General features: G+C 36.0%; 1 protein-coding gene across 1 annotated transcript; it reads right to left on the bottom strand.

Annotated features, from left to right (window-relative positions):
• Positions 1-20,426: 20,426 nt before the first annotated feature.
• Positions 20,427-70,061, bottom strand: LOC148944451 (signal recognition particle 19 kDa protein-like). The gene is made up of 4 exons (XM_089099769.1): positions 69,841-70,061; positions 47,834-47,909; positions 35,774-35,954; positions 20,427-20,692 (listed from the first exon to the last, which is right to left on the bottom strand). Exons 1-4 carry the CDS (start codon positions 69,897-69,899, stop codon positions 20,556-20,558), a joined length of 453 nt encoding a protein of 150 aa, XP_088955895.1. The 5' UTR covers positions 69,900-70,061; the 3' UTR covers positions 20,427-20,555.
• Between the last annotated feature and the right edge of the window lie 2,028 nt (positions 70,062-72,089).

The raw sequence follows: 72,089 nt of genomic DNA, 5'->3' as shown, positions 1-72,089 counted from the left end.
TAAAAATAATGAAAACAGAACTTACATGGTAAATTGAAGTTGCCAAGGCTTCAAGTTTATCAATAATTTCATGTGTTCTATCCATTGTGTCACAATACTTTCTGATAATTTAATCACATTGTATGTCTGTTATATACGAAATCTCAAGGGTGAATTGTTATGTAACGGGTAAATCATATGTAAGCAGGCCTCTGATTTGCTGAGAGAGGGGATGTATCCGACTCGTTGATTGGCTGAGAAGGAAAACACGTGATCTAACTGTTTCTGGGAAAGTCATAACATTTGGGCGAGAGCAACAACAACAAATACTATTTCTGGACACCATGACATTCACGAACGATTACGCAATCAAGATTCGGAAATTCACTTCCCCCTCGAGTCCTAGATCAATAACATTGTTCCCGTTAGAATTCAATGCGCATGTGCAATCTTCGCCCCGGAGCTATTACACATAGAAACATCAAATAAATCGACCTTGGAAAAAGAGGTCATTGACCCCATTAACCACGTGTTCTCCCTAATGACTCTATGCCCATATTTGGAGCCCTGTCAGTATTCTATGCCCATAAAAGGAGCCCTGACACGAGTAACACCCCCATCTCTACTGTTAATGAATCCTAAATCTTTTGGAAACAGCCTCTATTTTCTGTCCGTTTTTAAGTTTTGACGTTGCTCCTTACTTTCAGTTGAAGAAACTGTTTTTTATAATTTAATTTCTGATCGCGGAGGCCTTGCAAAGGTTGAAGTTGTTTTCAAGTAAGAATACACTCCACCTCTTCCATAGAAAATCATCCCTCCCAGTCAACCTCATTCCCTTTCACGGTTGAAATGTTATTCTTCATTTTTCGATAATACGAAAATTTGCTAAAACTTATTTCTTTTGACTGGCAGCACTAACGTTAATGAATCCTAAATTATTTGGAAACAACCTCTATTTTCTGTCCGTTTTTAAGTTTTGATGTTTCTTCTTACTTTCAGTTGAAGAAACTTTTTTTTATAATTTAATTTCTGATCGCGGAGGGCTGGGCACGGTTAAAGTTGTTTTCACGTAAAAATACCCTTCACCTCTTCTATGGAAAATCCCCCCCCTCAAGACAATCCCATTCCTGTCGACTTTTGGAAGGTGTTTCTTCATTTTTCGATAATCAGACAATTTTCTCAAACCCATAGCTTTTGATTGGCAACACTAAAGTTAATGAATCCTAAATCTTTTGGAAACAGCCTCTATTTTCTGTCTGTTTTTAAATTTTGACGTTGCTCCTTACTTTCAGTTGAAGAAACTTTTTTTTAATTTAATTTCTGATCGCGGGGGGCTGGGCACGGTTGAAGTTGTTTTCACGTAAAAATACCCTCCACCTCTTCTATGGAAAATCCTCCCCCCTCAAGACAATCCCATTCCTGTCGACTTTTGGAAGGTGTTTCTTCATTTTTCGATAATCAGGCAATTTTCTCTAACTCATAGCTTTTGACTGGCAACACTAAAGTTAATGAATCCTAAATCTTTTGGAAACAGCCTCTATTTTCTGTCCGTTTTTAAGTTTTGACGTTGCTCCTTACTTTCAGTTGAAGAAACTATTTTTTATAATTTAATTTCTGATCGCGGGGGGCTAGGAAAGGTTGAAGTTGTTTTCACGTAAAAATACCCTCCACCTCTTCTATGGAAAATTCCCCCCCTCAAGACAGCCTTATTCCTGTCGTCTTTTGGAAGGTGTTTCTTCATTTTTCAATAATCAGACAATTTGCTCAGACCCATATCTTTTGACTGGTAACACTAAAGTTAATGAATCCTAAATCTTTTCCAAACAACCTCTATTTTCTGTCCGTTTTTAAGTTTTGACGTTGCTCCTACTTTCAGTTGAAGAAACTTATTTTATAATTTAATTTCTGATCGCGGGGGGCTAGGCACGGTTGAAGTTGTTTTCACGTAAAAATACCCTCCACCTCTTCTATGGAAAATTCCCCCCTCCCCCTCAAGACAATCCCATTCCTGTCGACTTTTGGAAGGTGTTTCTTCATTTTTCGATAATCAGGCAATTTTCTCAAACTCATAGCTTTTGACTGGCAAACACTAAAGTTATTGAATCCTAAATCTTTTGGAAACAGCCTCTATTTTCTGTCCGTTTTTAAGTTTTGATGTTGCTCCTTACTTTCAGATGAAGAAACTTTTTTTTATAATTTAATTTCTGATCGCGGGGGGCTGGGCACGGTTGAAGTTGTTTTCACGTAAAAATACCCTCCACCTCTTCTATGGAAAATCCCCCCCTTCAAGACAATCCCATTCCAGTTGACTTTTGGGAGGTGTTTCTTCATTTTTCGATAATCAGACAATTTTCTCAAACCCATAGCTTTTGACTGGCAACACTAAAGTTAATGAATCCTAAATCTTTTGGAAACAGCCTCTATTTTCTGTCCGATTTTAAGTTTTGACGTTGCTCCTTACTTTCAGTTGAAGAAACTTCTTTATAATTTAATTTCTGATCGCGGGGGGCTAGGCACGGTTGAAGTTGTTTTCACGTAAAAATACCCTCCACCTCTTCTATAGAAAATTCCCCCCCCCTCAAGACAATCCCATTCCTTTCGACTTTTGGAAGGTGTTTCTTAATTTTTTGATAATCAGGCAATTTTCTCAAACTCATAGCTTTTGACTGGCAACACTAAAGTTAATGAATCCTTAATCATTTGGAAACAACCTTTATTTTCTAACTGTTTTTAAGTTTTGATGTTGGTCCTTACTTTAAGTTGAAGAAACTTTTTTTTAGAATTTAATTTCTGATTGCGGGGGGGTGGGCACGGTTGAAGTTGTTTTCACGTAAAAATACCCTCCACCTCTTCTATGGAAAATCCCCCTCCTCAAGACAATCCCATTCCTGTCGACTTTTGGAAGGTGTTTCGTAATTTTTCGATAATCAGACAATTTTCTCAAACCTATAGCTTTTGATTGGTAACACTAAAGCTAATAAATCCTAAATCTTTTGGAAAAAACCTCTATTTTCTGTCCGTTATTAAGTTTTTATGTTGCTCCTTAATTTCAGTTGAAGAAACTTTTTTTTTATAATCTAATTTATGATCGCGGGGGGCTGGGCACGGTTGAAGTTGTTTTAACGTAAAAATACCCTCCACCTCTTCTATGGAAACCCCCCCCCTTCAAGACAATCCCATTCCTGTCGACTTTTGGGAGGTGTTTCTTCATTTTTCGATAATCAGACAATTTTCTCAAACTCATAGCTTTTGACTGGCAACACTAAAGTTAATGAATCCTAAATCATTTCACTTTGTAAAACCTTCTTAATCATGGACGGGTGATTGACAGCTTTCCCTACAAAAGCATTCCTTAATACGCAATTTGACAATCTCTAGTTTTCGATTTAAAAAAAACCCAGTCTGGTTAAAAAACTTGGAGTTGAAACAAATTTGTGTGGGGAATCCCCTTTCATACTGCTATCTTTTTTGCAATGTTTAGGAACAGGTGGGGAATCCCCACTCGTAATTGCTAATCACCTTAACCCTTTTATCCATCGTCAAGTACATGCTCCAAAAATATTTTATTCAGAGATTTCACGTTAAAAAATTATCCAATCACTAATTACCCCTTTTTTGCGAATGTCAATCAAACGCCAAGGAACTTAATCTCCACGAACACGTCAAACTGTTTCCACAGACTTCAAAAATGGAACTGTGGATAACACATGGGTGATTGACAGCTTTCCCTAAAAAACCATTCCTAAATACGCGATTTGACAATCTCCAGTTTTTTCATTGTGCAATTCTTATCAAAAACGTGCACGTGAACAAAAAAAAAACCTGTCTGGTAATCTGCCATGGAAAGGTGCCATGGAATGTGGAATTCCTATACACGCAAGCAAATTCTTGCGCAATTCCAATGTATATTTTCATGTAGGTTTTCAATCTATTACACTTTTGACCATATTCTTGTAGGTTTTCCTGTAGGTTCTGTGGTGCCTATTTTCACACTACTGATACAGCAATATAGAATCTCCTAAAATTTAAAAGATGTTATTCAGAAAAAATTGAATGGATCTTAGAAAGAGGATAGATCTCCTCAAAACCAAAAACCAAGCTAAGACAGTATACCCGGAAGAGTTTGTAAAACTGTCTAGGGGAGAGTCGGGTACGTTGGGACGCGGTGCCGTTGAGACACGTGTACTTTTGACAGAAAACTTCAAGCTAAAATTCTGCCGCTACTCACACCTCAAACGTGTCTCCTGGACTATCTGGGGATGTAGTATAGTGGTCGCATGTGCAACTTTCTATCACAAAATTTAGGTAAGAATTTTTTATTTGGTTTTTGAAAAACATTTTTGCTTTGCGAAATTCTACGGTACTCTTAAGTAAGCAGCTTCTAGAAAATTGCTTATAGCTCATTAGATAGAGAAATTTATGAGCTTTTCGAAGGTATAAATTTTGTTGTGTTCTTCTGCCATCTAGTGGCTGATCTATTTTTTTTTCTTAAGTTCGTACTGTTTGGGTACTCTGGGACAAGTGTTCCGGGGTACACCGGGACAGGTTCAGTTTATTGTGTCCTAGGTTACCCTTGATTGCTTTAGCCTAGAGAACTTTCAAGAGCATGCTTCTTGTCTTATGTTGACTCCTTTCTTTTGTTTTTCTACTCTCGATGGGCCTTGTGTTATTAGATAGCTACAACAATCCTAAAAAAAAATACCCAAAATCAAATATTTAACAATCCATGCCAATCGAAGCCCCTTCAACACATAAAATAAATTCCACTAGTTTAAAATAAATTCCAACAATCATTAAAAAAATGACTTCAAATCTATAATCTAAAAATTCATAAAAATCTTATACTATTTCTACATTCCCTAAAAGTCTACTCAATTTTTTTCATAAAATAAACTCCACTAATTAAAATTTAAGTCTTCAAATCTAAGAACTCAAATCTAAGACCTACAATCTAAGTCTCAAATACTTCAAATCTAGACTCTATAATTTTTTTCTTTATATCATACAAAATCATATATTATTTCTATATTCCATAAAACTATTTTCAATCAGAAGCTCCATACATTCTAATTATTCAATTAAATATAAATCTTACCTAATATATAAACTTAGAAGAACTTAAAATTAAACTTAATATGTAAACTAAAAACTCTTTCTTTCGTTTTAGAATGCCAAAAACGAGGAAAGCTGATCCGTCGCTTTACGTCTGGAATGAGGAGGACATGAAGAAAGTAATAAAAGATCACCTTTATGGGATGCCACTTCGAGCAGCTGCTGAAGTTTACAATGTCAAGCGGTCAACTCTTAGCAGATATGCCACTGCGTTTCGTAACAGAACAGATGAAGAAAAAGAAGAGTTTAGTTACACTCCCACCTATGACAACAGGCGAGTATTTTCGATTGAGCAGGAGCTTCAACTGTAAGAGTACATTCTTTAAGCAGCCCGAATGCACTATGGTCTCTCCAGGAAGAGAGCCAGAGAGCTTGCTTGGCTTATGGCGAAACAAAACTAACTTGCATATCCGTCAAGCTGGGACAAAGAAAGGTCTGCAGGCAAAGACTGGTTGTATGGCTTTCTTAGAAAACATCCTTCGATTTCGCTTCGAAAGCTGGAACCTACAAGTATCCAGAGAATCCTTGGTTTCAATCGTGTTGCTGTTGACACTTTTTACAGGAATCTCGAAGAGTTGTATACAAAATACAAGTTCCCTGCTAGCCAAATCTTCAACCTCGATGAGACTGGGCTCACGAATGTCCAGACCAAGTGTCAAAGAGTGCTGAGCCCGAAGGGAGTAAAGCAGCTTGACGCTACGACTTCCCAAGAGAGAGGAAAGCTGGTGACCAGGGTGGACACTATAAATACCATGGGAGGATTTATTCCAGCCTTTCTGATTTTCCCCCAAGCACGTTTTGTAGAAAGGCCTCTTGATGGAGCCCCCCAAAGACTGCTGGAATAGCAAGTGGCAAGCCTGGAAATGCTTGGATGACAAAAGATCTGTTTTTGCTTTATTTAGAGCACTTTGTATTGCGTGTCCACCCATCTTCTGAGAATCTTTTCTTTATTATGATGGATAATCCAGAAAGTTACGCCATTTAAGATGCAACTTTGTTAGCGACAAAAAAGGGAGCACATTTACTTACGTTCCCGCCGCATAAATTATCTAGGTTGCAACCTCTCGACGTTACGATTTATGGACCTTTAAAGACTTACTGGTCACAGGCAATGGAGAACTGGTTGAGACTTCATCCTGGTCAAGCAGTGACGGAATATGAGATCGGTGAATTACTGGGGGATGCTTTTCCTAAGGCTTTCTCTCAGACTAACATCACTAGCGGATTTTCAAAAGCCTGGAATTTTCCCGCTGAATACTGGAGTGTGGCAAGAGTCTGACTTTCTTCCTGCTTTGCGACGAGAAGATACTACTGAGCCGGGAAATCAGTCTACCACTGTTGACGAAAATTTACCAGATCCGCAAGAGCTTCAGTTGAGCCAGAGTCCCAGTACTACGACCCATTCAACCTCGTTTGTTGTGCCAAAAGATATTATACCCCTGCTAAGAAGGGAAGCTACAAACAGAAAGACAGGCAGGAAGCCTGGAGTATCCAAGATATTGACTTCTACACTGGTGAAAGACGTGATCCAAGCTGCAGGAAACGAAAAAAAGGCAAAAAATGAGAAGAAGGATCTCAAGAAAAGCAAGAAAGCGGCTCCTGCCGAAAAGCCGAAGATTCAGAAGAAAACTACCAAGAGATTGGTAACATTGAGTGACGAAAATGGATATGAAGCAGAACCAGGAAATTTTGAGTGCGACGACATTTCTGACGACCTGTTCAGCTCTGAAGATCTCTGATTAGTAAAAGAAGAGCTTTAGATTACCAGTATCTGTTCCGGTGACTTTGTTCTAGTCGAGTACTAGGGGGAAAAGCGATTGGAATTCTATACTGGTGAAGTGCGTAAGGTTGATCCAGACAGTTAAACTGTCATTATTTTGAAACAAAACGTTCCAGTCTGGAAGTTTACATTTCCGAACTAGCGCGATGAAACGTTTGTTGATAGTTCAGAAATAGTTATGAAATTACCAGTTCTAAAGGTATTTGACCGAATTAAAGGCACTGCCAAGATGATTAGCTTTGGTCAGCTTTGATGCACCCGACCAACTACTCTGTTGAATAATTTTTTTAATATGTCTATTGTATTTTTACAGTTTTATACCACAAAATATTCGAAGTTTTAATTGATTTATCATGGTGTCCCAAAGTACCCACCACCCTGACCCATAACACCCGCAAAAATGGTACTATGGGACCAAATAGGATCCTTTGAAAAATAAGTGTTACTAATTTAACTGTAAGCAAGAAAGCTTTGAGAAAAATCCCAGTAAAAGCCAAATGATTTTTCCACAGTTTGATGTTTGATGTAAGAAAATTGGACTGTAAATTTAGAAGATATTGAGCTTTAAGTTGAACTTGTCCCAGGGTTACCGACCCTCCCCTATTGTGGTTGGGAAAAACACAACATTTTGAGCTGTACAAAATTTTTATTTACACAAATTATGCAAAACAGATGAAAGTAAAAGGTGAGTAACATAGCACGTCATCTGAAAATTTTTATCAGATGATCTAACTTAAATGGTAATGGAAAATTATTACAATTTTGCACCATTAAATTTTTTGTTTGTCAAATGGCTAATTAAACTTTAAACTTCTCTTTATTATACTGGATATTCTTTCTATTTAAAGAATTCTGCCATTAATAGCAATAATATGCCGCTAGTCCTGCTAATCGTAAAATTGCTAAAGAGTAAGATGTATTATATTTGCTTAAAAAAGGAATTTTATTACAAGATTCACGAACATAATGTTTAACAGAAATATAAGTCGGGTGAATTACTTGTTTTAACTGTATGAAGCGTCTGAGTTTCCTCTCAACAGAATTTGAAGATAGTTTTGTAGGGATTATCCCTGCTGGGACCACATGACAGGTTTACGGAGAGCTATTAAACTGAGGGAAGGATCAATAGCACTATTCAATTTAAGTGCGCGCACTATTTACCAAAATAGAGCCTTATTATGCAGAACATAATGTGATTCTAGACACTTTTGCTTCATAGCTTGACAATCTCCTCAGCCCAGTTTATATTAGAGGAAATCCATGAAATTACACTGCGTTTTATTTTTGTTTTTTAGTCCAGAAATTATTTAGTCCAGAAGTTATTTTTCCACTTAGTCACAGTGCAAACAACGCCATCGACCATATCAGTACTATCTTTGCCAATAATTAAATTTGGGTTGTCCCTTACTATTGTTAAATTTAAAATAAATCGTTATTGCAGGTCAAAAATCCTTAACTTGGGAAAAACAGTATTTCATCATGTACATTATTTCATTTAGCAAAAGCAAAAGTGAGAAAGGTAGGATAATGTTGAATGAAAGATAAATATATCTAAAAGAGATTATTATGACACGGTTGAGAAATTGGTCAGGTCAGACAAATGATTGATTTTCCTCATTGTTTCACGGATCACAACTCACAAACAAATTTTTTTTTTGGTTCGGCATCTGTTCACTGATTAAGATCTAGCCACAGCAAAAATGAGAAAAAAAGAATAATGTTGAGAAATAATGTGTAAAGAATTGTGCAAGAGAAAGTTATCACACGGTTCAGACACAAGTGATTATAGATTAGTTAGAAAGAACTTACTGCCAAAACATAAATTACGATTAATAAAGAGGAACCGAAAGGACTTCAAAAGAGTTCCTTGATTAAAATTTTTTAATAACTGATGATTATATAAGCGTAATATGTAAATCATCTGAAAAATATTTCCAATAAATTATTGTATAAAATGTACATTATGAAATACTGTTTTTTTCCCAAGTTAAGGATTTTTGACCTGCAATAACGATTTATTTTAAATTTAACAATAGTAAAGGACAACCCAAATTTAGTTATTGGCAAAGATAGTACTGATGTGGTCGATGGCGTTGTTTGCACTGTGACTAAGTGGAAAAATAACTTCTGGACAGCAGTAAAATTAGCAAGACTTATTTTTCAGAGGGTCCCATTTTGTCCCAGAGTACCACTTGTGCGGGTACTATGGGTCAGGGTGGTGGGTACTTTGGGACACCATGATTAATCAATTAAAACTTCGTATATTTTGTGGTATAGAACTGTAAAAATACAATAGACATATTAAAAAAATTGTTCAACAGCGTAGTTGGTCAGGAACATCAAAGCTGATCAAAGCTGATGATCTTGGCAATGCGTTTAGTTCCGCCCGAGACTATTAGAACTGGCAATTTCATCACTACTTCTGAACTATCGAAAAACACTTCATCGCGGTCTTTCGGAAACGTAAACCTCCAGGCTGGAACGTTTTGTTTCAAAAAATTGACAGTGTAACCGTCTGGCTCGGCCTGAAGAACTTCACCAGTGTAGAATTTCGATCCCTTTTTCCCCTAGTACTCGACTAGAACAAAGTCACCGGAACAGATATTGGGAGTCACAGACTCCTCTTCCGCCAATCGAAAATCTTCAGAGCAGAACGAGTCGTCAGAATTGTCGTCACACTCAAAATCTCCTGGTCCTGCTTCATCTCCGCTTTCGTCACTGAACGTTAGCAATCTCTTGGTAGTTTTCTTCTGAATCTTCGGCTTTTTGGCAGGAGCCGCTTTCTTGCTTTTCTTGATAAGATAAGATATTTATTTCAAAAAATGACTATCACAAGCCCCGAAGGGCCAAATTCGCATTTCGGGGTCATATAATAAAAAAAGACATAGAAATAGCACAACAACTAAAAAACTGGTTAAACAATGCCAAAAACAACAATATCAAAAAGGCAAAGCCATTCATTAGTCTAAAAAACAAAAAGTGTCAAATTTAAGAAAGTTAAAAAGGCACAAATTAAAACAAAACCAAAAAAAAAATTAGATAAAAATAATGTGAAAAAGGTTTAAAAGAGAGTATATAAAAAGGGGAGGGAACGGAAGAGCCAAACGGACACCAGCATGGGTATCAACAGAAAACAAAAACAAAAAACTAGTGGTTTATTTGATCAGTAATGAAGGGGACAAAGGTTTTTTCATATCTGGAGGTTAAACAACGGACGGGGGACAAGATAGGGATGGGCTCAGAAACAGTACGTGGCAGGTGGTGTCTGGATGGGGAGTGTCTATTGGGGAAAATGTTTTCCGTGCAAGGGTTTATTATTGCATTTTTTGCAAAACGGAGGCACAACGTTCCTCTCCTGTGCTCAAGAGTTTCCAGCTTGGTCTTTTTTAGAAGGAGTGACTCTGGTACCAAAGTTTCTTTAAAAATTATTCTTAGGGCTCTTTTTTGAATAGATTCAATTTTATCTGATTCATCACGGGAGATGCCAGGATGCCAAACTGGACAAGCATATTCTCTTTTTTTGCTTTTCTTTCGTTTTCTGCAGCTTGGATCGAGTCTTTCACCGGTGTAGAAGTCAATATCTTGGATACTCCAGGCCTCCTGTCTGTCTTTCTGTTTATAGCTTCCCTTCTTAGCAGGGGTATAATATCTTCTGGCAAAACAAACGAGGATGAATGGGTTGTAGTACTGGGACTCGGGCTCAACCGAAGCTCTTGCGGATCTGGTAAATTTTCGTCAACAGCGGCAGACTGACTTCCTGGCTAAGTAGTATCTTCTCGTCGCAAAGCAGGAAGAAAGTCAGACTCTTGCCACACTCCAGTATTCAGCGGGAAAATTCCAGGCTTTGAGAATCCGCTAGGGATGTTAGTCTGAGAGAAAGCCTTAGGAAAAGCAGCCCCCAGTAATTGACCAATCTCACATTCCGTCATTGCTCGACCAGGGTGAAGTCTCAACTAGTTCTCCGTTGCTTGTGACCAGTAAGTCTTTAAAGGTCCATAAACCAAAACTTCGACAGGTTGCAACCTGGATGATTTGTGCGGAACGTAAGTAAATGTATTCCCTTTTCTTTGGCCAACAAAATTGCATCGTAACTGGTGTGAATTTCATGATTGTCCATCAGAATCAAGAAAGGATTCTCAGGAGATGGGTGGACATGCGATACAAAGTGCTCCAAAGACAGCAAAAACAGATCCTTTGTCATCCAAGCATTTCCAGGCTTACCACTTGGTTTTCCAGCAGTCTGTGGGGGGGGGCTCCATCAAGAGACCTTTCTACAAAATGAGCTTGGGGGAAAATCAGAACGGCTGGAATAAATCCTCCCATGGCATTTATAGTGCCTACCCTGGTCACCAGCTTTCCTCTCTCTTGGGAAGTCGTAGCGTCAAGCTGCTTTACTCCCTTCGGGCTCAGCACTCTTTGACACTTGGTCTGGATATTCGTGAGCCAAGTCTCATCGAGGTTGAAGATCCGGCTAGCAGGGAACTTGTATTTTGAATAAAACTCTCCGAGATTCCCGTAAAAAGTGTCAACAGCAACACGATTGAAATATAGATTATAGATTTGAAGTATTTTAATGATTGTTGGAATTTATCTTAAACTAGTGGATTTTATTTTATGTGTTGAGGTGGATACGATTGGCCTGGATTATAAAATATTTGATTTTTGGGAGTTTTTTTTAGGATTGTTGTATCTATCTAATAACATAAGGCCCATCGACAGTAGAAAAACGAAAGAAAGAGGTCATTTATCTTACGGGGGGAGGTGTTTGGGTTCTACCCCTGTTTCTTTTCTTTTCAGATAAATGACCTGTTTTCGTTCCGTAATTACATTTGCTTAGATTAGCCTATAGTATAATTTTCAAAGATAATTTAAAAGTCTCGTTGCTAAGCTATAGTTGTTTTGCAATAAGTAAGCTTTGAACTAAATTCTATTTTGGACTTCCTGGTTTGAGTCATTGAATAATAAAGGTAAGAAAGTAGAATTGGTTTTGAATGTGGATTGAGAGGATTGGCTGGGCCAAGCGAAGGTCCACCCCTATGCAGAGTTTGTGTACAGAATATTGTTTTTGAGTTAGTATGCATTGAGACCCCGTTCGGGGAAGCATATTTTTTGGTTGTTATATGTGACCGTTTGAAAGAATACAAGTAAGGTATTTTCTAAAAACTGTGTACTAATTTTCCCGGAACCCAGGCAGGGTAGGAATAGAGTTACGAGATACCGTCATTATTATATTGACAGGAGGCTTTGTTACCTCTAAGGAGAGAGTTAGAGATTTTTAGTCGTAACCCAGAGGGGGTACACTTGACTTTAGAAAATGGCCATTGGACCACTCGATCACGTTATCATACCCTAGGACACGGTATACTGTAAATAGTGAAGTACCAAACCCGATATTTGCAGAACCGGTGTGGTAGACGCGGGCATCACATTATAATTTGGGGCCGGGGCTTTCCCCTCCAATAAGTGGTGAAACCCGTACATTACCACGCCAATACTGGTGGCATTGTAGCTTACCACTATAAGACAGGTGGCATCGTGGCCTACCGGTATAATATTGGTAGCTATCACCCCGAACACCGACTAAAGTATCTTAAAAAAATTTTCTTACTCTAGTGCAACGAACCTTGTGTTTCAGCAGTCGTTTTTAAAGAATCATGACAAAAAGTCCAACTTTAGCATAAAGCGAGGTTGTGAGGAGGGGGTAGCCCCCGCATATACGGAACAATTTATGTTTGTTTAAGTTTTAATGTTACTGCTTACTTTCAGTTAAAAAGTTGTTTTTTAAAGCTTAATTTCCAATCACTTTTCAAATCGTGCCCAGGCTTAACCAAGACATGATGTGGACTACCGGCCCAATAAACATACAATTTATTGCTGTTTGAGTGTATTGTCATCCCCAGAGGCATTTTTATTGGATCTTTCAATTATGATGAACCAAATTGCTATCTCAGAATTTTGTTCGGATGCCTTTTGGGGAACAAGGGGCACGAGAAGGGGAATAGATGCCCTCTGTTCTGTTTCAAGATTCAACTCTGTTCTGTTTCAAGATTCAACTTTTGTTTGATTGTGCCCTCTCCTGATCTTCTAGGAACCTTGGTATGATACGATCATCCTTGGGGGAAACAAAAAAAACACATCCATGATCTTTAAATAGCGACGAAGACCACATTGCCTTTCCATCATAAAAACAACAAACTCGGGACTGTTTTAATTTTTCCATTTCAGTTTTGAAGATATCACTTTCTTGTAAGTTTTATTTAATTTATATACGTAGTTTGCTTTGGAGGGCTCTTGGATATAGAAACAAAATATTTTTAAGGTCTAAACAAATTTTACTGTTTTAGGGGAAATTCCTTGTTGATTTACTTGCTGTTGTTACCATTTATTATGATTCTTTGGCCAAAAATATGAACAATTCCAAACATTTGCATATAAGAGAGTTAAACCTCTACAAAGGGGTTCTCTGATTGTTTTGTAGTTAGGGAGGTAGAAAGATCCCTCAAAGGGTGCATTTAAATCCAATACATAGGCAACTCTCATTGAGCCTTCACAGTTAGTTTTAAGGGACAGAACAGGGGAAGGGTGGAGGTAGAAATTGATATATAAGCCCCAGGACCGTATCCAAGACTTCTGTTTTGTTTTTTTTTTTGGGGGGGGGGGGGTACGATAAACTCTAAAAGACACTTCAAAAATAGGTTCTTATGCATTTTTATTACGTTTTTATAAGTCGAACAAACATTTCGAACCTCATTAAGCCTTCAGGTCTATACAGAATTAGTTCTATTCAATCATTTTTTGAAAAAAAACTACGTTTTCTAATGAGTTATAGAGGCTGAGTCACAAGTTCGAACCTTAAAACGTACAGGGATTAGGAGGTACAGTTGGGGGGCTACCGCCCCCCAAATCCCCAACTTTTGCAGCCTTTTTTGTTAAGATTTTTATTTTGGGGGTCTACCGCCCCCCCTCAGCCCCCACTTTTTCCCTTGCAAAGAAATGCTTTGCAACACGAACGAAGTCTGCTTGAATTTTTTACCGTAAGAACATCCTATTCTATCTCTTTGATTAGAAACAGTACTGATCCTGTTTGCTAGATTGTTCACAAGAGATTTGTCCCTAACCGATAACAAGCTATAATGTGATGAACTTAACAATTTTGAACAGGAAAAACAGGGAACAGAAGAAGGGCTCAGCATAAACAAGCAGTTTAGGTTCAGGTAGGTTCAGGTTCATCTATTTTTCCATCATACATAATCACACTGAATCCATAACTATGCCTTGCACAGAGACAGGTTTGTAGTTATAACTGTAACAGACTGAGTTGTCATTGCCAAATTCTTTGAAGATTTAAGAAAAATGCCATTGAAACAGTTTCATTCGTGTTGGTACGACCAACTGATTGCAGGCTACAGGACTTAAAAAATCTGAAGAAAAGAGGCTGCAAAAGCAGGGGGTTTGGGGGCGGCAGCCCCCCAACTGTACCTCCTAATCCCTGTACGTTTTAAGGTTCGAACTTGTGACTCAGCCTCTTTAACTCTTTAGAAAACGTAGTTTTTTTCAAATAATTTCTGCACGTTTTTATACAGTTTATTACTTATTATTGCTTGACTAACTGTTTGCTGATCGTGTCAGGAGTTAAAGTTGGGGGACTGTCGCCCTCCAAACCCCCCGCTTTTGAAGATTCTTGTGTTAAGGCTTTTAATTCCTGAATACTCAAATCAAATGCACAGTAAGATTTTCTTTTTTCAACTTTTCTTCGAGCATGCGGGTATACGGCATGTTATCAAAGCAATGGAGACTTACCTGTAAGCTGAAGGCCGACTGTGATATTCTTCTGGAGACGCCTATTGAGCCGAAGGATTTAAAAGATTGGATTTAAAAAAGAAACTGAGTTTCTTTTTTAAACTTTAAATTTAAGAGATATTACTTTAAATTCAATATATAAAAAATTCACTCTGACGGGGAATCGAACACGGATCTTCCGCATGACAGACAGGAATAGTGACCACTGTAACAGGGGTCGGCCGTGATGAGCGGCCCGAAAAAAGTGACTCTAGTTACTAGAGGACACCAAAAAAGTGACACAAAATGACGGATCAGAAGCCGTCTCAGCAGAGTCAGATGGATTATAAGGATCGAAATTATTACTAAAAGACCATCACAGGCCTATGAGAGCCCAAGAAGTTACAGACAGAAGGGCTGAAATCCTTATTTTTTTCTTCAACTGATTTTATTTACTTATACAAACGATGCCTTCGGTAAATGTACGTTTTCGATTATGGTACTAGCAACGAAAACTGATTGATTGAATAACATGCGTCCGCCACGACTAGGTATAAGCAATCACTGGATATTATGTCATCACTTCTTTGACTTTTTTCGAAAGGCGATCAATTAGTTAGCATTTACTCTTCAATACAAATACTTCAACTGATTTAGGATCATCTGCTCTTTCCCTTTCTTTAGAACGAGCTTTTAATGCTGCTTTCCGCATACTTTGAGCAAGACCAATGTTCAGGAAGTCCTTCTCTTCCACAGCTTTCTTCAACCGTTCCCCTGCCTCTCTCAGCTGGGTATCGCCTATTTCCTTCTGCTTAACCATCTCTTTTTTTCGTACAATGTCTGACTCTATGGCCGTTATTTTCTGCTTCTTCCGCACCATCTCCCGGATTTCTTGTTCAGAATATTCCTTCTCAGCTTTAAGCTTCTCTCTCTCTGATTCTAATTGTCTAAATTAAGTTAGGAATAGTTCATAGCTGGCTCTATCTGATCTACCCAGACAAAGCAGCTTCTTTGTGATAAGCACACACAATGGCCTGTTCTTATAGTTACGGAGCACATCCGCAACAAAAGCATTAGCATTCAGTCTCCGCTCTTCTGTACACACTTGAAAGCTGGTCATCAGCAGAGCTGAACAAGAAAATCCTCTCTCTAGGTCTGCACTTCCATGAAAGAGCAACAGAGCTGCCCGGACGATCCAACCTAAGGTCTGATATTTGGTTTCACCAGATGGCGTCTTCAGTTCCAGGATCTTTTGCCAATAGCTGTCGATTCGAGTACTCTCCATGGGTGGCGGCAAAGGATCTGACTGTATTAAGAATCATTCTCCCTGGACTGTTTGATATCCATCTCAAATGGAAGTTCTCTCGCGATGTGGACGCTATCACTGCAACTCGCACTTTGGTAATCAGGACTGGGAGGCCTTAAGCAGGCAAGGCTTCGGAAAAACTCGTTTTTCCCAGGGCATTTTGTCAGCAGTTACTGTACAGCAGCTTTGATATGCTTCCTGATTCTCAGAAAAAAATTTCCTGTCTTTCAGAATAACGAATCCAGAATCTACGAATACAGGGAAGCAATCATTATACAAGGGTTACTTAGGTAAACATCTGCAATACGAACTAAGCCTTCGAAACCACCGAGGATCCGGAGATTGACATCATCAGCCGGCACAATCTGCCCCAAAAGAACTGTGCATAACCGTCTCAGCTCAAAGTGTACCCCATGAATTAACGGCTCAAGTCATTGAAATACACTGGTAAAAGTGGTGAAAGCTGCTGCAGAGCTTACAATAAACTCAATTTCAGCTTTCATTGTTTGCTTTTTTAGCCATTTTACAATTTTCAAATATTTTGCATTTGACATCAGGTACTCCAGACAATTTTTCTTTGGCGCGAATTCTAGCATTCGTGGGCAAGAATACGTTAGACCGGTTATAGATGGCAGCACACCCGCTCAGACACACAGTCATAGTGAGAGAGATATACAAAAAGTTAGGTTAATTCAGGTTCACTTAGAGTGGCATGCAGGCCACTGTTCCATCAAGCGGCTCGCTGCTTCCCCTATGGTAGGCCATCTTGTGGGGACGTGCTCCATAAACTTACGCTGAGGAACTTTAACTTTCCGTTGGCAATGGTTAAAATCGTCAGAACGAGTTGGCCATCCCGTGAAAAAGTGGCAAATAGCGATGATCATATCAGAGCACTCCTCCCCGAGTTCTTGCAGCCCTTTCAGGAATGCATTATGCACTGCATGAATTTTGCAGGTTCCCATATTCAATAGGCCTTTTGAATACCTTTTTCTCTTTTCTGAGTCTATGATGGGCCACACTTTCTTATTGACACTGGGCCATCACTTATAAGCATCAGCAATCTCTCAAGTGAAAGTTCTGCATCTTCAATACTTTGCAGGATTTTCTGGATCTTCACTGGTTGCATGTCCCATATAATATGTCCGAAGATACCAACTAGCCACTTGTTTCCGCTCTTTTGACCAGCATTGAACTCTTATTTGGAGCTCCTCTACCCCACCATTGTTCTTTGTTTCATCATATTCCAGCACAAAGTCAGAATTCTGAATGTCTTCAACTAGAATTTCTCAAAAGTATGGATAAATAGCCTCCGTCAACAAGCATGTCATTTTTTTAGCATTTAACGACAAGCCTTGTGGTACAGCATCAGGGAACATTGTTCGGAACACTTCGGCAATATGATCACACGAAGCTGCAGCAAAAGAACTAGCAATACTCTTTAAAAGCCAACCTATCTCCGTCCTTGACGCTGCATCTCGCTCGCGGAGCATTTCCAGATTCTTTTATGGTACGCTATCGTCACTCTGTGAGTTTGGGTGGTTTCCGGTTGGAGCTAATGCAGCGAGTCTCAACTGACGCTGGTTTAACATGACAGAAGCATTTTTTTTTTGTGATCTTGCGCAGCTGCATGTTGAAGAAGGGCCTGGAATCCTTTCTGGCAGCTAAGTGTCTTTTTGCAAACTTTACAATAGAACGAGCTGTCACTCCCTTTTGTGCACCACACTTTCACTTTATGCCCAGCACCGTCTTCCCTACTGAGCCAGCTCTTCAAAATTTTGTCTAAGCCCATTATTTTACAGCGACCTGCTGTAAGAATGGGTTTTAGGACGGAATTCGAAAACATATAAAGCTAATACAAATACAACTGACAAAACCAATGGAAACACGAATTTAATCTTACATTTTGACGTCCTCAGACCTGTGGGCATGCATGCCTTTTGCAGGAAATGGTCTAAAATCAAAGTAACTGGCTAACACTAAAAACATACAGAAGGAATCTTGGCCTAACTGTCAATTTGCTAAGCAACCGGGCAAGAAAGTGTGCTAAGTAAACCAAGGGCCTGAAAAGAACCATAGGCAGTTATGGTATGGTAGAACTAATTCAATCTATCATCTTATCTGCAAAAGCCTAGATCTTAACACAAACACACTAACCACGATCATCACAGCCATATACATTATGCGTCTTGAAAAAACAGTCCAAACTATCTAAAAAAGATTTACCTTTTTATGAATTACGCCACAGTCGACAGTCGACTATAACATACTGTTTCACCAAAAAAATTAGGTCCGAAACGTCGAAAAAAGTGACTTTAGTGACGAAATGACAGAAATAGTGACAAAAAGTGACAGGTCCCAAAAAAAGTGACAAAAAGTGACTGCGGCCGATCCCTGACTGTACCATCAGACTCTTGTTAAATTATTTTTAGTCTCTGCAATCTATTTTCGACGCAAGCAAATACAAAGTAAGATTTTCGTTTTTCGACAAACTTCTGGGAAGCTGGAATTTTTGGAAGCTTGCAGTCGGTCTTGTCAGGTTAAGAGGACTACTTTGATCTAATTTAATAATGAAATACTATGCTTTTAGGAATTTCAAAAATTAACATGGGCTCTTACGGGAAAACGAGGTTTTTCGTAAATGAAAATTCGGGGGATAATTTTTTCGGTCTGAGAATATCAAAAGGCCCTAACAGGTCGAATTCCGCTTCAAATGAGTCCTCATTCACCCGGATCCGTTGCCAACTGTGGCCTGTAGGCGTGTCAGATAAAAAAAAAACTTGATGAACATTAAGTGGCTATATTTGGTTTTTGGAAAACAGGGAAGGAGTGATCGGATTGAGCTGAAATTTTGAGAATAAGTTCCCAGGCCCTAGGAAATCTGATCCTCTAAATTTTCAGCCCGATCGGACAACGTTAAAGGGGGGTTATGGTGGGAGGGTCGAAACTTCCAGCCCACTTTCCCCCAGGAAGATGAAGTCGAAGGGGGGGGGGGTGAAATATTGCATGTTTCTTAGTTTGAGCTTAGGCTACAAAATGCGATCACCGCCGTCTCTTTGCGACCGCTAGGACCGGAAATCACTTAACATTGTGTTGGGTCGCCTCTTTAAAGAGGCACAAGTGTGCCTCCTTGAAAGTTGTTATTCAATCCCTCTTGACTTCTGTTATTATGAAAGTAAAGAGTAACTTTAAACCCAAAACGAGCAGAATTTATTCCGTATAGAAGGGGACTACCCCTTCCTCATCCCCACCCCCACTTCATGGTCCTAGAAACTTCATAGGATACTCATTCAATCAGAAATTGACAGTTCTAGTCCTTTTTTTATAAGTCGAAAGTAATTGGAAACAAACTGCTTCCTGTCCTAAAAGAGTTTTTGATATATGTTCCTTTTCTTACCCCTTAGGACATCTGATCGACATTTTGTGGTACTTATTTTGTACTTTCTCTTTGGCTACTCAATTTTGCGTTTGGGGGGGGGGGATTTCCAGGGGAGGGGGATAAACGCTGGCTTCCCTTTTTGACAACCTGCATACACGTAATGCGTTTTGATTTAATTCAGCACTTCCTTCAAAATTCCCTGAAAGGTTCACCCGAGCTTTCATGTGCCTTTTTCCCAATGACAAATACTATATGTAAACAATTGGCAAATTGTATAACTTGCAGCCTCTTCCCCAAAGGCTTTGGGGTGTCATCCACAGATGCGTAATTTATTGGACTTTTCAACTATGATGAACAAAATGGCTATCTCGGATTTTTGATCAGATGTCTCGGTCGAAAAATGGGTGTGGGGTTGCCCTACAGTCACTTTTGAAAGGCCATTAGCACTTTCAATTTCCAATTGAATGAGCCCATTCTGAAGTTTCTACAAACTCTTTCCACGCAAAGTGCCTTGGCGAAAAAAAAGAAGAATAATAATACACAGAGCTCACTTCGCTCTTTACTTTCCTATGAGAGTGCCTTTTAATACCAAGCGGTAATTTTATTTTTATAATCTAAGTAGCATATAAGTGGATCAGATGCCAAATTTATTAATTATTTAAAACAAAAACAAAAAACAAAGAAATAAAAAACTATATTGTTAGTTTGGACTACAATTGCAGTCATATGGAAGAAATGGTGCTATTGTTTATATTTTTCAAAATTCCCATAAATCTGCTTTCACAATAGATTTTTACCATTAAGAAAGATCAAAATAACAATTACCATTCCTGTATCAGCTTCGAATAGCAATTCTTCATAATTTGACAGTTGTTTTTTTTAGGGCGCCCTTATAAATTTTCGGTTACTGTGGGCTAGAGTTCGTTCTTTACAAGGCTACTTCTGACGTATCAACCATGATTTACTTATGCAGCTGTATCGTTAAAACATGTAAAAGCAGGTTTTAGCATGAAGCAAGTCAAAGAGGCTCCATTCAATGCCTAAAATGTAAATGACTATTCAGAGAGTAGTTCAAGCGATTCATAAAATAAAAGTACTAGCAATAAAAATAGTAATAATGGAACATAATCTCCAATTAAAAATAGACAAAAGTGTATAAATGCAACTCCAATTTACCATCAGAAAGTAAAACTAAACCTGAAAAAAGTAAAAAGGCAGTAACACTAGCGTCTTCCTCCTTTTTTCTTTTTAGAAGGTGGTTGTGCCTTTGATGCAGAGGTTGGTTCCGGAGCAGCTGATGGTCCCTGTCTTGACTTGAGTTGAGGGATTTTTCCACCAAGATACAGCAATATAGAATCTCCTAAAATTAAAAGATGTTATTCAGAAAAAAGTAGAACGGATCTTAGAAAGAGGATAGATCTCTTCAAAACCGAAAACCAAGCTAAGACAGTCTACTCGAAAGAGTTTCTAAAACTATCTATTGTGGTTGGGAAACACACAACATTTTGAGCTGTAAATAATTTTTATATAGACAAATTATGAAAAAAAAAGATTAAAGTAAAGGTGAGTAAAATGACACGTTACCTGAAAATATTATCAGATGATCTAAATTAAATAGCAAAGGAAAATAAAAACAACTTTACATCATTGAATATTTTATTTGTCAAATGGCTCATTAAACTTTAAACTTCTCTTTGTCGGACTGGATATTCTTTTTATTTAAAAAATTCTGCCATTAATAGCAATAATATGCCGCTAGTCTTGGTAATAATAAATATTCTAAAGAGTAACATGTAATATTTTTGCTTAAAAAGGAATTTTATTGGAAGATTTACGAAAATAATATATAACAGCAATATAAGTCGGGTGAATTAATAGTTTTTACTTCATGAAGCGTCTGGGTTTCCTCTCAACGGAATTTGAAGATAGTTTTGTATGGATTATCCCTGCTGAGACCGCTTGGCAAGTTTACTGATTGCTAGATGAAGCTTTTTTTTATGTAAGTTTCTACTGTCAGACATCCTAATGAATTTAGGCCGAAATATACGATTGGGGCGACACCTAGTCATTCTAGTCGCCTTAACTCTGGCACGGATCATGTTGGAAATTTTCTCAGAAAGAGGGTTAAATGAGCTATAACACTGAGGAGGATCAATAACACTATTCAATGTAAGTGTGCGCACTATATACCAAAATGGAGCCTTATTATTCAAAACGTAGTGTGATTCTACACACTTTGCTTTATCGCTTGACAATCTCCTCCACCCAGCTTATCTTAGGGGGGAATCCATGAAATTATACTGTTTTCTTTTTGTTTTTGTAGTCCAGAAATGTTTCAGAGTCATCAGATTCTTTAATTTATCTAACAGCGATATTGGGCAGCAGAGTTTCAAGTTAACTTTCCACTTAGTGACGGTGCGAACAAAGTCATCGACCATATCAATACTATCCTGGCCAATAACTAAATTTCGGTTGTCGGTCACCATTGATAAATTTTAAATAAATCGTTATCGCAGGTCAAAAACCCTAAACTGGAGAAAAAAACGGTATTTCATAATGCACATTTTATAGTATAATTTATTGAAAATATTTTTCAGATGAATTACATATTACACTTATATAATCAGCCCTTATTATACAATTTTAATCAAGGAACTCTTTAAAAGTCCTTTCGGTTCCTCTTTATCAATCTTAATTCCCGTTTTGGCAGTAAGTTCTTTCTATCCAATCTTTAATCAATTCCGTCTCAACCGTGTGATAATAATCTCTTTTAAAGATATTTACCGTTCACTCAACATTATTCTACCTTTCTCATTTTTGCTTTGGCTATATCTGTAGCGTTTTACTTATATTTTACCTTGCTTTGCAATTGTGAGTTCCAAAAAAATTCTGAACCATAAGAACAAGCTTAACTTTATCAGCAAATCCACTGGAAAATGGACTGGACATTTGAAGTTTCAAGTCATCAAGGCTTTGCCTCGTCAACTTCTATAAAGTGACATCCCTTTCTGAGACCGGGGCGCTATAGATGTATTCCAGGAAGCTTGCACTGCCTTGTGGTAAAGCAAATCAAAATCCTACCAATGTTGAACTCTGATTTTGATGACGCTCGTAAGGAGTGGTGTTTCAGAAATTGCGGCTAATTGCTTATTTAAGCCTTTTTCAAACATTATCCAAACTTTCCATTTCCGCTGGTCACGAAAGGAGACAAAAGACTAACCAATTTCTATGTTGACTAGGGTTTAAAAGTTACTAACAATAAATTAAACCTAAAGCGTGAGAATACACTGACCGTTATTGAGCATACCTGTCTGCGAAGAACTCTAAGAATATAACTACGTGACCGGATTTCCAACACAGATCTACGTCTGACCTGACCAATTTATACAATATATTTTTGTCTACATGTGCATTTTCAGTGTTTTTCAAGTGTTTGGAGATTGTCGGAAAGTCACCTCCATTGTATGATGAGATTACTCTTACATATTGGATGTTCTTTAAACTAATTGTAGCATCCCTGCTACAAAAAAGGTGGATCAAACCTGGTCTTTTAAGATAACAAAGACACAACCTGCTACTTCAGAAACTCTTTTCTTTAAATAATTCCTTCCGTCTTCAACATTATCCAGTTTTTGACTCTTTAGTTTAATATTCAACTCTTCCTGGAAAATTTCTCTCAAAATCTCATTATGGAGGATATCAACGTCATAGCTTTCAAGAAGGTAGTTACCCATAAGGTTGCACAGTGGCATATAACACCACGACTGAAACCCTGCACTTTTTAGTCATACAATTTGCAACTAACATTCTGTTATAAATACCTTCCCAACCTAAACCAGACTTAGCAGCTTCCTCAAAAGATATTAATAGTAGAGCTCATGATGAATAACGAAGCTGATAAAAAACAAAAATAGGTAGCTGCTGCAACCTGGGAGCAAACCAAGGACCTTTAGGTCTTTAGTCTACCGCTTTCCCAACTGAGCTGTTTCGTTCGATTTTAATATTATATTTCAATGACACATAATATTTATTAACAATTGACCATTGAATTTGAACATATCTGTTTGAAAATAGAGGTACTGCTAATAATTTCTCTCAATGACGTACGAGTCACTTTCTCAATGAATGAGCCCCTCCTCTTCTCTACTAGACTCAAAGAATTTCCACTAATATTCCATTCCACGCTTCAGCTTTAATCCCTAAGTCATAATCTACTACTTCAAAAACTATTTCCTTTAAATAATTCCTTCCATCTTCTGCATTATCCAGTTTTTGAATCTTTAGTTTAATATTCAACTCTTACAGGAAATTTTCTCTCAAAATCTCATTCTGGAATCTACCAACGTCATAGCTTTCTAGAAGTTAGTTACCCAGAAGGTTGTACAGTGGCATATAATACCATGACTGAAACCATACACTTTGTAGTCATAAAATGTGCGACTAGCATTCTGTCATAAATACCTTCACAACCTAAACAAGACTTAGCAGCTTACTCAAAAGATATTTATAGTAGAGCTCATGATGAATAAGACAGCTGCAAAAAAAAAGTAGCTGCTGAAACCGGGGAGCGAACCAAGGACCTTTAGTTCTATAGTTTAACGCTTTCCCAACTGAGCAGTTTCTTTCTATCTTAATATTTTATTTCAATGACGCATTATATTTATTAATTAATTAAAAAAAAACTTTCAGAAAAATATTTTTTACAAAGAAATGTAATGGCCTTTTTAAAATTAAGATATTCATATGTGAATACCTTTTAAAATTCTAACTCAAAACAACCAGAAATTAATATTAAAGAACAAAAGAAACACTAAATGAACAGAAATTAAATAAACAATTCTAGCAAAAAACATCCAACAAGAAATGACATAAATGAATAAATACATCTTAAAGGGAGTAATGATTGGATTGAATATGAAAATCAAGCTTAAAACGAAAACAAATGTTTTTCTATTAAAGCATAAATGAAACTTAAAACGAACAGAAATTAAACAAACAATCAATACGAACAAACATACAATATATATTAATGTAATTTAATAAATAAATCTTAAAACGAGTGAAACTTAAAAAGAATATGCAAATCAAGTTTGAATCGAATAAAAATAACTACAAACAAGAGTTTGGGTATCGCCTCACTGCAGAAGCCTAAAACCTACTGCGTCATTGAATGGATCTTGCTAGGTTATTCCATTTGTTGATGCAGAACGAACAGCATCATTTTGATTAGACCATTTTTCGGATTTTTTGTGCCACAATAATTTAGCATTTATCGCAAAGTATGTATTTTAACCCTATTTTAAGTATGGCTGTAATTTAGGGGGGGGGTGCAAAAGAGGTTGATCCGATTAAATTGCGTTAAGAGCAAGTTCAATTAACGCAATCTTGCGTTAATTAAGTAAATTACATTACTTTAGACAATGCTAAGGGGGCGCCCCCTCTCCCCTCCCGTGGATCGGCCACTGCCTTACTTATTACGTTTTTACGAGTTTGACAAACATTTCGCTTGGGGGAATTTAAAACTTTCAATTCTTTTCATGAAGAAAGCCTTGACTATTAATACTACTAACAACTTCCCACAACACCAAGTCACCTGACATTACCCCAGCTACGCACACTCATCAAGAAATATATTGTTATTATTTAATTGCATAGAACAATTTTGGACTAAAATCAAGCCGATGGCCCAAAGATGGGCTAGTTGCCCTTCAATCTCTTTTGACTCTTAAAAAGTGAACAAGAAATTTCAATTTCCAATCAAATGAGCTCTCTCTAAAGTTTATACGAGCATCCCTTCCATAAGAAATAATATGAAGGATCCTTAAATTACAACCCTTGTCCTAAGGGCTTTGGGGGAGTTGTAATCCTCAAAGACCTAATTTACAGAACTTAAAACTACGTTTAATAAAATGGCTGTCTTAAAATTTTGATTGGACTTGTTTGGGGAAAAGGTGGGCGTGAGAGGGGGTTAGTTGCCCTCAAATCAATGTCAACTATTACAAAGGGTACTAGCCCTCGGACTTTCCAATCGAATGAGCCTTTTTCGAAGTTTCTACGACACCGCCTTCTATAAAAACCTTATATGTCCTCAGGGTATAACTTAAAACCCTTGACTTGAGGTTGGTGGGGGAGTGTCCTCCTCAAAAACATATTTTCTATGTGGAAATCAACCACGCTGAACAAAATGGCTATCTGAAACTTTTGATTGGAGGTGTTTGGAGGAATTAGGGGCGAAGAGGGGGGGCAAGTTACCCTACACTGACTTCCAAATATTAAAAAAGGCACTAGCCCGTTGAATTTTCACTCGAATGAACCTTTTTTGAACTTTTTACCACGACCCCTTCTATATAAACCGGATTTACCCCCAGGATAGAATTACAACCCTTGCCCAAAGGGTTGTGGGGGATTGTCCTCCCCAAAAACCTATTTTCTATCAGGAAATCAACTACGCTGAGCAAAACGGCTATCTCAAAATTTTGATTGAATGTGTTTGGCGGAATGATGGGCGTGGGGGGGGGGCTAGTTGCCCTACGATAACTTTTGACTATTAAAAAGGGCACTAGCCCTTTGAATTTCTAATCGAATGAACCTTTTTTGAAGTTTCTAATACAACGCCTTCTATAAAAACCTTATATGCCCCCAGGGCATAACTTAAAACCCTGGTCCTGAGGGTTGTGGGGGAGTGTCCTCCTCAAAATAATATTTTCTATCTGGAAATCAACTACGCTGAACAAAATTGCTATCTCAAATTTTGATTGGATGTGTTTGGGGGAATGATGGGCGTGGGAGGGGGGCTAGTTGCCCTCCAATCACTTTCGACTATTAAAAAGGGCATGAGCCCTTTGAATTTCCAATTGAATGAGCCTGTTTTGATGTTTCTATGACAACGCCTTCTATAAAAACCTCATATGCCCCAAGGGCATAACTTAAAAACTGTTTCCCTGAGGTTTGTGGGGGAGTTTCTTCCTCAAAAATATATTTTCTATCTGGAAATCAACTACGCTGAACAAAATGGCACAACTAACATCACTTTGGACTATTAAAAAGGGCACTAGCCCATTGAATTTCTAATCGAATGAGCCTTTTTTTAAGTTTCTACAACAATGCTTTCTATAAAAACCTTATATGCCCACAGGGCATAACTTAAACCCTTGCCCTGAGGGTTGTGGGGATTGTCCTCCTCAGAAATATATTTTCTATCTGGAAATCAACTACGCTGAACAAAATGGCTACCTCAAAATTTTGATTTGATGTGTTTGGGGGAATGATGGGCGTGGGGGGGGCTAGTTTCCCTCAAATCACTTTCGACTATTAAACAGGGCACTATCCCTTTGAATTTCAAATCGAATGAGACTTTTTTTAAGTGTCTCTGACAACACCTTCTATAAAAACATGATCTTACCCCAGGTCATATCTTGAAGCCCTTGCCCTGAGGGTTGGGGGGGATTGTCCTCCTCAAAAACATGTTTTCTACGTGAAAATCAACTACGCTGAACAAAATGGCTAGCTCAAAATTTTGATTGGAAGTGTGGGGGGGACTGATGGGCGTGGGGGGGGGATAGTTCCCCTCCAATAACTTTCGACTATTCAAAGGGGTACTAGTCCTTTGAATTTCCAATTGAATGAGCCTGTTTTGAAGTTTCTACGACAACACATTCTATAAAAACCTTATATGCCCGCAGGGAATAACTTAAAACCCTTGCCCTTAGGGTTGTGGGGGAGTGCCCTACAACATATTTTCTATTTGGAAATCAACTACGCTGAACAAAATGGCTATCTCAAAATTTTGATTGGATGTGTTTGGGGGAATGATGGGAGTGGGGGGGGGGAGTTGCCCTCCAATCAATTTCGACTATTAAAAAGGGCAGTAGCCCTTTAATTTCCAATCGATTGAGCCTGTTTTGAAGTTTCTACGGCAACGCCTTCTATAAAAACCTTATATGCCCCCTTGCCCTGAGGGTTGTGGGGGAGTGGCCTCCTCAAAAATATATTTTCTATCTGGAAATCAAATACGTTGAATAAAATGACTATCTCAAAATTTTGATTGGATGTGTTTGGGGGAATGATTGGCGAAGGGGGGGGCTAGTTGCCCTCCAGTAACTTTCGACTATTAAAAAGGACAATATCCCTATCAATTTCCAATCGAATGATCCTTACGACAACGCCTTCTATAAAAACCTTATATACCCCCAGGACATAACTTAAAACCCTTGTCCAAAGGGTTGTGGGGGATTGTCCTCCCCAAAAACCTATTTTCTATCAGGAAATCAACTACGCTGAACAAAACGGCTATCTCAAAATTTTGATTGAATGTGTTTGGCGGAATGATGGGCGTGGGGGGGGGGCTAGTTGCCCTACGATAACTTTTGACTATTAAAAAGGGCACTAGCCCTTTGAATTTCTAATCGAATGAACCTTTTTTGAAGTGTCTTCGACAACGCCTTCTATAAAAAACTAATATGCCTCCAGGACATAACTTAAAACCCTTGCCCCGAGGGTTGTGGGGATTGTCCCCCTCAAAAAACTATTTGTTATTTTCAAATCAATTACGCTGAACAAAATTGCTATCTCAAATTTTGATTGGATGTGTTTGGGGGAATGATGGGCGTGGGAGGGGGGCTAGTTGCCCTCCAATCACTTTCGACTATTAAAAAGGGCATTAGCCCTTTGAATTCCCAATTGAATGAGCCTGTTTTGAAGTTTCTATGACAACGCTTTCTATAAAAATCTCATATGCCTCAAGGGCATAACTTAAAACCCTTTCCCCGAGGGTTGTGGGGGATTGTCTTCCTCAAAAATATATTTTCTATCTGGAAATCAACTACGCTGAACAAAATGGCCCAAATAACATCACTTTCGACTATTAAAAAGGGCACTAGCCCTTTGAATTTCTAATCGAATGAGCCTTTTTTTAAGTTTCTACAACAACGCCTTCTATAAAAACCTTATATGCCCCCAGGGCATAACTTAAACCCTTGCCCTGAGGGTTTTGGGGATTTTCCTCCTCAAAAATATATTTTTTATCTGGAAATCAACTACGCTGAACAAAATGGCTATCTCAAAATTTTGATTGGATGTGTTTGGGGGAATGATGGGCGTGGGGGGGGCTAGTTGCCCTCCAAACACTTTCTACTATTAAAAAGGGCACTATCCTTTTGAATTTCTAAACGAATGAATCTTTTTTTAAGTTTCTACGACACCACTTTGTATAAAAGTCTTAGAAACCCCCAGGGCATAAATTGAAACCCGGTCTTTGAGGGTTGTGGGGGAGCTTCTTCGTCACACACACAATATCTAGCAGAAAATAAACAACGCTGAACAAAAGATCTATCTAAAAATGTTGATTTGCAGTGTGTGAGGGACTGATGGGCGTGGGGGGGGGGGGCTAGTTCCCCTCCAATCACTCGACTATTAAAAAGGGCACTATCCCTTTGAATTTCCAAACGAATGAGCCTCTTTTGAATTTTCTAAGAAAATGCCTTCTATAAAATCCTTATATGCCCCAAGGGCATACCATGAAACCCTTGCCCCGAGGGCTCTGGGGGAGTATCCTCCTCAAAACATATGTTCTATCTGGAAATCAACTACGCTGAACAACATGGCTATCTCGAAATTTTGATTGGATGTGTTTGGGGAAATGATGGGCGTGGGGGGGGGGAGGGGGCTAGTTGCACTCTAATCACTTTCGACTATTAAAAAGGGCACTAGCTTTTTGAATTTCCAATCGAATGAGCCTGTTTTGAAGTTTCTACGACAACGCCTTCTATAAAAACCTTATATTCCCCCAGGGCATAATTTAAAACCCTTGCCCTGAGGATTTTGGGTGATTATCCTCCTAAAAAATAACTTTCTATCTTAAAATCAACTACGCTGAACAAAATGGCTATCTCAAAATTTTGATTGGATGTGTTTGGCGGAATGATGGGCGTGGGGGAGGCTAGTTGTCCTCCAATCATTTTTGACTATTAAAAAGGGCACTAGAACTCTCGATATCCAATCGAATGAGCCTTTTTTGAAGTTTTTACGACAACGCCTTCTATCAACTCCATAGTTGCCCCCAGGGCATAACTTAAAACCCGTGCCTTGAGGGTTGTTGGAGGGTTTCAAAAATATATTTTCTATCTGGAAATCAACTACGCTGAAAAAAATTGCTATCTCAAAATTTTGATTGGATGTTTTTGGAGAATTGATGTGCGTGGGGGGGGGGGCTAGTTACGCTCCAATCACTTTCGACTATTAAAAAGGGCACTAGAACTCTCGATTTTCAATCGAATGATCCCCCTTTGAAGTTTCTACGACAACCCCTTCCATATGAAGTGCCTCTGGGAAAATAAATAAATAAATAAATAATAATAATAAAACATTGGAGCCGTATGGCCTTTACTATAGGCAACGCTACAGCGTTGCCTCTGATAATTGACCATTGAATTTGAACATATCCGTTTGAAAATAGAGGGCACTGCTACTAATTTCTTTTAGTGGCGTACGAGCCATTTTCTCAATGAATGAGCCCCTCCTCTTCTCTACTAGACTCAAAGAATTTCCACTAATATTCCATTCCACGTTTTAGCTTAAATCCTTAAGACAATCTGCTACTTCAAAAACTATTTCCTTTAAATAATTCCTTCCATCTTCTGCATTATCCAGTTTTTGAATCTTTAGTTTGATATCCAACTCTTCCAGGAAAATTTCACTCAAAATCTCATTCTGGAATCTACCAACGTCATAGCTTTCAAGAATGTAGTTATCCAGAAGGTTGTACAGTGGCATATACTACTATGACCGAAACCATGTACTTTTAAGTCATAAAATGTGCGACTAGCATTCTGTTATAAATAAACAACTCTCTACGATGTTTCAGTGCCAAGCTTTCTGAGGAGGAAAAAAAAGAAAGAAAAAAAAGATGCCGTATATGCAGAATATTGTGGTTTCAGCCACTTTTCTTTAATTTCAAGCCAATATATTTTCCTTGTTGTTCAAGCCAAGAGACGGTAAGTTTTCCATATAGGGGTTTCGAACAATGTAGTTCTAACAGTGTACTTCTTGTTTTGATCCGACTCTATTTTTAGGAGTTATGGGTTATTCTAGTTTTTGCTAAGGGACGTGATCGTCTCTAACTAGGTTGCTTTTGCGTCTTTTCTAGGTTGCTGCAACCCGGATACCTTCCCAACCAATACAAGACTTAGAAGCTCCCTCAAAAGATATCCGGGTTGCAGCGGTAGCTAGCAACCTAGTAAGAGACGATCACGTCCAATGTTTTACAGTAGAGCACATCCGGCTTGCAGCGGTAGTCACGTCCAATGTTGATGAATAAGGAAGCTGCTAAAAAAAGGTAGCTGTTAAAACCCGGGAGAGAACCAGGGACCTTTAGGTCTTCAGTCTAACCCTTTCACAACTGATCTGTTTCGTTCGATATTAATATTTTTATTTCAATGACACATTACTTTTTATTTCAACGTCCCACTGTAAAAAGTACAATAGCCCATGACTTCTAAAATTAGTGTCAGACCAAAAAAGAAGTACACTATTAGAACCGCCTTTTCCGACACCCTTGTATACAAAATTTACAGTCCCTTGGATTAAACAATAAGGAAAATCCATTTGCTTGAAAAACAAGAAAAGTGGCTGGAACCACGATATTCTTGATCGAAGACATCTTTTGTTTCCGTTTTTCTTTTTCCGCAGCTCGCAGAGCACTGGAAAATCATAGAGAGCTGTTTAATACCTCATACTAAAGGTAATTGCTGTTTTTAAAACCTTTTGTAATTAAGAAAAAATTATTTTTAAAATAAAATCAAGTATTACGAAAAACTGTATTTTCGTATGCTAAAGTTAGAAACGTGGATTTAATATTAGTGGAAATGCTTTAAGTTTACTAGTAGAGAAGATTAGGGGCTCGTAGAAATGGCTCGTACTCCATTAAGAAAAATTAGTAGCAGTGTTCTCTATTTTCAAACATATATGTTCAAATTCAATGGTCAATTATAATAAATATAGTGTGTCATTGAAATATATTAAGATCAAACGAAACATCCCAGTTTGGAAAGCGTTAAACGGAAAGACTTAAAGGTCCCTGGTTCGCTCCCGGGTTTCAGTAGCTATCTATTTTCTTTAGCAGCTACCTTTTTCATCACGAGCTCTACTATAAATGTCTTTTGAGAAAGCTGCTAAGTCTTGTTTAGGTTGGGAAAAAAAGGTAAAGGTAAAGAATACGGCATTGGACTTTACATTCCCTACCGGCGGTGCTGACCTCCGTTTCTTGGCCCTTCAGCCACGAAGTGCGATGGGGGGCTTGGGGCCAACCATCCTCTGCTTTCGCATACTCTTCCTGTTTACCTTCCCCAGATTTATTCGAGTATCCATTATGATCTTGGTCAACTCCGGCTGAGCCTAAAGATTTACACCACTGACGTTCGTCCAGAACCAAAGAATTGGGTTCGCGAAGATTCAAACCCTCGCCTTCTCGGACAAAGAATCCTAATCCAGCACACCAATCCACTCGGCTTAGGTTCGGAAGGTATTTATAATAGAATGCTAGTCGCAAATTTTATGACTAAAAAGTACGTGGTATCAGTCATAGTAGTAAATGCCACTATACAAACTTCTGGGTAACTACCTTCTTGAAAGCTATGACGTTGACAGATTCCAGAATGAGATTTTGAGAGAAATTTTCCAGAAAGAGTGTAATATTAAACTAAAGATTCAAAAACTGGATAATGCAGAAGAAGGAAGGAATTATTTAAAGGAAATAGTCATTGAAGTAGTAAACTGTGTCTTAGGAATTAAAGCTGAAGCATGTAATGGAATATTAGTGGAAAGGCTTTAAGTCTAGTAGAGAAGAGGAGGGGCTCATACATTGAGAAAATAGCAGCAGTGTCCTCTATTTTTAAACGGATATGTTCAAATTCAGTTGTCAATTGCTAATAAATATTATGTGTCATTGAAATAAAAATATTTATATCGAACGAAACAGATCAGTTGTGAAAGGGTTAGACTGAAGACCTAAAGGTCCCTGGTTCTCTCCCGGGTTTTAACAGCTACCTTTTTTTAGCAGCTTCCTTACTCATCATGAGCTCTACTATAAATATCTTTTGAGGGAGCTTCTAAGTCTTGTATTGGTTGGGAAGGTATCCGGGTTGCAGCAACCTAGAAAAGACGCAAAAGCAACCTAGTTAGAGACGATCACGTCCCTTAGTAAAAACTACAATAACCCATCAATCCTAAAAATAGAGTCAGATCAAAACAAGAAGTACACTATTAGAACTACATTGTCCAAAATCCCTATTTGGAAAACTTACCGTCTCTAGGCTTGAACAACAGAAAAAAATCGTATGTTAACTTGAAAATCAAGAGAAGTGGCTACAACCGCGATATTCTGCCTATACGGCATCTTTTTTTTCTTTCCGTTGTTTTTCTCCTCAGAAGGCTTGGCACTGGAACATCGTACATAGTTGTTTATTTATAACAGAATGCTAGTCGCACATTTTATGACTTAAAAGTACATGGTTTCGGTCATAGTAGTATATGCCACTGTACAACCTTCTGGATAACTACATTCTTGAAAGCTATGACGTTGGTAGATTCCAGAATGAGATTTTGAGTGAAATTTTCCTGGAAGAGTTGGATATCAAACTAAAGATTCAAAAACTGGATAATGCAGAAGATGGAAGGAATTATTTAAAGGAAATAGTTTTTGAAGTAGCAGATTGTGTCTTAAGGATTTAAGCTAAAACGTGGAATGGAATATTAGTGGAAATTCTTTGAGTCTAGTAGAGAAGAGGAGGGGCTCATTCATTGAGAAAATGGCTCGTACGCCACTAAAAGAAATTAGTAGCAGTGCCCTCTATTTTCAAACGGATATGTTCAAATTCAATGGTCAATTATTAATAAATATAATGCGTCATTTAAATAAAATATTAAGATAGAAAGAAACTGCTCAGTTGGGAAAGCGTTAAACTGTAGAACTAAAGGTCCTTGGTTCGCTCCCCGGTTTCAGCAGCTACCTATTTTTTTTTACAACTGTCTTATTCATCATGAGCTCTACTCTAAATATCTTTTGAGGAAGCTGCTAAGTCTTGTTTAGGTTGGGAAGGTATTTATGACAGAATGCTAGTCGCACATTTTATGACTACAAAGTGTATGGTTTCACACTTTGTAACCATACAGTCCCCATTTATAATTAACTATACCGATCCTTTATATAAAAACCGAAAAAAAAGATGCCGTCGATGCAGAATATCGTGCTTGCAGCCACTTTTTTTGTTTTTCAAGCCAATGGATTTTCCTCGTTATTCAAGCCAAGGAGCTGTAAGTTTCCTGTATAGGAGTTTCAGACAAGGCAATTCTAATAGTGTACCATGTGTTTCGATCTGGCTCTATTTTAGGAGTTATGGGCTATTTTATCTTTACTATGGAACGTGATCGTCTCTTACTAGATTGCTAGCTACCGCTGCAACCCGGATATTTTTAGGAGTTATGCGCTGCTGTATTTCTTAGTATGGGACGTGATCGTCTCTTGCTAGGTTGCCAGCTACCGCTGCAACCTGGATTTTAGGAGTTATGGGCTCTTGTATTTCTTAGATTGGGAAGTGATTGTCTCACACTAGACTTGACAAGAAACATTTTTTCAAAGAAAATCCCAAACAGGAAAAAGCCTACATCTATTTCTTATTTGGAATAGTAAGAGTCAAAAACCAGAGAATCAGGCAGCTAACTAAGTCCAGTAACTACCATGGTTTATTCTTTACTAAGTTTCAGCAATCTCTACAGCCATGATACCGATGAAACTTGCATAATACCCATTTATAATTAACTATGCCGATCCTTTATATAAACATTGGACGTGATCGTCTCTTACTAGGTTGCTAGCTACCGCTGCAACCCGGAAATGATTGAAGCAGGAGCTGCAACCATGATACTGGTACAACAACTAACCAGGAAAACAAATCTTCAAAAAATATCTTTCTTATATTATCTTGTCGAAAGATAAACGTGTGTTGGATAATCATGTGTATAATTATTTATTTAAATACTTCAATTACTACTGGCTATAGTTCGTTCTTTAATATAACCTTAATGCTAACAAAGATAATTACAAACAGGAAAAAGCCTATGGCTATTCCTTAGTTGAAATAGTAAGAGACGAACCTCAGAGATTCAAGCACAATGTCAAGAAAAGCAACTTTGCAAAAGATGCTTGCATTGCATAAACTTTCAGTTACTTTATGTCGTAGTTGGTTCTTTGCTAGGTATGTTCATCATAGTATGTTGCATCATCGTGCATATGATTATATATTTTGATATTTCACTTACTATGCGCTAATATTCGTTCTTTACTATAACTTTGTGGAAAAATTAAATTGTTGGATACCTTGTCACAGCACGGTGGATGAAAGCGTGCCCCTTGATCAGAGGTTTGCAGGCTCAATCCCGCCTGTGGCAAGGGATAAATCTTAAGTCAAGGAATGAATCCTTAATAAAACTTTTAACTATATTAACTTTTAGTCACTATTTGCCTTGGTTTGTTCTTTACTATGTTTCACATATCTTTATAACCATGATTCCGATGTACAAATTCACATTAAACTATACAGATACCTTATATAAAAATACAGCACAACACTATAGAGATATTTAATTTAAGAGTTAAGCCAAAAAAGTTTGGTTCCAGGAGACAACTATAACTTTGAACTGAGAGATGAATAAAGTTATTTTATTTCAAATTTTCTGGAATTATTCTAGTTTTAATTGACAAATCAAATTTTTTATTAAAACCCCAAATACAACTATATCTATTTTATACAACTATTTTATACAACTATATCTACATGCTTCTTACACTATTAAAAATACTATTTTGATCTTCGTATGTAAGATGATGCTAATAACATTCGCTACTCCTGTGGTATACAAAAGGGAAGCTTTTCGCACAAAATTGATTCCATTTTTAAAATTATTTTTGTTTATTACAAAAGGTTTTTAAATACATCAATTTCCTTTAAAATAAACCATTAAACAGCTCTCTGTGAAGTTCCGGCGCCCTGCTAGCTGCGGAGGGAAAAAACGGGAAAAAAAAGATGCATTCGATACAGAATATCGTGGTTTCAGCCACTTTTATAGTTTTTCAAGCCCATGGATTTTTCTTGTTGTTCAAGCGAAGGGACTGCAAGTTTCCTTTATAAGGGTTACATAATCCCTATTTATCATGAACTATACCGATCCTTTATGTAAAATACCGATGAAGTTTACATAGTCCCCATTTATAATGAGCTATACCAACCCTTTATATATGAGAGATGAATTAAAATTATTTCATTTAAAATTTTCACCTTTCTAAGAACAATACACCTATTTTTGATATTGCAGCTAACGCTACATTTTCTAAAACATCCCTCCCCCTTCACCTACCATATTAAATTAGAAGAAGGGTTTCAACACTCACTGTTGATAAACTGGGGATTTAATGGGGTTCCATCATCATTTTTAAGCTGGACTCTAATTCTGCCAAGATGTTCCTGTTCCCTGCTAGTTTCACGCGGATATCGTTTCCTTTCACAGTATATTGGGAACTTGGTTGCCTTTAATACATCAAGGATATCTTGAAGCCTAGGTGTATCCACTGCCTAAAAAGTAAAGCACAAATTTAGCAATAGATCAGCCAAACAGTCATAGAAAATTCTTAACAAACTTCTAGTTACTTATCATTAATTTTAGTAGTTTTTATAGATTTAATTTTTTATTTGGCAGTTCAAATATGATATTAGATGTCCTCAACATTATATTCCCTTTTCATTTGAAGAGACAAAGACAGAAGGGGGAGACAGAAGAGAAAGCAGGAGAATGAAATGAGGACACGAAGAAAGAGTTTATCACTTTGATACACAGCTATACATGAACAAAACATGGACGAAGGAGAAACAATAGTGTGCCTAGGAGTACGGAGAACTGAGGAGAGGGAACTTCACTTAATTTCTGGGAAAACAAAAAACTATCAGCAAGATTAAGTGTTATTTTCCAAAATCATAAAATGAATTATAAAATATAAATAAAACGATAGTTGTATTTATTTTCTTAATCTCTTTAATCCAAATTTTAATGAATCAAAATTACGCTAATTTTAGTATCTCTGCATTGTTTATGGTGATGGTTCTTAATTTCCATCAAAACTATACTAAAGCTCAACTCTCTTTTCGGTTTCCCATACTCCTTGGGTTTGGGCTTTGAGACAATGCAATAAAAAAAGATGCCATGGAATTAACAAAGTCTTATGATATAGCGTTAGCAATTTTAGTCAACTAAGGAAAGGTTACTTTGTTGAAGAAATGTTTGAGCTGTTTGGAGAACCAACAACAATTAAGTCCACAAAAAAGTAAAAAAAAATCTGAAATTCTGATTGGTTGTTGATTTGAAAGTACCAATCATCTCATGAAAAAAGGGCCCTGTTTTTCAAAATGTTTACTAAAAGGTTTGAGAATAGAAAAGTTTCGAGGTCCTTTTAAGTAATAAATAAAAACTAAAAATTCAAAGAATTTTTTGAAGATAGGTAAAGAGCGATTACGTAAAAAGAACAAAATTTCTACGAAAAGAATAAATATGTACGAAAAGTAAATTCAATTACTAGGAATTTAATAATAAAATAAAGAAAGACAGTTTTTTCAGTATTTGAGCATAGAGAATGAATCTTCTCAGACCAATTAAGCATAAAAAAATGAAGAAAATGACCAATTTAATGAATGGACCAAAAAAACAACTTTGAATGAATAAATGAAATGAAAAAAAGAGAAGATAATAAATCTAATAACAAAGTGAATTTTAAACGAACAAAGATTACAACAAATAAGGGTTGGGTAACTCACTATCTCGGATGAGAGTTCCCAAAATTGGCCCAGGAACCCCTAGTTTCAGAAACTAATACATATTTGCTTAACAGACAAAGTTGCTCTATAGGCGCTATATAGGTCAATGTTGGACAATTAATTCAAAAATTTAGTAAGCAATTAGATGGTAAAATAGTAAGGTAACAAATCACAAATCATTAGATAGTAGTACCAAGTAAGGTAACAAACCAATATCTGAACACATTTCTGTTAAGATTATGAAAACAGTACTTGGTCAAGGCAAATAAAACATTCAAGGATTTTCAAGAGTTGATACTTGAGTGGATTCCTAAGAGTTTAATTTACATAAATCAATCACTTTCTTTGAAATATTAAAGAAAGTTCATAATTATTTCACAGTTGCCTATTAGTATAAGTGAACTAATGAAAAATTTAGGGAGATAGACCCTTAGTCATCTCTTGAGGTCCATCAAACTAATATATGTTATAGTATATTGTGATGACTGCTTCAGAAGTTATCTTTTATCTATGCCAATAGGCAATGGAGAGCAGTGTGTCCACACCAGTAAACTACGCATAAATCGAGTTCTAGAACGTATTTGAAAATAAGTCCCTTAAATCACTTGTTTGAATTCACAACATATTGAGTTTGTTCCAAACTTTAGTAGGGAATTACACAGTAGGGCAGATGATAGGGTAGACAATCATTTTCTGGCTAAACTTCAGTTAATATTTAAGAAGGAAGTACTTGATCTAGATGAAAACACTTTCAGGATTTTAGGAATTGATATTAGAGTTGATTCCTAACTGTTCTCAATGAAATTTTCAAGAGAGTTAATAATTGCTTCGCAGTTGATATTGCTATTGGTGGGAGATAATTAATGCAAAATTCCAGGGGATAAATTTTTATTCTCCGTTTGAGGTCTATCCAACACATAAATGTTCAGGTAGATAAGAAAAATCCTTCCAGAAGCTAAGCTCCCCTTTGTGGCAAAAGGCAGTGTATCCAGGCCAGTAAATTATGTATAAATTCGATGCTGGGACTTCCTTAAAATGCGTCTTGTTTTGGAATATAGAAAACCTAGGTATAGTCAGTTAAATCATAATTTTAGTAGGTAATTAAATATAAGCCTATGGCAAACATTTACCATCTTGACCTGCCATCGTATTATAGGTTTCTAGGGTATTTCTCTCTGCATTTATGTTCTCTTCTGTGTTAGTAAGCAATACTTGGCAATGTGTCAAGGTCTATAAATAGATAATCTTCAAAATTTGTCCATTTTCAAGTTAGAATAAACAATCACTGGTTTTCAGACTTTCAAGACTTGACACATGGGCTGATTTTCCGAAGTTCCACTTGTATGGTTCTACTACTTCTTTCTTAAAATACCCAAAATAAGGCTGGGAACCAATCACACACAGTGGCGCCAACTCACAAAATGTAGGATGGGGTGGGGGCAAAATGTATTTCAAAATCTATGGGGGACAAAGGTCTACTGCACCACTCGCCCTCCCCCCCCCCTAATTAGCTTCCAGATATACGCACTTTAGGCTAGTTTCTGTACTGTTGCAGTACCTTCTTTAAGGATTTTTTTAACAGCTGTCTTTACTTAATCCCTACCATATTAGCATTGAAAAACCCTATCAGCTGCATAACAGAGGAAAACGATGACAAAAAAAATATGAGAAGGTTCAGAATATTTTCGCTTAGTAAGTACTCAACTCAAATCCACCTAAAAGTACCTTTGCCGACATTACTCCTCTTGTGAATGCTGTTTGCACCACATAGGATACCCCCAGTCTTGATTTTGCCAAAAAAAGAGGTTTACCTCTTTGAAAAAGAAACTTGGAATATGGAAACTTTCCATTAAATTGTCCCATCAAGAAAGGAAAGTAATAACTCAAAATTCATAAAAGTCAGAGTTGAATTAGTTCTTAATATGTCTGTAAAGTCAATATTCAAATTCAGCTAAAAGTACCCTTGCTTCAGTTACTACTACGGTGAATACTGACTGTGTCATATAAAGAGACCCCTGACCTTTTACTCTCTACAGAAAAGTTTACTTTTCTGTAGAAATAATTACTGTAAAGATACAGTAATTATTCTGTAAAAATAAGATATAATTACTTACATTGGCTGCTAAACACTATTAGTAGAATGACCGCTACTTCAGGTTTATTTAAACATAGTTGATAGACTACAAGATCGCCAAATGAAAAGCCTAGCTCCTTGGTTTGGAATTGCAATCTTTTAGCTTTCCAACTATTCTTTAGAACACATAGTGCTGTCTACTTGAAAAATCTAGGCAGGAACGCCTTACCAAGAGCTGTGCCTTCAAGAGCCCCTCGAGTCAAGCAGTTTTTGAACATTTTTATGTTAGAGATAGAAAATAGACCAGGAAACTACTAGCATAGAGATGGCTAACACGCCCAATCTTGAACTAAAGTGCCTAAACTGTTAAATAGCTCGGTTTGTGGAAGGAAATAAAAACTCGGAAATTAGACAAAAGCAGAGGTGTCTCCTAAGCACATGACTGCAAAAACAACTATAAAAATCAGCTAAGATGTGCATGTTAAAATCTCATTGGAAGAAGTAGAATATAGATCGGATTCTAGAGGAAAGCAATATCTAATAATCAGAAGATGAAACGGAAAGTGCACCGAAGTCAGGATACAAACTAGAAAATCACCATTGCTTAAAAGAGGACAAAACAAAAGTCGAATGAGAATAATATTTCATGGTTATTTGTTTTGAAGCCTTCCAAAACGTTCAATTCACGTTACATGTGAAGGTTAAGCTACACAAAGTATTTGGAGAAAGTTTCTACAATAGGAATAAAATTTCCTCAAGCACACAAAGCACCCCTCAATATATTTTATGACTTTTACTATGCATAAACTTAAAATAACTATACGTATAGAATGCACAAGGCGTGTTAAAACCTCTTCAAACCCTTGCAAACCTTGCATGTAGCATTTTACATATTTAAATGCTGTCAGTGATGCACATAAAAAAAATTCCACTTCTGACCATTCCTATTTGGCCAAGGCCCCAAGTTTTGGGAAGGTCTTGTACTTATTCAACAGTTTTCAACACTCCAAACAGCCCTTTCAATAAAATTTCTTAAAAGCAAGGTACTACAACATTACACACTTCTTCAAAACCAGTCTAGGGTAAATAATTGCATCCTGGACAAACTGTCTTTAGTATCCAAAGGAAAGCAGTACAGCAAGACCATCAAAAATTCTGAAAACCAAGGCATATGACAATTCTTGAAAGTCTCTAATAGCTTCATTCACCTAGCTCAAATACTCTCTTTACAATATATATATATATATATATATATATATATATATATATATATATATATATATATATATATATATATATATATATATATATATATATATAAATCATGACTGCTTACTCTACCTTGAAAAGGGGAAAATTCTGAAGATTCTCTCTTGACAGACCTTGGCACACTGCCTACTACATACTAAAATAAATGAAAACTTATGTCCTACAAAAAAAAAAATCCTAAAAAATGTTTTCAAGAAAGTAGATCCAGAAAGAAAATAATGCATCAGCTTATGCCTGAAACCTGCCCCTTAAAAGAGTGAATTACAAAAATAAGAAGAAAAAATTAAAAAGCCTCATTGTGACATACCCATGGAAAATTTTGCAATTCTAATTGAACCAGTGTATGTTCCTAATCTGGGTTACTGTCAGAATGTTGAAATTGTCTCAGTATAGGTACACCTGAGGTTTTTCTGATAGCCCCTTAAAACTGGATTTTTACCGAAACATGGAATTTCAAAAACAAATAAGATGTATTTATAACAAGCAGATGCTTTTCGAAGGGATAACGGGGGGTCATTGACTTTCAGAAATTACGTACACCAATTGAGGTGTCGCTAAGCATGCCAAAAGTGTGCCAAGCACGGTGGAACAGTGCCAAGCGTTGTGGGAATTGTGCGCCGTGTGGTGGAGCTCTGCGGAATAGATTGCGCTCCAAGGTTGTGTATCAGATGGCGGAAGTGGGCGACCCATCGAGAGAAACGACAATTGGAAAAGTTGCAGCATCATAAAAAAGATCCTCTGCAACATGTAAGTAATGTTGTAGTTCTTAATGCAATCATCACTTGAAGATGCGTATTATCTGCGTCCAAGTACTCCACAGATAACTGGACTATACGTCCAGGTTTGTATAAATAAACAGTATGCCATTGAATCTTAGCTTACCCTGTATGCAACCCTCGACTTCGTAAGATGGAGACATTGATAAGAAAACTCATCAGAGAGCAATTTTAAGGCACCTAAGCAGGACTTGGAGGAATCAAACTCTCCAAAAACCTGTTATTTTTAGGATTTCGTTGAAACCATTGATACTGGCTCACCACATATCAAAAGGTTCAACGATGACAACCAATACAAACCAGAGACAAGGCAAACAACTTAATACTTCTTCCAACTCAAGATTTATTATAAACGAATTTGAGCAAACCTCTTTAGCATAGCTTATTTATGTCCTAAACAGCTAAGTTAAACTTATAAAAAATTTGACGCTATCATGGGAAATCGGAAATGGGCACATACAATGGAGTGATTCTTCTTCCCACAGTAAAATACAAGATCTGATCAACCAATGTCCTACTCTTGCTTTTCTAAGAGCTTGTCGCAAGTACTACGTAGCCCCTCATTCATCAAAGTTAATCAGGGATGCCCTAGAGAAGTCATGTATAGAAGAAAAAATCCCAAAGATTTTTAAATATATGTGTTTGAAATTTTCTTACTTTCAGTTGATTAGCAGAGGATAAATAAAATAAATGACTAGACAGGGTTCGCAGTAAAAAAATTATTTTATTCAGGCCAAACATTTTTTTACGAGTAATTATCGCATCTACTTAGTTGGCTAATCTGTCTAACTTGTGCTAAGCTTAGCACACACTGTCCAACGCTTAGCAAAAACCTGTGCTAACCAGCTGAAAATCCATATTTTTCTTTACTCAACGCAAGAACGTATTGATTTTACATCACAACCAGTAGGAAGACCAGGACCAAGATAAAATAAATTTGGAGCTATTTAACTAACTGGTTGCCGAACTTCATATCTTGAAAGAGGACATTACCCTTACAACTAAAAAAACCTGGTCTTGTTAAAGACCTGTCTTAAGTTAAATTAAATAAAAAGACAAGTCTTCTCAAATAAAAGTAAAGAGCGACAATAAAACTTGAAAAGAACAGAAATTATTCCGTATATGAGGGGGCTGCCCCCTTTTCAATTCTCCACTGTTTAAGCAAAAGTTTGGCTTTTTCCCCAATTCCTTGAAAACAAGTCCTCAAAAACAATGGCTGTTGGATTGGAATGAGAAGTATTTTTAAAGCATTATAAAACTTTAGCGTAAAGAGCGAGGGGTTGAGGAAGGAAAAGCCCCGTTCATATTCAGAACAATTTATGTTCGTTTTAAGTAACGGTGTCAATCTTTACTTTCATTTGAGAAAATTTAGTTATTGTTTTACTTAGTTTCGACTTGTTTTTCACAGCATAACCAGGTTTACCCAAAATACAAGAAGGGTTACCATCCGTCCACCTCGATCCTTTAAATCAAAATTTAACTTTTGCACATTAATGCTTCGAGAAGAAGAGCTCAGTCAGTATATTTGCTTTTCAAAATAAGGTATAATTATCTAACTTAAACTATCATCTCCTAAATATGAGGATAGCTTTTTGCATAATTTGCATCAAGATGGCACCCTTTTGTGGGGGAGCTTAATTCTTGCTTCTGAAATTATAAAAGTCTTTACGCCCTAATAGCTTTTAATGAGTAACTTTGAAATTAATATATTTTGCAAATTCAGAATCAGCATACATATATCAGCATGAATAATATACTTTGTTGTTGCAAATTTTGTAATCAAAATTTTTTAGAGTTTCAGTTTCCATCGACAAGGGTTGTTCTTTACTTACAGTTTGTTACTATGATCAGTTTGACCCAAGGCTCTCTTAAATATGAAGGAGGAATACTACTCCCCCTCATTCTCAAAGTTTTAGAGGCGATTAATTCAAACAAACCTGATTATAAGGATGCTCCCCGTGAACGCCCTGAAAACAAGAAGACATTAAATATTGTATTTAAATATGAAGTCCGAAATATTACCATTTAAATTCTCTAAAGATAAAGCTCCCGGTAGCAATTGTCAGCTTCCCCTCCACAAATTCTTATCGAGGCTCACCCCCCCCCCCTCCGTTTTCCACCTCTGTGCCGATAAGCAAATGAATGTAACATTTTATATCAAATAGAAAAAAATTGTCGCAATGGGAGGGGCACTATCCCCCACCCCAGCACCAATAATGAAGGCGTAGACCGAAAATATTCTCAAAAATCAAGAATTGGTACATATCAATTTCTACCTCCCTCCCCCCTTCCACAAAATCATTCTATATCTAGGCTATCTGAAGGCTCAATGAGAGTTAAGAAATTTGGGAGTTAAAATGCACCCTTTGAGGCGTCTGGGTTAAAACACACACCTCAACCTAAACAATGACCCACCGCGCCTAATTGTTCACGTGTACTTATACATTCCCAGTACATCATTTTATAAAATATCGAGCCAATTAATTTATTTAAATGAAAACTTAAAATAAATGTCAGAAAGATTTTTCTTCAATAAAGGGCTGGGTACACGTAGCTGATTTCGGGAACTGATTTCCAAATCAGCGCCGATTTGAAAAGAAATCAGCGTCGAGTTGAGGGTGAAAAATTTTCTAGTTTTCGGCGCCGATTTACAAAATCAGCGCCGACTTTTATCATGATCATCACAAAAAAAAAGAGATACAAATAAATAGTCAGCCAGAGGTATCTGTGGTGAAAGACCCCACTACTGAGCTGAGAACTAAACTGAGAACTAAGCTGAGATCAATCAAGCAACTATTAATAAACTCCAGCTGAATATTTGTGTCCATGGTTTTTTGTTTTGAAAATTTTGCGCAATAAGTTTTTCTTACCGCTATCGTTTGTTCACTGATGCTGAAATTGGTTCCCGAAATCAGCTACGTGTGCCTAGCCCTTAAGAAAGGAGCTATCATCCCCAGCGCCCTTATTTAGGCTTATTATAAATAAGGGGAGATAAGATAGGGATCCCTGTTCCATGAGCTGTAAATGTATTTCCATTGCAATGAGCTGTAAGATATCATTTGCATAATTCGAAATCGACACATTAGCCCAAAAATACATATTACTCGGCTCCTTTATTCTTAGGGCGACAGTTACATTATCATTATAAAGACGCGGTAAAGAGATAGCTCCTGGTGAATAATCTTTCTTAAAGCGGCGTTCACAGAAAGCGTGTCTAGCTAGAATCCCATGTCTAGACACGTGTCTAGCCACAATCCAATGTCTAGAGCTAAAACTACAATTTAGTTTCAAATTGTAATTTCTAGCCAATCAACAGAGCTTATGCGGGCAAAACTTTCAAAATTGTAATCCCTATTTTTACTGTCACAAGCTAATGGATGAGATAAGCAAAAAAATTCCCTTAGTGTGCTTCATTATTTTGCCTTGTGTTGCATATTTGCCTAAAATGAAAAAAACAATTAGTTAGAAAAAAAAACTTTAATTTCAATTTATAAATGTAAACAAAATGATAATAATATAGGAAGTTGACACATTCTGATTAACTGTAATCAGAAATCCTAGAAATTGAGTTCTAGAGTCTAGAACTCAATGTCTAGCCAAGCGCCTTGTCTAGCGTGTCTAGCTAAGCGCCGAATTTTACTTGTGAACGGTCGTTGCCTATACATTGGATTCTGGCTAGACACGTGTCTAGACATGGGATTCTAGCTAGACACGCTTTCTATGAATTCTGTGTTTTCTGTGAACGCCGCTTAAAGGAATAACAATATTAGAATTTTTTGTTCCGTGCGGCGTGGAAAGTTTAACTAACTTCCCATTTCCTATGCAAACTATGAAAAGGTACCACAACAGACTTATCAAGTCCACGATTATAAGCGCTCAGCAACCACAGGCTATGTACACCAGAATGAAATCCCTGCCTAAGATCTAAGCTGTAACAGCATATAAATTGTCAACAGTCAGATTCAAGCAAAACATTTCACACTAAGCGGTACACGTGCTCTCAGCTACTACCCTTCTTAAACCAAAGCTGATTATCAGGACGATAACAAATACGATAAATTTCATCACCAACTAGAAATTCAAACATCTTACATGGCACAGGATCTGCAGTGATTGGTTGGTGGGAACCACACTGCAATAGATCTTTGTCTGACATGAGATATGGTGTAATGAGCCTAAGGCTGAAAGAATCTGAGACTAGACTAGCGGCAAATATCAAAAGGTAACATTAATCTAAGTACTCAATCAAATATAGGCTATCATTAACCAAATACATACCACAGATATTACCATCACTATTAGAATTTTTCTTTTTTAACTTTAGAACAGTCCCGCAAACACAAAAGCCTCTTGCAATTTCCAATCAAATTCAGATTTATATTTAGCTTCACATTGTGTGTTGGAGGGTGAGAACTCAGAAGAGATATATTCAATCCAGTCTTCTTCAAAAGGACAAAAGGAGTAAAAGGGTTGTCTGACTTACCCCTTTTTACTGCATACGATACCCTAGATTCCACTAGGGGATGTTTTCTAAGAAATTACTGAATTCTTCTATAATAAAGAATCGATGCTTCTGTTGACACTTAGCACATTTTCGTTCAGCAAACTGACAAAGTTCATTATACACAACCAAGGCCGTACCCAGGGGGGGGGGGGTTCAAACCCCCTGTTCATACGTAACAAAAATGGATATAAACAAATTTTGTATGCTTTTTTTTTAGTTTTTGTTTGTAACCCCCCCCCCCCTCGAAAAAAAATCTTTGAGTAAAACCCGCTCCAAAAAAAACCCTGGGTACGGCCTTGTACACAAAAGACCTTGGCATGCCATAATCAAACTACAATTTAGACCAAAACTTAGAAGCATGACAGGCTTGAACGACCTCGGAGTACAGATTCCATTTTGAGATCTCAGTTTTAATTCGCACTGTTCACCTAGAGACGGCAGTAGCCTCAACAAGACTCAAGGCATGCATAATTACAGCACAATATACATTGTGGTTTTGATCTCACTGATAATCTCGCTGATTTTGATCGAAACCAGCCTTAAGCAGGTGATAAGTAACTTGATTCTTTTATAGACTTTGTCAAAAAATTCTGACGTGGATAGGAGTGTAGGTAAAAGCTCAGCACGTGCAAGGAGTACTACACCAACAGAGGGCCTTTCTTTACCACAAATTTTAGCCGCTATTCCAAAACTTTCATCCATCCACCAAGAACAAGCAGGTTATGGACACTATCAGAGAGAAAATGTCCTGGCGGGCATAGAACCTTATTCAGCAAAAAGCCATTTATGTTTAGTCATACTTAATGAGCAGCTCATTTTTTCAGCTTTAGAGCTTTGTGACACTTATAAGAATAGCAAGGACGATCAATTTCCACAAGGGAGCAAAGTTTCTAGAATGGTGATGTGTGTTATCTCGTGCTTTCTTATGTGGCCCACTGCAGTTCGAGCACTTCAAAGGCTTCTCACATTTATGGGCAGCGTAGCCATAAGCCTGGCAATAGCAGCATTAAGCGGGGAGGGAAGGAAGGAACTTGTATTCGGAAACAGGTAAATGCTTATTACCAATAACAGGGGGATTATCAGTAGCCAATTGCAAGGAGGCTCTTTGAAGGCTCTTGCACTTTGAAGGATCTCCTTTCAAACAAAATTGTAGCTTGTGCGCAATTGAATGGTATCTAGGCCCATTTCCTTAACTAATGCTTGTTGTCCCAGGGGCAAGGGCCCAAAGTAATAGAAAATTGAGCATAATATGTAATGATACTCCTATATTCTTATCCACTTGTCTAAAGAAAATTGACACAATTTACAGTAATTACCATACAGTAGGAAGCATTTCCAATCTGTCTGATCTGAGGCCTCTGAGTAGAATCCTGGACAATGCCCCCTTCAGGGGGATGCAGATTTTTAATTTGTTGATCCTAAATATGAGGTTAAATAGGGAATACAAAAACCTAAATTTAAAACAGATTAAGTACACATTTAACAAATTCTGGACATGCTACATCTTATTGAAGATCGTAAAACTCTTTTGACACAAGCTTGTACTTGGTTTATTCAGGGAATGGTCCTAAATGATCAAATTTTAATCACTAGAGGTTGTTGAGACTAAAGTGTGAACATCCTAAATCAAAACATATAAAGTGCATAGTTCATGAATAATGTTAGATTTCTACAAAAGCTGGTATTAGAGGGTTTTCAAGCTAACTGACCACGAATATGTGGGTACAATTTCAATACAGAACTTCAAAATCAGAAGATTTCACAAATAATGTTTGATTCTCACTAAAATAAATTAGAACAAAAATTAATAAAATAAAACAATAATTTTCTGCAAAAAAACAAACAAACAAATTAAAGCTTGGCCTTTTTTTATAGTGCAAGTTTCTGAACGTTACGAAGTCACTTTACATGAGTATAATATTTGGATTAGGTTAAAATTTTTAAAATAAATAAACATTATTAATAGGATTCTTGTCTGCAAGTTTCTACTTGAAAAAAAAAAAAAAAAAATCAGCTCACACACCTTATCCTTTGGTACCTTTCTTCCTTGCTTTAAAGTTTTTGTTGAATCCAAATAAGCAGGATAAATACAAATCCACCTAAAATAGTAAAAAAAAATAATTATGAAACCGTTTTCTTATAATGGAACCAAATCATAGCTTCTTTTCTCAGATAGAACTAAAATTTCATTTGTTAATTTTGCGCATATTCTCTAGGTTTTAGTATGTTTTTTGTACCTTGATACGGTAAGTTTATATTTGCTGTAGGGGAAAATATAGGTACAACAGCTAATAAGCATTTAACACAACAAAGTCTTAATTATATTCTTAATTTCTTTTTACAAATGGTGTTTCTAAGATAAAGAAAAGCACCATGGACAATATGAAAGCTCTAACTACGGTGTGTAATATTTAACCTTTCTTATTATTTTAAAAAAAATGAGAAATTAAACAGACCCGAATTTCAGAGCCCGGTCAAAACGTCAAACCCCTGCCATTTCTAATTAACATATAAATTCAAATCAGGCAAATTTTATAAGCCACAACTGAATACATATGATTTAAATTATATCAAAATTTATTAGCATTTAAAGAACAAAATACCCTGAGGGAGAGGGGGGGGGGATCAGATATCCATTTATATTCTGAGCAATGCTGATTAAATATGAATATGCATTTACCTACAATTAGTCAGTTAGAGAGCTTCATTATCATCATTAGGTCTACTGATCATTAGGTAAAGTTATAGAGAATAGGTCTCATTTGATTCTGCTTGAGTATTAAGGAAAATGCTGTCCAAAATGGGATTGGATAAGTGAAAATTGCCGTTTTTTGGGCACTACTTTTTTAATATTTAGCCACTCACTTGTCAAGCCAACAAAAATGAATTTATCCACATATCCCTCTGTATAGTAGCCTCCAATAGTAAACAAAACAGCCCAAGTTTCACATATAGGAATTTTATCAAATTAAAGTAGGCAACTATCTAAAGTAGGCTACTATCTAAATTAAAGTAGGCTACTATCTTATTAAAAATACTTCACAAATAATTGAGCAGCCACTCTGGATAAAATTGCCATGAATAGTACAATCCTCTGAATTGCAATTGACTCGTTTTGACTTCCCTGAAGGCGTTATGCTTACAAGGGAAAGCAGAAATGTCCAAAAAGCGATTTGCACTACCCTATGAGCAAGAACCATATAATTTTATTTTTTTTTTTCTGTGCTAAACACAAAACTTACAATCCAAATATAAGCATGGCAAGGAAATTCAAAATAAGTGTGTCATTTGAAAACGCTTTTGTTTAAGATGTGAGTTCTAGTGTCATTTTTCAATTTTATACTAGTGGCAGTGGCATATTTAGAAGGGGGTCCATGCCCCCCCCCCAAAAAAAAAACTCCCATTTTTGAGTTGAATGTCTTGCTCTCAGCAATCCCCTTGATTTTTTGTTTTATTCTTCGATAATTTATAGGATAGCAATAGAATTTCTCCCCTTTACAGGTCTTTTATATATCAGTCTCGGTATAGGTCCTACGCTTCTAAGATCTCTCTCATGTCCTTAGCTGAAAAATGTCATTCCATCCCTTTGCTCAAGTCTCCAGTAACCCTTATTCCATACTTATTGTGATTACATTTGATCAGGTCGAAAGCTATGTAAGCTTAGTTGCTGGTTTTGAAGGTGTTTATCCTATTTCACTCACTCCTATATTCTCTAAACTATATGAAGGATTCCTGCAGATTGGCTAAAAGAAAAAATCTTACCTCTTAATGACCTGAGACAAATCAGGAACATCAATCCACCTCTACTTCCCATTACCTTGTTTCTCTTATTGACTCAAATGGGAAAATTTTTGGAAAACCTAATTGCTGGCTAAATTTAATTTCTATTGACCTTCAAAAAGCATTTGATCTTCAAAAAGCATATGACCTTGTTAACCACAATATTTTAGTTGAGAAACTTGATACTGATTTTCAATATTGATTCTTTACTGGTTAAATTGGTTGCCTCCTTTTCATCAAATAGATCACAGATAGTCAAATATCAGAATCATTATTCCAGTCCCCTCCCTCTCCACAATGGGACAGGGAGTCCTCATAGGTCCCCTCCTTTTTTCTGTTATGATAAATAGCCTCGCTAAGGAATTTCCCAACAGATGGAAATTTGTGGATGATCTAAACGTTGTTGAAACCTGCTACAGAAACTTAGTAAGCAGCTCTATGAGCATCCTCAATGATATTGCAGATGGCACTTTGGACTTAAAACATGAGAGTAAACCCCTCTAAATTTATGATAATGCCAATTTGTTTCCTTAAAACCTCACCCACTTTCCTTAACCCTGCCCCCCAGACATTTCTGTGTCTTTGTTTAAATTACTTGGGGTTACAATCTCCTCTAATTTAAGTGGGATATCCACGTTAAAGATATTTTCCATAGAGCCAATGCGTCCATGTCTCTCCTTAAGCTCTTAAATAAATTTATCGTCCCCCATCCCATTCTTTGAAGATATTAATTTAAAAAAACAAAGTTTTTCCAAGAAAAGTAAAGAGCAAAGTTGAAGCTGAAAGCAAACAAAAATTATTACTTCATAGCCTATCTAACATATATCAATAAAACTAGTACAAATAAATCAACTGGTGACATTTCCCTCTGTTTGTAGGATTACGGAAAACTAGCGCTTCACTGAAAACACAAAAACCGAGCATAAAAAAAAGAATATTGATTTAGGAGTCAAAAGTAAGTACATAGCCTCACAAAAACAAACTAATCTATAACGATTTTCGTAGTCTTACAGGAGCTGTAGTATCAGTAACTTTTAGTATACAATTAAAATTATCTTAAAACTTAGCATAAAAATAATAAGTTTACAGTCATTAAACAGCATAAAAAATAATGGATTGATTAATCAGGTAACATCTTGGTCTTACCTAGTATTACTCAAAATAAAGAACATACCAACCATAATATGGACTCTGGAGATCCAGTTATTTCTCTATATAAAACGGAGAATTTCAAGTTGTGATACAAATTTTAAAGCGAGTCTGTAGTCTTAATGCTAATAACATTCTTTCGCTTCGAACTTGTCTAAAAAATAATCATGAAATGTCTTTTTCAGATCCAAAATGACAGTCAATCATGATCTGAGCTCATTGTACAGAAGTGAGACCAAATTAAATGAAAGAATAAACAAATAAAGCAACAATCCGAAAATGCTTTACTTTTATACTGTTAAAAGTGCCCTTAAATGTTTATTTTTACTGTACCAAAACTTTTATATTGTTTTATGTTTTCAGTAAAGTGCTAGTTTTCTTTAATCCAACAAACATAGGGAAATATCACCAGTTGGTTTATTTGGACTAGTCTTATTGATATATGCTGGATAGGCCGTGAAGTAATAATTTTTGTTGGTTTTAAGTTTCAACTTTGCTCTTTACTTCCCTCGGAAAAAACTTTGTTTTTTAAATTAATCTCTGCTCGTTTTTGATTAAAATTTAGTTTAGAAACTACACTGCCATGATCCATTTTGTTTTACAGAATAACTTCTGTTCATTTTAATGTTGCTCCTTAGTTTCAGTTCAAAACTCACTTTTTTTTTAGTTTCTAATCACCTCCAATCTAGGGAAAAATAGTGTTGTTTCTTTTTGTTTCTTTTTTTTAAGAAGAAATAGAACTTTTATTCTTTGTTTAAAAAAATTAAATTTAGTAGCACTTAAGAAAGTAGCTTGAGGCAAGTAGCTTCGACACAAAAGGTTAACTAAGCAGACAGGTTTGCATATTGAGATGCTTGTGGGAGATTTCGCTAGCTCAACAGAAATATGCCTGTAGGCTTAGGGAGTTATTTGACCTGTCCCTAAATAGAAAAGCCATTCATTGCTTACAAATGAAACGAAATTTTAAAAAAAGATCATTTCTTGTGTATGTACAATAAATGGTATATAAACTAAGTTTGTTTTCATTTCAAAAATTTTGGGAAGAATTACCTGAATTCTCCTACAGAACTGTTTTCATTTGTTTTTCTTCCTCTTTGGATGCAAAATCTTGCGTATGGAGAGAATATTACAGTGAAATTGTCAAGTAAATAATTTGAATAAGTAAGTATAACAATAAGTAATCCTTCTTTTAATATATTAATTAAAAAAAAAATTCCACAAAATAAGTTTATCAAAAAAAAGTGAAGAACTCCATTAAACCAAAAATGAACAAAAATAGAATCAAATTATTTACCAAGCATACAACTACCACAAAATCAGTATCAATAAATAAATGACACCCAAAACAAACAGAAATTAAAATATGTCAAACTCAAAACGAGCAGAAATTAATCTGAGTAGGGTTCTAAGCCCTACGCTTTCTAAAAGCCAGAGTATAATTTGTATTTTATTCAATTTTTTTTTTTACATGTTTTCACTTTTATAACCTTAAGAAATCAAAAATTAATTAAGATTTTATGGAATAAATATCAGCATATGTACATTAATCTGACAATGCATATTTTTTTCAGTAAATTCATTTGAATTTTTTTCGGTTCTTTACTGAAAATGTTTGACACTAAGAGCTCAAAATCTTATTCTATGGCCAAAAAAATGTATTCTTTTCTTTTCTAATTCTTATATAGCAATTTTTTTTTAAAAATTCTTTTTAATGTTTTCACTTTTATAACTTTAAGAAATCAAAAATTAATTAAGATTTTAAGGAATAAATATCAGCATATGTATATTAAACTGACAATGCAGATTTGTTTCAGTAAATTCATTTGAATTTTTTCCTTGAGTTTCCATTTCCCTTGAAAATTTTGAACGACAATTCTGTGAATGCAGAATAAAAATACAATTGAAAAATTAAAATGAAAAAGAAAAAAATTAATACCGTTTTTGACACATTTTCTTGACTAATAATAAATATATACATTGGTGAGTGTGTAATAATAATTTAAGCTCGAAAGATAACTAACTTACAATAATAATTCTTCTCATGATAAATATTACCTTATTAGCAGTCATGTTAAAATTACTGGGAATTACAAAGTGGAATCGGAGCTCTCAAGCAGGGATATAGCTCCAACATTTTATTAGGGGGGGGGGAGAGACCTCAATCCGAACAGTCAAGAGCATGGGCTATAGAATGATTTTTTCTCCAAATCATTGCCCGCCTGAAACAACGCCACTGATTTGAAGGTTATTTTTAGAAAAGGAAATAATTATGAATACATTTTTCAATAAATTCATTTGAATTTTTCAGCTCTTTACTGAAAACGTTTGACACTAAGAGCTCAAAATCTTATTCTATGGCAAAAAAAAAAATATTATTTTTAACTCTTATATAGCAATTCTTTTAAAAAAATTCCTTTTAATGTTTTCACTTTTATAACTTCAAGATATCAAAAATTAATTAAGATTTTAAGGAATAAATATCAGCATATGTATATTAAACTGACAATGCCGATTTTTTTTTTAGTAAATTCATTCGATTTTTTTTCAGTAAAGTACAAATTATATTCTGCCTTTTAAAAAGCATAGGGTTTAGAACCCTATTCAGAGTAAGTCTTGGTTAAGCCTGGGCATGAATTAAAAAAAATCGAAAGTAAATTTAAAAAAAAATACTTTCAACTATGACTGGGGGAGGGGGTTGTTTTCATCAGGGAGTATTCTTAATGGGGTTGGAGAATTTTCCAAGAGAAAACACCAAAAAACCTGTAGATAATAGCCTAAGCAATTAAAATATTTCTGAAGGATAGATTGTCTTTGGACTCATCAAATTATTAATGTCTAAGCTTTTATAGACGAAAAACACGCCGAATCTAATGAACTAGCTTTGCTTATTTTTTGCACCATAGTAATTTAGACGAGAATGTAGCATTGCCCTTGAAAATTTTGAATGAAAATTCTTTGAATGCGGAATAAAAACACAATTGAAAAATTAAAATAAAAAAGAAAAAACTTAATACCGTTTTTGACACATTTTCTTGACTAATAATAAATACATACAAAGGTGGGAGTGTAGTAATAATTTAAGCTCGAATGATGACTAACTTACAATAACAATTTTTCTCATGCTAAAAATTACCTTATTAGCAGTCATGTTAAAATTACTGGGAATTGCAAATTTGAATCGGAGCTCTCAAGCAGGGATGTAGCTCCAACACTTTATGGAGAGGGGGGGGGCAAGAGGAATCTCCATCCAAAAAGTCAAGAGCATGGGCTATAAAATAATTTTTTTCTCCAAATCATTTCCCGCCTGAAACAACGCCACTGCTTTCAAGGTTATTTTTAGAAATATAATTAATTATGAATAAATTTTTTTGGCCATAGAATAAGATTTTGAGCTCTTAAGATTTTGAGCTCTTGAGGAAGACAAAGCCTCTTCTGAACTTAAACAACCATCCCTTCCATAAAAACCTTAAATACCCCACTGGGCATAACTTACAATCCTTGCCCCTTATGTGTGGGGTTTGTTTCAACCCCAAAAGCCAGGTTATATTATATTTAGACTATTTTGAATACAATGGCTATCTCAAAATTTCTATTAGATACATTTTCTAAATATCTAAATATCAAATATCAGTAAATATCAGTATATGTATATTAAACTGACAATGCACATTCATTTGTATTTTTTTCAGTCAAGCGTAACCTCTGCTCTGTCTCTGGTACGCCATAGCAATTTTGAGCCCTACTTACGTTACTTTCAACTAGTTTTGAGTTTGACTCGGCTATTGATTGTAATTTCTGTTCGTTTTGGGTTTCATTTATTTATCGATGCTAATTTGTGGTAGTTTCACGCTTGGTAGATTATTTGATATTATTTTTGCTCATTTTTTGTCTAATGGAGTTGTTTACTTTTCTTTGAAAAACTTATTTTGTGGAAAAAAATTTTATTGATTAATTTCTATTAATTTTATATTGACATAGTCTTTTCAGAGAAAAAAAAAATTTTTTTTAAATCTTTTCGTTTTTTTTAAGAATTTATAGTTTGGCCTGCTATTTGTATGCCGGAGAAAAATTTTTAGAAATTTTTAACAGCATACACCCTCTTAAAAATCTGAACACAAATAGTAGTGTTTAATTTAGTTTCATACCTCCTCTAGTTGACCTGAAATGGAAAACTTGATACCATTAGCAAAAAAATCTGTTTACTTTCTTTGATAGCTTGGATACGCTTACACTATTTTTATTTGGTTAAATTTTAAGAGCAGAAGAAGCCCCAAAAGCTTGAACATAATACCCTCAGTCTTTCTTGGGATACTGCTGAGATGCCTTATTGGGAATTAGCATTAACACAGTGCATTTTGAATTAATCTTATGACAACATTTATTTTTTGAACATAAAGTCAAATTGGAGGGTGGGCGTGGGAGGGGGTTTAGTTTCCCTCCAATCACTTTTGACAATCAAAAAGGGCATCAGCCCTTTCTATTTTCAATCGAATGAGCCCTTTTCGAAGTTCGTAAGACAAGTCCTTCGATACAAAGTGCCCTGGTCTAAACAAAAACAACCACAAAAATTAATACATTATACCCATATCGATCTTTACTATAAAAATGTCAAGCCTTCCAATCACTTTCGACAACTAAAAAGGGCACTAGGCCTTTCGATTTCCAAACAAATGAGTCCTTTTTGAGTTTCTACGACAACACTTCCTATAAACACCTTATATGCCCCCAGGGCATAAATTACAACTCTTACCCTAAGGGCTGTGAGGGTGGTTGTTATCCTCTTAGACCTAATTTCCAGAACTTTCAACTACGTTAAACAAAATGGCTATCTCAAAAGTTTGATTGGATGTGTCTGGGAAAATGGTGGGTGTGAGAGGGGCGTTAGTCTTTCTCCAATCACTTTCAACTATTAAAGAAGGCACTAGCCCTTTCAATTTTCAATCAAAAGAGCCCTTTTGAAGTTTCTACGACGATGCTTTCAATAAAAACCTTATATGCCCCCAGGGGATAACTTAAAACCCTCGCCCTGAGGCCTGAGGAGGGGGGGGATTGTCATCCTCAAAGACCTAATTTCCAGAACTTTCTACAGCGTTGAACAAAATGGCTATCTGAAATTTTTGATTGGATGTGTTTGGGGGAATGGTGGGCGTGAGAGGGGGTTAGTTACCCTCCAATCACTTTTAACTATTAAAAAGGGCACTAGCCCTCTCAATTTCCAATTGAATGAGCCCCTTTTTGAAGTTTTTATGATAACTTTATCATTAAAAACCTTATATGCCCCCAGGGCATAACTTAATACCTTTGCCCTGGGGACTCTGGGGGGTTTGTCATCCAAAGGTTTAATTTCCTGAACTTTAAACTGCGTGGAAAAAAATGGCTATCTAAAAATTTTGATTGCATAAGTTTGGGGAAATGGTGGGCGTGGAAAGAGTGTTAGTTCCCTTCCAATTACTTTCGACAATTAAAAAGGCCATTTCCCCACTTTCGACTATTAAAAAGGGCACAAGCCACTCCAATTTCCGATTGAGTTACCCCTTTTTGAAGTTTTTACGACAAATTGTTCGACACGAAGTGCCCTGCTCTAAAGGAAAAAAATAATAAATAATACTGTGTGACAACACTGTTCTTATATTCCCCCAGAGTATAACTTAAAACCCTTGCCCCGAGGGTTGTGGGGGAGTGTCCTCCTCAAAAACATATTTTATAACTTGAAATCAACTATGCTGAACAAAATGGCTATCTCAAAATTTTGATTGGATGTGTTTGGGGGAATGATTGGCGTGGGGGGTGGGGTTTTAGTTGCTCTCCAACCACTTTTGACTATTAAAAAGGGCACTAGCCCTTTGAATTTCCAATCGAATGAGCCTTTTTTGAAGTTTCTACGACAACACCTTCTATAAAAACCTTATATGCCCCCAGGGCATAACTTAAAACCCTTTCCCCGAGGGTTGTGTGGGAGTTTCCTCCTCAAAACATACTTTCTATCTGGTAATCAACTATGCTGATCAAAATGGCTATCTTAAAATTTTGATTGGATGTGTTTGGGGGAATAATGGCCGTGGGGGGGGGGGCTAGTTGCCCTCCAATCACTTTCGACTATCAAAAAGGGCACTAGCCCTTTGAATTTCCAATCGAATGAGCCTTGTTTGAAGTTTCTACGACAACGCCTTCTATAAAAACCTTATATGCCCTCAGGGCATAACTTAAAACCCTTGCCTCAAAGGTTGTGGGGAATGTCCTCCTCAAAAATATATTTTCTATCAGGAAATCAACTACGCTGAACAAAATGGCTATCTCAAAATTTTGATTGGATGTGTTTGGGGGAATGATGGGCGTGGGGGGCTAGTTGCCCTCCAATCACTTTTGACTATTAAAAAGGGCACTAGCCACCCCAATTTCCAATCTAATGAGCTTTTTTCGAAGTTTTTATGACAACTCCTTTGATACAAAGTGTCTGTTGAAGAAAGAAGAAGAAAAAAAAACACATTGTGGCCACATCACTCTTTACTTAGGAAGCGCTAGCGCGCTGCCTATGATATTGGATATGTCATACTCAAATGTAAGTATATCTATGTTTACTACTTATTACAATGCACATATGAAATTACTGATGAATATTGCCACGCTTCTCTCTAATTTTCAGCTAAATAACACAGGGGCGTATCCAGAATTTTTTAGGGGGGGGGGGGGAATATGTTGATCTGATAGAAAAAAAATTTAGGGGGGGCGCAAAAAAGGTTGATCCGATAAACTTGCGTTAGGAGCAAGTTTAATTAACGCAACTTGAGTTAATTAAGTAAATTACACTACTTTAGACTACGCTAGGGGGTGCGCGCCCCCTCGCCCTACCCCTTGGATCCGCCACTGAAATAGCCTTTCTCCAGACTATTACTTACCCCCATCTGGCCAGGTTGGCTGATTCGAGGGTTCTCCTCTAATGGTATCATTTCAATATTTTTGGGATGGGTGCCTGTTTGTTGCAGTCCCTGTTGTTCATTGGCTGTGTTGGTCCCAAAGGGCTTGATTTGCAGTGATTTGCTAATAGTAGCAGAGAATGTCTACCTAACCTCAAAAATGTATTGAAAATTCTTATGACCCTTTGTCCATCCTTGTAGTTAAATAAATTCTTAGAAATATTAATTTGTATAAATATTAGCAGTATTTTTTCAGCTGCATTGTAGTTAGATGAATTCTTAAAAATATGAATTTGTATAGATGTTAATCCAATAAGCAGTATGAGTTTTAAGCCGAAACAATGATAAAACTATTTGGTTTAAAATAAAAAGCTTAAATTTCATTTTCTTAAAATAATTTATTATTACAGCATTACGCAGTTTGCGAAGGATTCGTGTAATCCCTTATTTTCCTGAATCATAGGCAGCGCAATGGCGCTGGTAAGTAAAGCCCTTTGAATTTCCAATCGAATGAGCCCTTTTTCAAGTTTTTACGACAAAGATTTCAATAAAAACCTTATATACCCCCAGGGCATAACGTATAACCCTTGCCCTCAAGACTGTAGGGAGAGTGTCCTGCTCAAAGGTATAACTTCCTGAACTTTAAACTGCGTGGAACAAAATGGCTATCTAAAAATTTTGATTGGATATGTTTGGGGAAATGGTGGGCGTGGAAGGGGTGTTAGTTGCCTTCCAATCAGTTTTGACTATTGAAAAGGGCACTAGCCATTTCAATTTCCAATCGAATGAGCCCTTTTTGAAGTTTCTACAACGAAGCATTCTATAGAAGCCTTACATACCCCAACGACAAAAATTACACCTCTTGCCATAAGAGATGTGGGGGAGTGGCCTCCTCAAAAATAAAGTTTCTATCTGGAAATCCTTAACACTTAACGACATGACCACGACAACAAGTTTAGTGGATGTGTTTGGGGAAAAGGTGGGCGAGAGAGGGGGGGGGGCTAGTTACCTTCAAATCACTTTTGACTATCTCAATGGCTATCTCAAAATTTTGATTGGATGTGTTTGGGGAAATGGTGGGCATGGAAAGGGTGTTAGTTACCTTCCAATTACTTTCGACTATTAAAGAGGGCACTAGCCATTTCAATTTCTAATCAAATGAACCCTTTTTGAAGTTTCTACGACAACGCGTTCTATAAAAACTTTATACGCCTCCAGGGCATAACTTACAACCCTAGTGTTGAGGGCTGTGAGGGGGTTGTCATCCTCAAAGACCTAATTTACAGAACTTAAAACTACGCTAAACAAAATAGATATCTCAAAATTTTGATTGAACGTGTTTGGGGGAATTGGTATCAAAGGCACTTGGTATCAAAGGAGTTGTCATAAAAACTTCGAAAAGAGCTCATTAGATTGGAAAGTGGGGTGGCTAGTGCCCTTTTTAATAGTCAAAAGTGATTGGAGGGCAACTAGCCCCCCCCCAAGCCCATCATTCCCCCAAACACATCCAATCAAAATTTTGAGATAGCCATTTTGTTCAGCGTAGTTGATTTCCTGATAGAAAATATATTTTTGAGGAGGACACTTCCCCACAACCTTTGAGGCAAGGGTTTTAAGTTATGCCCTGGAGCATATAAGGTTTTTATAGAAGGCGTTGTCGTAGAAACTTCAAACAAGGCTCATTCGATTGGAAATTCAAAGGGCTAGTGCCCTTTTTATAGTCGAAAGTGATTGGAGGGCAACTAGCCCCCCCCACGACCATCATTCCCCCAAACACATCCAATGAAAATTTTAAGATAGCCATTTTGTTCAGCATAGTTTATTACCAGATAGAAAGTATGTTTTGAGGAGGAAACTCCCCCACAGCCCTCGGGGAAAGGGTTTTAAGTTATGCCCTGGGGGCATATAAGGTTTTTATAGAAGATGTTGTAGAAACTTCAAAAAAGGCTCATTAAATTGGAAATTCAAAGGGCTAGTGCCCTTTTTAATAGTCAAAAGTGGTTGGAGAGCAACTAAAACCCCACCCCCCACGCCAATCATTCCCCCAAACACATCCAATCAAAATTTTGAGATAGCCATTTTGTTCAGCGTAGTTGATTTCAAGTTGGAATATATATTTTTGAGGAGGACACTCCCCCACAACCCTTGGGGCAAGGGTTTTAAGTTAAGCCCTGAGGGTATATAAGAACGATGTTGTCATAATGTATCATTTATTATTTTTTTCCTTTAGAGCAGGGCACTTCGTATCAAAGAAGTTGTCGTAGAAACTTCGAAAAGGGGTCATTCAATTGGAATTTGGAGTGGCTTGTGCCCTTTTTAACAGTCAAAAGTGGGAAAATGGCCTGTTTAATTGTCGAAAGTAATTGGAAGGGAACTAACACCCTTTCCACGCCCACCATTTCCCCAAACTTATCCAATCAAAATTTTTAGATAGCCATTTTTTTCCACGCAGTTTAAAGTTCAGGAAATTATACCTTTGGATAACAAACCCCCCAGAGTCCGCAGGGCAAAGGTATTAAGTTATGCCCTGGGGGCATATAAGGTTTTTAATGATAAAGTCGTCATAAAAACTTCAAAAAGGGGCTCATTCAATTGGAAATTGAGAGGGTTAGTGCCCTTTTTAATAGTTAAAAGTGATTGGACGGTAAAAAAAACCCCTCTCACGCCCATCATTCCCCTCAAACACATTCAATCAAAATTTTCAGATAGCCATTTTGTTCAACGTATTAGAAATTTCCGGAAATTAGTTCTTTGAGGATGACAATCCCCCCCCAGGCCTCAGGGCGAGGGTTTTAAGATATCCCCTGGGGGCATATGAGGTTCTTATTGAAAGCATCGTCGTAGAAACTTCAAAAGGGCTCTTTTGATTGAAAATTGAAAGGGCTAGCGCCTTTTTTAATAGTTGAAAGTGATTGGAGAAAGACTAACGCCCCTCTCACACCCATCATTTTCCCAGACACATTCAATCAAAATTTTGAGATAGCCATTTTGTTTAACGTAGTTGAAAGTTCTGGAAATTTGGTCTTAGAGGATAACAACCACCCTCACAGCCCTTAGGGTAAGAGTTGTAATTTATGCCCTGGGGGCATATAAGGTGTTTATAGAAACTGTTGTCGTAGAAACTCAAAAAGGGCTCATTCGATTGGAAATCGAAAGGCCTAGTGCCCTTTTTAATAGTCGAAAGTGATTAGAAGGATTGAAACTTCTTATAGAAAAGATCGATATGGGTATAATGTATTATTTTTGTTGTTGTTGTTTAGACCAGGGCACTTTGTATTGCAGGAGTTGTTATAGGAACTTCGAAAAGGGCTCATTTGATTGAAAATAGAAAGTGCTGATGCCCTTTCTAATAGTCTAAAGTGATTGTAGGGAAACTAATCCCCCTCCCACGCCCGCACTCCCATTTGACTTTATGTTTAAAAACTAGATGTTGCCATAAGATTAAATCAAAATGCACTGTGTTAATGCTAATTCCCAATAAGGCATCTCAGCAGTATCCCATGAATGACTGAGGGTATTATGTTCAAACTTTCGGGGCTACTTCTGCTCTTAAAATTTAACCAAATCAGAATAACGTAAGTGTATCTAGAGTATTAAATAAAACAATCAGATTTTTTTGCGCTTGGCATCTATTTTTCTATTCCATGTGAATTGGATGAGGCATGAAACTATATTAAACACTACGATTTGTATTCGTAATTTAGAAACTGATCATATTTTTAAAAACTGCTGAAAAAGTTTCTCCAGCATACAAATAGCGGGCAAAACTATAAAGTCTTAAAAAAACGAAAAGATTTAAAAAATTATTTTTTTTTTCTCTGAAAAGACTATGTCAATATAAAACGAAGAGAAATTAATCAATAAAAACTTTTTCCACAAAATAAGTTTTTCAAAGAAAAGTAAAGAACTCCATTAGACAAAAAATGAGCAAAAATAAAATCAAATAATCTACCAAGCGTGAAACTACCACAAATCAGAATCGATAAGTAAATGAAACCCAAAACGAACAAAAATTACAATAAATAACCGAGTTAAACTGAAAATGAGCAGAAATTAACATGAGTTGGGTTCAATACCCCTATACCTTTCCAAGCCCAGAACATAATCTGCACTTTACTGAAAAAAATACAAATGAATGTGCATTGTCAGTTTTATATACATATACTGATATTTACTGATATTTGATATTTAGATATTTAGAAAATGTCTCTAATAGAAATTTTGAGATAGCCATTCTATTCAAAATAGTCTAAATATCATATAACCTGGCTTTTGGGGTTGAAACAAACCCCACAGATAAGGGGCTAGGATTGTAAGTTATGCCCAGGGGGTATTTAAGGTTTTTATGGAAGGGATGGTTGTTTATGTTCAGAAGAGGCTTTGTCTTCTTCCCTGAAAAAGACTATGTCAACATAAAACGAACAGAAATTAATTAAAAAAAACTTTTTCCACAAAATAAGTTTTTCAAAAAAAAAAGTAAAGAACTCCATTAAACCAAAAATGAACAAAAACAGAATCAAATTATGTACCAAGCATACAACTACCACAAATCAGTATCAATAAATAAATGAAACCCAAAACAAACAGAAATTAAAATAAGTCAAACTCAAAACGAGCAGAAAGTAATATGAGTAGGGTTCTAAACCCCATGCTTTCTAAAAGCTAGAATATAATTTTTATTTGACTGAAAAAAATTAAAGTGAATTTACTGAAAAAAATGTGTATGGTCAGTTTACTGAACAAAATAGAATCAAATAATTCTACCAAGCATACAACTACCACAAATCAGTATCAACAAATAAATGAAACCCAAAACAAACAGAAATTAAAATGTGTTGAACTCAAAACGAGCAGAAATTAATCTGATTAGGGTTCTAAGCCCTACGCTTCCTAAAAGCCAGAATATAATTTGTATTTTATTCAAATTTTTTTTTAAATGTTTTCACTTTTATAACCTTAAGAAATCAAAAATTAATTAAGATTTTATGGAATAAATATCAGCATTAAACTGACAATGGATATTTTTTTCAGTAAATTCATTTAAATTTTTTTTTCAGTTCTTTACTGAAAATGTTTGACACTAAGAACTCAAAATCCTATTCTATGGCCGACAAAATGTTCTTATAATTAATCCTATTTCTAAAAATAACCTTGAAAGCAGTGGCGTTGTTTCAGGCGGGCAATGATTTGGGGAAAAAATGATTTTATAGCCCATGCTCTTAACTTTTTGGATGGAAATTCCTATTGCCCCCCCCCCCTCCCGATAAAGTGTTGGAGCTACATCCCTGCTTGAGAGCTCCGATTCAACTTTGTAATTCCCATTAATTTTAACATGACTGCTAATAAGGTAATTTTTAACATGAGAAGAATTATTATTGTAAGTTAGTCATCTTTCGAGCTCAAATTATTACTACACGCCCACCTTTGTATGTATTTATTATTAGTCAAGAAAATGTGTCAAAAAGGGTATTAATTTTTCTTTTCATTTTAATTTTTCAATTGTGTTTTTATTCTGCATTCACAGAATTTTCATTCAAAACTTTCAAGGGAAATGCTACATTCTCGTCTAAATTACTACGGTGTAAAAAATAAGCAAAGCTAGTTTATTAGATTCAGTGAGTTTTTCGTCTTTAACAGCTTAGACATTAATAATTTTATGAGTCCAAAGACAATCTATCCTTCAGAAATAGTTTAATTGCTTAGGCTATTATCTATAGGTTTAGGTGGTTTCTCTTGGAAAATTCTCCAACCCCATTAAGAATACTCCCTGAAGAAAATTACCCCCTCCCCCAGTCATAGTTGAAAGTACTTTTTTTTTAATTTACTTTCGATTTTTTTTTAATTCATGCCCAGGCTTAACCAAGCCATGATGTAACCAAGACATAATCTGAATAGGGTTCTAAACCCTTTGCTTTTTAAAAGCCAGAATATAATTTGTACTTTACTGAAAAAAAATCTAATGAATTTACTAAAAAAAAATCTGCATTGTCAGTTTAATATACATATGCTGATATTTATTCCTTAAAATCTTAATTAATTTTTGATTTCTTAAAGTTATAAAAGTGAAAACATTAAAAGGAATTTTTTTAAAAGAATTGCTGTATAAGAATTAAAAAGAATATTTTTTTTTGCGATAGAATAGGATTTTGAGCTCTTAGCGTCAATCGTTTTCAGTAAAGGGCTGAAAAAAAAATTCAAATGAATTTATTGAAAAATTTATTCATAATTACCTCCTTTTCTGGAAATACCATTCAAATCATTCGCGTTGTTTCAGGCGGGCAATGATTTGGAGAAAAAATGATTCTATAAACCATGCTCTTGACTTTTCGGATTGAGGTCTCTCTTCCCCCCCTAATAAAATGTTGGAGCTATATCCCTGCTTGTGAGCTCTGATTCCACTTTGTAATTCCCAGTAATTTTAACATGACTGCTAATAAGGTAATGTTTAACATGAGAAGAATTATTATTGTAAGTTAGTTATCTTTCAAGCTTAAATTATTATTACACACTCACCAATGTATATATTTATAATTAGTCAAGAAAATGTGTCAAAAACGGTATTAATTTTTTCTTTTTCATTTTAATTTTTCAATTGTGTTTTTATTCCGCATTCACAGAATTTTCATTCAAAATTTTCAAGGGAAATTGAAATTCAAATGAATTTACTGAACAAAATCTGCATTGTCAGTTTAATGTATATATGCTGATACTTATTCCTTAAAATCTTAATTAATTTGTGATTTCTTAAAGTTATAAAAGTGAAAACATTAAAAAGAATTTTTTTAAAGAATTGCTATATAAGAATTAAAAAGAAAAAGAATACATCTTTTTGGCCATAGAATAAGATTTTGAGCTCTTAGTGTCAAACATTTTCAGTAAAGAACCGAAAAAAATTCAAATGAATTTACTGAAAAAAATATGCATTGTCAGATTAATGTACATATGCTGATATTTATTCCATAGAATCTTAATTAATTTTTGATTTCTTAAGGTTATAAAAGTGAAAACATGTAAAAAAAAAAATTGAATAAAATACAAATTATACTCTGGCTTTTAGAAAGCGTAGGGCTTAGAACCCTACTCAGATTAATTTCTGCTCGTTTTGAGTTTGACATATTTTAATTTCTGTTTGTTTTGGGTGTCATTTATTTATTGATACTGATTTTGTGGTAGTTGTATGCTTGGTAAATAATTTGATTCTATTTTTGTTCATTTTTGTTTTAATGGAGTTCTTTACTTTTTTTTATAAACTTATTTTGTGGAAAAAGTTTTTTTTAATTAATATATTAAAAGAAGGATTACTTATTGTTATACTTCATTATTCAAATTATTTCATTGGCAATTCCATTGTGATGCTCTCTCGATAAATGACATTTTGTATCCAAGGAGGAAGAAAAACAAATGAGAATAGTTCTCTAGGAAAAATTCTGCGAACTCTTCCCAAAACTTTTGAAATAATAACAAACTTAGTTTATATACCCTTTATCGTACCTACACAAGAAATGATCTTTTTTTAAAATTTCGATTCATTTGTAAGCAATGAATGGCTTTTCTATTTAGGGACAGGTCAAATAACTCCCTAAGCCTACAGGCATATTTCTGTTGAGCTAGCGAAATCTCCCACAAGCATCTCAATATGCAAACCTGTCTGCTTAGTTAACCTTTTGTGTTGAAGCTACTTGCCTCAACCTACTTTCTGAAGTGCTACTAAATTCAATTTTTTTAAACAAAGAATCAAAGGTCTATTTCTTCTTAAAAAAAAAGAAACAAAAAGAAACAATACTATTTTTCCCTAGATTGGAGGTGATTAGAAACTAAAAAAAAGTGAGTTTTGAACTGAAACTAAGGAGCAACATTAAAATGAACAGAAGTTATTCTGTAGAGTCAAGAACAAATAGTAAAGCTTATAGCAACTGAATTCTATTAGGAGAATAAAAGTTTGTAAAAAAAAAAAACCTTATTACTTTCCTAGAAACCAGCATCATTCATTTATACAGAAAAAGTTATGCTGGATGAGGTTTAAACTTGACGCCTTGGGATTACAGGGCCTACACTCTACTGACAGAGCCACCAATGCTTGTATATTATGAAAGAATATACAGTTTGAGACTTTATCAAAAGAGTTACATAAAGGACTGATATAGTTCATTATAAATGGGGCCTATGGTAGTTTCATTGGATATAGCTGAAAACCTAGTAGAGAACAAAACACAGCACATAGTAACTAAAAGTTAATATAATTACATAAAAGATCAATGTAAAATCAATTCAATGAATTTGTTTGTAGATTTTATTTATGTTTGCAATTTTTTGCATTATCTATTTAAGAAGTGACATCGAAAGTTTTTTTTTTTGTCAGGGCATAATTTGTTCTGAGGTAGGGGGCAACTGCCCCCTCTGGATCCCAGTTTGCCCCCCAGACCCTAGTTTGCCCCCCAGATCCTAGTTCCCCCCCCCAGCTGAAATTTAGTTTCTTCAAAAATCTTGTCAAAACTAAGTCTGCATAATTCAGAGAAACGGGCCAGTTTTCTTTAGTAATTCTTTGCATTTATGGTACTATAAGGCTTATTTTTTATTTCTCACTGACATTTTCACTTGATCTGGGAAAGTTTGGTCCACCTTCTTTGAAAGCCCCAGCTTTTCCCAGTAGCCCCAGCTTTTCTACTTGAAACCCAAAATGCCTTTTTTTTTAGTGCCATTTGGAACTTAATGATGGTGGAATTTATAGGAAGGAAGGATGAATTTATGAGCAATATTTTTTATAAGAGCTACTAAAAATTTGTCTAAGATACAGGCAATACCAAAATGCTCAATAACAATATGCCCATATGAATACATGTGATATTGAAACATCCAATACCAATACAGCATACAGCCCTTTCCCCAGGTACTATGGAGGGTCATATCATCACTAAAACCATTGATATTGGACCTTTGAACTATTTTGAACAAAATGGCTATCTTAAAATTTTGATCGGATGACTTTGGGGGGAGGGGGCCTGTAGGGGGGGGGGGGTGCTAGTTACCCTCCAATCTTTTTGGTCACTTAAAAAGGGCACCTACAAATTTAATTCCCTTTCAAATGAGCTATAATACATCTCTCTATGATGCTCTGGCCACCCCCTAGTCCTGCTAGAATAAAAAAGGGAGACAGATCAGTGCTACTGATGCAAAAAAAACAATTTTCTTTTTTGTTCAAGGAGGGGGACTGTAATTTCCCTGTAAATGATTTTTGAACATGCTGATTCCAATGGTACACTTTTCATTTTGATCTGACCCCACTTTTGAGGGGTTTCAGGCCTTTTTTAAATCACCATAAATTTCTTTTTGCAATAAACCTTTACTTTTAAGACAAACCAAAATAATAGTCACCATTGCTGAATCAGTCTCAGACGTGAATTTTTTTTTACTAGGTAGTTTTTTTCTAAATGCAGCTTTTAACTTTTGGTTACTATGGGCTGTGGTTTGCTCTTTACTGGGTTGCAGCTACTGCTGCAAACATGATATACTTCTTTTGTCCACCTGCAACTTGAATATGCTTATCCAGTTTGGCATCCTGGCATCTCCTGTGATGAATCAGAAAAAATTGAATCCATTCAAAAAAGAGCCTGGAGAATAATTTTCCAATAATAGTTTAATGGAGAATAGTTTCAAAGCTGGAAACTCTTGAGCAGAGGAGAGGAATGTTGTGCCTTTGTTTAGCAAAAAAAAAAATAAAAATACAATAAACCTTCACACTGAAAACATTTTCCCAAAAGACACTGCCTGTCATATACTGTTTCTGAACCCATTCCTATCTTGTCCCCTGTCCATTGCTTTACCTCTAGGTATAAAAAAACCTTTGCCCCCTTCATTACTGATAAAATAAACTGCTAGCTTTCCTTCTTTTTTTTGGTACTTGTGATACCCAAGTTTTATGTTCATTTGATTCTTTAGTTCTCTCCCCATTTTACATGTTCTCTTTGAAATTTTAATAAGCACTAATTTTATTTTACTCTTTCTTAGTTTTTACCTCTAAAACTTTCTGACATTTTGCCACTTATTATTTTTGACTAATGAATGGTTTTGCCATTCTGATATTATTGTTTTTGGCTTTGTTTTCCCGTTTTATAGTTGTTGTGCTTTTTTTATTTTTTTGGTTTTATGACTCCAAAATGCAAATTTAGTCTTTTGGGGCTTGTTATAGACATTTAAAAAAAAAAATATCTTATAAATTACAAAAAAAAATCATTTGCAGTGTCAAAATGCAAAAAAAAATCTTTCTTGTATTTGATGATCATCATAGACATGGGCGTTGGCAGCATTAGGCAGCATATTGTCTAGGGGGGGGGGGCAGTCAATAGTGTGATGGAGTCTTATCAACTGCTTTTTCCAAACCATCTGCTTTTTCAGCAATATCTAATGTAAATTTGGGTATTTGTTTAGCCTTGTGACACCTGATAAGGAGACATGTTAAGAAAACAATTCTTACTTTAAAATATGTATAATGATCCTAGTTCTTATATTATCCAACGGGAGAACCTTTATCATTAAGTCTTTCCTCTAAAAATCCTCAAAAGAGAAAAAGTTTCCAAATATCACAACGTTGAAAATTCAATGCTTAAGTCTTTTGAAATTGCCGCTATAAACTGCTGCCAAATAAGTTGTTTTATAGAAAGCGTTTAGCACGTGTGACAAAAAATGTGTTTAAAGAAAAAGTAGTGGTAAATTGAAATTATGGAAATTCCGTGCATCTTTTGTAACCTAATCTAACCTCATAACTTCAATTCAAAATCAACAGATTTTTTATATAATTTTTTTTATATTATTTCATTTCTTTTCAATGCCGTGCATATTTTGTATTTTCGGTTTTTCGCCGAAAATACAACATTTTGATTTTCGCCACTGCTATTAATAATTTGTATTTACGCCACTGCTATTTGCCCTTCACCACTGCTCTTTAAAAAAAAAATATTAAAAAGACCGACATGAATGCTATCTATAAAAGAACTTATTAGGCGGCAATTTAAAAAGACTTAAGCATTGAATTTTCAACGTGGTGATATTTGGAAACTTATCTCTTTGGAGGATTTTTAGAGGAAAGACTAGATGATAAAGGTTCTCCCATTGGATAATATAAGAACTAGGATCATTATACATATTTTAAAGTAAGAATTGTTTTCTTAACATGTCTCCTTATCAGGTTTCACAAGGCTTAACAAATACCTAAATTTGAAGGTATAGGGGGGCAGCGGCCCCCACCCTACACCCAAGATCAAAGAAACACACAACAAAAACAAGCTGGTTTTTTTTATGTCACATCACTCATCTCAGCAGCCAATATTGAAAAACACTTCCCAATTTTGGCTCTATTCAAAATTGTGTTCTGAATGACATTGTCTACATTACCAACAATACCACCATAGAGGAGATACATATTTTGTGCTTTTAGTGGATGATTTTAAATGCTCTCACAATTTTGTGTTTCCCCAATTCATTATCAGTTGCAACAACCATCTAAATACCCCTTTATTATCAACACTTTTTCTAAGGATATCACTTTTTTCATGAAGACCTTGCAGGGCTAGTTCATGAAGACCATAAAATAGAATAGCCTGGACAACTGGTCTGAATGTTTCTGGATTTTTAATTTGTTCCTTGAAATCTTGCAAATTCAACTGCTGGTGATTGGAATTTTTCTTTCTTGTATCCAAGAGAAGAAAACATGATGGGCTAGTGACTATTGACCATTTCCAAGATAGCAAAAAGTAGCTTGTATAGAAATTTACTATTGTCTAGGGTATTTCTATCAATACAAGCCTATGGCTTGAAAATAATATTTTTGTTTAAAATAAAAATAAGATTCTACAGGAGATTCAACCCCCCTTATCTTGCTTTTCATATACAATTTTAGGAAACCATAAAAATGAGCCTAAAATTACAATCAAAGAATGTATCTCTACTAGGCTAATTCTAGCATGTCTTTGTTCTAGAGAGCCACTCTTTCACAGCTTTACCTTACATTTCTTGGGCTATACCTGGGACCACTAGGGGAAGGAGATTATACTGTCAGAAAATTGACTATGATATTTGGAAAGAATGTAAACTGTGGAATATGATGGTAGCCTACTACTTTTAGGCTATTAGCATCTTTCCTTTAGAAGTGGCCAACCACTAAAGTGATACCTCAAAATCCACACTTACAAACCTTTCAGGCTCAGAGTGTTTCTTTAATGGATTGAAGCTTGTTATAACAGTTCTTTCCATATTTGCCAAATCCTTCTGTAGATAGGCAACTCACGAATTCTAGTAGTTCTTGTTCTTCTTGAATTTAACAAGGTGTTCGAGCTCTCTTCCGAACCACTTTCACTTCTTTTCTTCTTCGGATCCTTTTTCTGAAAAGCAGTACCTGGAAATCACAATAGACTCCTTTTGGCTTCTAATAGGCTTTCTTTTGATTATTCATTTCAATAAACAAAATGGCCCTTTTTTTCCTTCAATATCAATTCAATTCGTAATAATAACCTTCGTCTTCTTTTTTTATGGCTATACAATTGTAAAGTATTGTAATACCCTTGGTTGTCAAATAACAAACACAAATCAAAAGAGAAATAGATGGCTTATGGGAAATGCGAGTACACAAATCACCTGTTCCCAGCAATTTCTAGGTCTAAGGCCAATAGGCCGGTCGGCACCATTACAGTTCTTCCTACTCGCTCTCTTCTGTACTGGAGACATTCTCCTTTTCATCCTTTTATGACCTTAAGAGAAACCTGTCCTCCTTAAAATTTTATCAAATCTTGATAAAGTCTGCTTTCATCTTTCATATTATCGTCAAATTTTTCTCCAGCAATGAGAAACTATTATTGGGAAGCTTAAAAGCTCGGACAGTCATCTTGAGATGGTTCCTCTCAGTCGCTTATTTTGAACACTCAAATAAAAAATTTTTTTAGGGTCTCAACTTCTTCTCCATAAACCCAACTAAGGCTTATATTCCAACTCATCAAAAGGGGATTCAGCATTAATGATTGAACGTTTAGCCGGTGGAACAGTACATAATTTTCTCACTTCAAGAACGGTGCTAATTCGAGATGGGAGGCTGGGGACTCCCTTGCCCCGAGTTATTATTTTGTTCTGTAATGTCCGGCTTTCCACTGGTTCTCATGACTCCTGTCAACTACACGTCGCCCTATTGGCAAGATTCTCTACTGGAACGTTAGGCGGGAATCCGGGATGGCTGGGAATGTGCTGGAAGACAATATTCCTTCCAGAGTTCCGGAGATCCATTATTTTAACTTTTCAGTTTTCAAAGATCAGTATTTTCTGCTATTTCATTGATATTTTGAAGTAAGTGCAGACCCGGCTGTGAGTACGTTAAAAGAACTATGTTCCTAAAATTGTTGAGGTTTTCAAAAGCTATGAGGCCTTTTAACATCGTTGCAATCTTTGTGGTTAGAATGGATGATGTTGGAGGCATATGCTTCAGACTGTTTAGTGAATATTGAGGGATTATAGCAGCTACTCCAGCTCTTACACCTGCTACAGAACCATCCAAATAAACTATAGTGAGTGAATGAGCCAATGTTCGGCTTTCTTCTTTGATTTACTGTCCTCATGAAATTTGATATTGCCACGTAATAACACTTTTATAAAATATCGACGAAATAAAAACGCAACTTTTTAGGAAAATGTAATTTTTGTCAAAACCTTAAACAATTTAAATCACCCTTGCATAGAAGAGGGCCAGCTTGACCCCACCGTGGCATGTATTAATTTATTTCTGATTTATTTGTGCTTTAACTTTTCAAAACACCGACGAAAAATAAAAACAAAATCACTATAATAATAATTAAGATGACAAGAAAGAACTAATAAAAATCAACTTAATGCTTAATAATATTAGTTCCTAGAAATCTCAGCAATTTAAGATATAACACTCAATTCAAGAGTAATTTTTCATTTTTCAGTACTATAATTATAAAAATAATGTCTTAATTATAACTTGCTTTCACTAAAGCACGACTGACTAGACCCCGACGCCACAACAATTTATTGGTGGCTCACTGCCCATGAAATACGCGCCAGCACAGAGAAAAATGTTGGTGGCGTCCGGTGTGCCACCAGTACCTTAACTTTTTCAGTCTACATTTAGCCTTATATTTTTGCAGTTATTTGCTGATTTTCGAGGGCTAAGTAAGCTAGCGTGCTAAGTAAATTTGTAAAAGTCTATCAGTATTAATGTCAGACCATAAAATGGGAATAAGAGCTTATAGATAGAGTAGACAGCTATACATGAAAGGAGAGCAGAAACCTGCACCTCCCCCCAGAAATTTCACAAGATTTTATCAAAAAATCTTACTCTTTCACTTGCAGCAGTTCTCTTAATTTTTTGGATGACAGGCTTATAGCTTATTTGAAGTGGTTCACAGCAATAAAATTTTCTCTTTACAGATCTTA

This window comes from Artemia sp. Qi Xiang Cuo, chromosome 14 (assembly GCF_049724085.1).
Source record: "Artemia sp. Qi Xiang Cuo chromosome 14, ASM4972408v1, whole genome shotgun sequence".
Lineage (NCBI taxonomy): Eukaryota > Metazoa > Arthropoda > Branchiopoda > Anostraca > Artemiidae > Artemia > Artemia sp. Qi Xiang Cuo.
This window is presented reverse-complemented; position numbering and strand designations above follow the sequence as displayed.

What these genes read in the sequence shown, in the direction of transcription:
- LOC148944451 (XM_089099769.1), bottom strand. Translation starts at nt 69,899, where the DNA reads ATGGAAAGAACTGTTATAACAAGCTTCAATCCATTAAAGAAACACTCT. An exon ending in AAACACTCTGAGCCTGAAAG is followed by an intron (nt 47,910 to 69,840) that starts GTTTGTAAGTGT and finishes TTACTATTTTAG; the next exon opens with GTGGATTTGTATTTATCCTG. An exon ending in GAAAGGTACCAAAGGATAAG is followed by an intron (nt 35,955 to 47,833) that starts GTGTGTGAGCTG and finishes TTTACTTTTTAG; the next exon opens with GCAGTGGATACACCTAGGCT.